The sequence below is a fragment of the Capsicum annuum genome, chromosome 12 (genome assembly GCF_002878395.1).
Source record: "Capsicum annuum cultivar UCD-10X-F1 chromosome 12, UCD10Xv1.1, whole genome shotgun sequence".
Lineage (NCBI taxonomy): Eukaryota > Viridiplantae > Streptophyta > Magnoliopsida > Solanales > Solanaceae > Capsicum > Capsicum annuum.
The window spans coordinates 15,319,694-15,391,782 of record NC_061122.1 but is presented as its reverse complement, the minus strand read 5'-3'; the positions used below and the strand labels follow the sequence as shown (position 1 = coordinate 15,391,782).

Genomic DNA, 72,089 nt, shown 5'->3' with positions numbered 1-72,089 from the left:
GGGTTGGGCATAGTTTGGTTTAAATCAAAAAAATTGAAAACCCAAACTAAAATTTTAATTTCGATTTGGTTTTTCAATTTTTTGGATTGGTTTTGGTTTTTGATTTTTAAAATTTGGTTATACGGTTCGGTGTTCAGTTTTTTTAAAAATAATTCGGATAAACCGATTAATCGAAATTCTATAAATAACTAATAGTATATAAATTATTATTTATATATAATATATTTAATATATAATAAATTAATAATATAATATATATAAATATATAATAGCAAAGTTAGGCCTAGTAAGTAGCAACCAAGTAGCAGCAACCCTAAACATTTATACTATACAGGCAGTCCACAACCCTACAGCTACGAAGCTGTTGCCATCCTTCATATGCCGTACATTGTCCGCCTTATAGTATACATCACTATATCAGTCCATAGACATCCGGCAGCCAGTCGACCATACGATTGTGGTCTTTCCAGCAGTGAGACTTCAATTAAATCACTTTCTGACAATGACCACTGATAAACCACTTGTAAGACCCCGTAAAAATCGTATGTCAAATTCAGATCGTAAATCTCCATGAGAGATTGCAACACTTAGAAAAAAAATATTTTTGTAAAAAAATCATCAATCTTAAATATCCAATCATGACTCATGAGTCATGAGAAAGAGAGCTTCAAAACTGAAATAAAAAATCGAAATAACCGAACCGAATTTGTAAAAACTAAACCGAACCAAATTTATTTTGGTTTGGTTACGGTTGTCATTTTTGTCAATCCGAAAATCAAAAAACCAAACCGATATTTAAATATCAAACTGAATTAACCGAATGCCCACCCCTAGCAAAGGCTAATGAGGGCCCTACTACTGCGAGTTGATTGGTCGATTGTCATTAATGATAATGATGATGATGATAATAATTAGAATTTGTTTTTTTATTTTAGCGTATGTATATTAATTTTTCTATATCGGATCTATACCTAATGTATTTATTTTTCGTTTGATGAAAATTTTATTTTAGTCGACTTTGGCATTTTAATTTTTATTCAATTTTTGTTCTATCTATTTCTTCTAAACATACATACATGTTAACATGTTTATGGTTGGAGGCAAGGAGCAATGTTGAATCCAGTAGCAATGACAATTTTGGCTTTTGAGTTCTTTCAACAAATGGACTATGTGTTGGAATAGATTGGTCATCAGTTGGGTTTCTGTCAATAGATTATCCATCTATTTTGACAGATTTGTCATTAATTGGTGGAAAACATTCCAGTTTGATGGAACTATTTTGTGTTCTTTCGGCTAATGTCCATCTGTTGCCACAGATGGTTAATCTATTGCGAATAATTGTTGTATGTTGTATTATTTAGTTCATGTTTTGCCTCTTTTTATTGATGCATAAGTTATTAAAAAAGATATTTTATATATAATAAATGATAACATTAAGTTCACAACAATGATTTAAATATATAAAAGTCTACAACAAACAACAACACAAAGTTTTTACAATTACAACGAGCATAGTGGATTACGATTCGGACATGTAGTTCTTTTGTGGCCAGCGCACTTACATATGGAGCACTTGTTTCTTCTTGATGAAAATGATTCTCCAACTCTACGTCTCCTCTTATATGGCTTTCTTTTCAGTTTGATAGTGGTTGGGTCAATATATGGAGGTATTAATCTCCCCATAAGCTCTGCAGGAACAATCCAAGATTCTTCGGGAGGCACCGGAGTAATATATCCACTATATGACATTTCATATTTTTCCAACTAATAATATTGAGAGGAGTGCTCGTAAACTTCAGGTCCATATTTATGACCATATTGAGCTCAAAGCGCTGTCATAGCATGTGGACAGGGTATTTTGTATAAATCAAAACCTCTGCACGTAAAAGATCTTCTTTAAAGATCGGCCATGGAAACATCACCAAGACCAATGATACTAAATTTGTAATTTGTTATTTTATGGGATAATAACCTATTCCCCAAGCTGACGTTCATTGATATTATTTTCTCGATTTTGAGAACAAATTAGGTTCTTTTTTTGCGCACTCAAACTGCACACACCTTTTGTTAAAAAATTCCCCATACTTCTTGCTTATTTTTTCAAACATAGCCTTGATGGGAAATTCTCTTTCATCACTAAATAATGAATTCACGGATTAAGCTATCTTTGATGTCATAATATTTTACTATACAAAAGAATCACTTAGTACAACATCATACTAAACCTTTAACTCAAACAAGATAGTAAATTCATAAGAATATACCTATATGCCAGACAGAATGCCCGACTCCATCTCTCTAAACCGAAGTATGAGAAATTCTGCTACCTTGGGATTCACATTTACAATTTGATTGAAATGATCTAAAAACACCTCGCTGCTATATGCTTTAGATACTCTATCAAAAAGAGTCACGACCCTTTTATTATGATAGTTGTTCCGAATGTTCTTTCCAAGATGTCTGATGCAACAACCAAAGTAAGCTGAAGTGAAGAAAAGTGAACCCATCTTTGGAATACTTGGATACCTATTCGATACAAAAAAAAAATCTTCATTATCTTCAATGCAGCTTTGCGGTTGTTCAAACAAAATCCATATGAGGCATCACATTTCTTGTCCGCTACACAAAAAGTGACAGGAAAGATATGATTATCCGCGTCTTGTGCCACCGTCGCTAGCAGAAATCCATTATACCTGCTCTTCCAGAAGGTATCGTCTATGGCTATGCCTTTTCTCAAATATCGAAAACCTTGAATCCAAGAACCATAGGATACAAAAAAGTACTTGAACCTTCCGTTTTCATCAAGATGTAATGTCGTCTTACTTCTGGGATTTGTGGACTCAATCATGTAATGGTAGGCATCAAGGACTGCATACCCATGCTCGAGTGTCCCCCTAACCAAGTCCTTGGCAATCCCCATGGTCATATATATCTTCAAATAACTGACCAAGACACCTAAATTCGTCAGGATTTGATTGGCCATAACCCTTTTTGAAGGGCCTTTGCCATCGGGGAAACTACTCCCAAAATATTCACCGAGGACCTTTACCGTGGCATGAGGATTTTGCCCGAGATGTGCTCTAAACCACATGTGTGATGCTTTTTATGTTTATGAATGACGAATCTATCAGAACTTACGTACTTCACCGCTCTCAACCACCACTTGCAGTTCGAATTAGCACATTAGAAGCAAAAAACACTGCTCAAATTAATCACCTTCTTTATTCTAAAAAAAAATTCAAGAAAGAAATAAACAAAGTGTTAGATAGTTCATTCTTTTCCTTGAATGACATTCCAATAAAAAAGTCGGTCCCGTCATCTTGAAGATTTCCAGACTGTGTTGATTGAGAAGAACTGCACATCGTATTGGTCGCATCAATGGACGTAGGTGTTTGATCATCATCTGGAATATTCATGTCTAGATCATCTAACCTATCATTAAACATGTCTTGTTGTTCTTCTTCTTCTACGTTCTAGTTCTCATTCTCTCTCGTCTTTTAAACCATGTACACCCTTAATACTAGCCTGGATGAATCACTAAGATAAGCATGCAATCGAACCTGATCGGTTGTCTTGAAAGGCAGTATCATTGATTTTAAAAGGAGCTGTGCATGTAGCTGATGATGAGTTCTTCCGGTTGACAATTCAGTCCACAATAACTGATGATTAAGTTCACAAAATCATCATACAAAACAACACTTTGGACTGACATAGCTATCATCTCTAGCATTTCACCCTCCTTCCAATGCCATCATCTCTAGCATTTCACCCTCCTTCCAATGCCATACATATCGATTGCTTTTCTGGATCCATTGACTATGACAATCCACCCTTATTGTTATTGATCCCTCCATTAGTGGTACCTAAATAAAGTCATTTGTTAAAATAAATTGATAGTGATTTCATAGTGTTGTAAATAAATCCCAACAGATGTGTAATTTGTTGCAACAAATAAGTGATCAGTCGCAACAGATTACTTACCTATTGGGATTCATGTTATGCTCTTGAAACTGATTTCATCAGACGAGTCATCTGTTGTAACAAGTGAATCATATATTGTAACAGACTATATATCTGTTACAACAGATGAAGTGTTTGTTGGGATAGATGTTATAGTACTAAATCACCTTTAAAATTAATTCCAACAAATGAGTGACATGTTGCAACAGATAATTAATCTGTTGCGGAAGATGACTTACATGTTGCAACAGGTTAGTAATCTGTTGTACCAGATATTTAACCTGTTGCAACAGACAACACTTCTATTGGAATCGAGTTCAGGTTTTGTTGCAATGGGTTACTAGTCTGTTGGAACATGTATTTATCACGTCACATCAGATAACTGATCCTGCTGCAACAGATGGTTTATATGTTGCAACAGATGACCCATCTATTCGATTCATGTTAAGACCTATAGAACCATAAACATGAATCCAACATATCAGTCTTCCGTTGAAATAGATGTCTCATCTATTACAATAAATTATTTATCTGTTTAAACAGATGACTCTTATGCTGGATTCATGACCGGGTTCTATCCATTGTTGTAAAAACAGCATAATAGCAGTTACCCAGATGAAAAATTCAACTAAAAATTATAATCTAACTTACCAAGGTCTCCTATGAAGTAATGCCAAAGTGGAAAGTGATGTTCGAAACAAAATTTGACCTAAGAAATTGGTCAAATAGCAACAGTAGGGTAACAATAACAACAACAACAACAACAACAACAAATGGTCAACAAGAAGAAGATGAAGATGAAGTAGAAGATGATGATAATGAAGCAGAAGATGATGAATAAAGTAACAACAACAATAAACAATAAAAATCGCTAAGAGAGAGAAAACAACAATGGATGAGAAGAGAGAGAAAGACACCTTTTTTTCCTCTATTTCTCATTATATAGGTAAACATTTGGATCAAAGTATAAATTTAAAATCTTGTGGGCTATTTTTAAATTTCTTCAACTTTCTTAATCCATAATAAAGTAATTGTCACCTTTACTCAATAATTAAGACTTTTGTCACCTACACCTCATTTTAAAACTCTTTTGTCACCTACAGCCCAAACCTCTATGTCTCATTGATGGAATAAATATTTATTTCAAGGCTAATTTACATTATTAATCAAACATGATATATAAATTTAATATCAAATATCTATAATATATATAAATATATAGAGAGAGATAATGCATAAAAAAAACCTGAACTTGTCCTCCCAACTCACTTTAGCACTTAAACTTAACTTCTATTTATTTATCCCCCCCCCCCCCTACCAACTTTCAAGTAATTAATATCCCCCCCTTAAGCTGACGTGGATTTTAAAAAGAAAAAAAGAAAAAAGGCGTATGTTTAAATTTTAAAACTGATATGGTCCCACTTTTTAAATATATATATATATATATATATATATATATCATCTTCTTCATACCCCCAGCCCCCCGCCTCCCCCCATCCTTCCCCCGTCCCGCCCCGCCCCCATTTTCTTTCATACCTCCCAATTTCTTTTGTTCTTCTTCTAACTCTCCATATCTACTTCTATTATCTTCATTAATTTCTTCAAGAAAGAAAAAATATGTGTGAAAAGTTATAAATTTTAATGGGTTAGAAAATAAATTTGTGGTTGATGTTCAAATTGATTATTGGGGTTTTTTTATGATGATGTGAAGTTGTACTTGAATTTTGAGTTTGATTGATATGAATTTTGCTAGTTTAATTTTGTATCCACCATTGTTGAAGCTTGAAAAGGCTTGAAAACAAAAGAAATGAGTTCGTTGAAATCATGATTGATGTCTAAATTGATTATTGGAGTTTTCTAATGATGTTGTAAAGTTGGGCCTGAAGTTTGAGTTTCTTGAATTGGTGGTTTGATGAAGGAATAATTGGTGTTTCTTGAATTGTTGTTTCTTGAATTAATAATATGCTTTAAGTTTGAAGAAGATAGAAAATTGAGGTGAGGGGAGAGGTGGGACGGTTTGAAGAAGATAGAAAGGGGGGAGGGGGCTGCATTACAGGGTAGGGGCGGGGTGGGTGAGGTAGGGTGGGAGGTGTGAAGAAGAAAGAAAATTAGTGGGGGGAGGGGGTGCTTTTTTTATTTAATATTATAATTTATATAATATATATATATATGGGGGAGGGGTTTCGTAGGGGGCGGGCTGGGTGTGGTAGGTGGGGGGTGTGAAGAAGAAAGAAAATTGAGGGGGGTTGCCTTTTTTATTTAATATATATATACATACATATATATATATATATATATATATATATTAAAAATACTTGATTTACGTGGCTATGACGTGGAGCTGATGTGACAGTGAGTGTGATGCACTCTCCCTCATGAGAGTGGTATTATATATTAAGGGGGAAAATTAATTACTTGAAAGTTGTTAAGGGGGTAAATAAACAGAAGTTAAGTTTAAGTGCTAAAGTGAGTTGAGAAAACAAGTTCAGGGGAATTTTGATGCATTATCTCATATATATAATATATTAAAACTGTTTTCTAAGTGATTTGAACTTTTTGCTCTTCATTAAAAGTTTTTGTTTTAGACAAAATTATCTTTTCACTATTTTCTTCTAATATCAAGAGTTGAAAATTAATTAAATATATTTATGATAAAATCTTTCCTTATTAAAATTCATCAAAATTAATTTGAGGAGAAATCACATTAATAAAGGAGAATTTTAAAAAAGAACACCAAAACAAGAAGTAAGAAGTGGCTTTAGAAATAAATGTGTCAAATATTTAGTGGCGATAGAAAGTCCACGTACTAAAAATCCTAAGCATGAAAAGGAAAAATAATAATAATAATAATTAAAAAAAATACTATGGATGGAAAGAATACTATAAATAATAATAAAAAGGAAAGAATCAATAATTTTTAACACTTCTAAATAAATTAGAGTTTTACTTCATATAAAAAAAAGATCGTCTATAATTTTAACTAAATATATTTATGATAAAATCTGTCCTTATTAAAATTAATTTGAGAAAAAAATCACATTAATAGAGGGAAATTTAAAAAAAAAAAACACCAAAACAAGAAGTAAGAAGTGGCTTTAGAAAAGAACTTAAACAATCAAAAATTAAGGGGAAATACGGTTAACAAAGGAAAGAAAAAGTTTCTTTAAAATTAAATGTGTCAAATACTTAATAGGGATAGAAAGTCCACGTACTAAAAATCCTAGGCATGAAAAGGAATAAATTAATAAGAGAAAATGATCAAAAATCCCCCAAACCTTTACCCCAAATCCCAACTACACACTTAGTAGCTGTTTGGCCATGAAAATTAAATTTTCTGGAGTTGGAGTTGAAGTTGGAATTGAAATTGGAGTTGGAGTTGTGTGTTGACCATGTATTTTTGGATTTTTTTTTTTTTTACTTTTGAAAAAACTTTTTTAAGTATGATTTTATACCCCAACTTTTACAAACTATCAAAATCACCCAACTAAAACTAGAAATGTATTAACAGATCACTGCTTCCTATTTTCTAGGTAACAAATATTGTCTTTCAAGCAAATTTATTTTTTTAGGAATTTATTTAATTTATTTTCCGTTCCTAAAAAATAGAAAATGATGAGTTGTTATTAAATTTTAGAGTGCCGCTAATTTATTTTTTTAATTTTCTATACATGAAAGATTTTACTGTGTGTGAATAAATTAATTATATGTAAAATATATTTTGCATAGTTGTGGTATATTATATCATATACCATAAATATATAAATATGCTTAGTATGTTTCTTTATATTTTGTATATTTATATATATGTGTATATGGTATATACGTGGTATAAACTTCATATATAACATACTTTGTATATTTATGTTATAAACATGCTTAGTATGTTTCTTAATACTTTGTATATTTATATATGTGTGTATATGATATATACATGGTATAAACTTTATATATAACATACCTTGTATATTTCTGTTCTAAATATAATACTTTTATAAATTTATGGGTATAAATATAATACTTTGTGTATAAAGATACCAAGTATTATGGTATATAAAGGTAGCAATTGCAGTTTAAGGTATAAATTTATTAAATTGAACATATTTTTTTATGAAAAATATGTATCACCGATTTATATTTTTAGCATATATATGGTATAAACTACTATTCATATTTGAATAGTATAATAAAGATGTACAAAATATAATATATATATATATATATATATATATATATATATATATAATCAAATCAAAAATGAGAATAATTTGTGGCAGTGGTAAACTAATCTGCTACAACTTTATTAATTCCATAAATATAGAAAACAATTATTCATTATTTAATTGCACGACTATAATTCCTTAAACGTCTGTATCACAATAGAAAAATAATTATTATTATTATTATTATTATTATTATTATATTATAGTAATTAGGATCAATAGCAGTAAATAATGTCTTAAATAAGAGAGAAAGTTAAATAAGGGAGAGAAATAATGATGAGAGAGAAAAAGAGATATATATTAATTAGGATAGCATTAAGTTTGAAATTATAATTATATTATTCTTTAAAATTGTTATATACTTAATATTAAAAAAGTAATATTATTCATGTAATTAAGTGTTAAGGAGTGTTTTATGTAAAAATTTAAAAGATTGGGATTATATGTAATAATAATAAAAGTTGAAATTGGAGTTGGAGTTGGAAAGTTTGGAAAACACCTAAAACCTGTTTTCCCTTTTCAAAAAAAAATTTCAAAATTATTTTTCGAATTTTCATGGTCAAACACCACAGTTTCGAACTTCGAAAAAAAAATTTGGAAAAAAGGGAAAAAATTTTATGGCCAAACGGGCTTTTATACTTTGCGGGGGTCCTATGACCCTCCTGAACTATTTAAAAATGATATTATTACCTCCCTAAGGGGTCGTTTGGTAGAGTGTATAAGAATAATGCAAAATATGGTGTATTAGTTATGCTTGCATTAGTTATGCTTGTATTTTTCTTATGCAGTGTTTGGTTCGATGTATTAAAAAAAACATGAATTACATAATTTCTAAAAAAAAAAAATTCCACATAATACCTTCAATATATATGTTGGAAAGGATGCGAAAATTTTTTTAAGAGATAATAGGGTCTTTAAGCATGTTAATGCATGCATTAGATCCATTGCATTACTAATAATAGAGTGTATAACTAATGCTTGAATTAGTTATACATAGGGTAAAAAGGTATACCAAACAAGGTACTTCTAATACACATTAAACTAATGCATGTATTAACATTTCAATACAGTCTACCAAACAACCCCTAAATGCTTACGTGGCAAAGTGAGTGTATCTCACTCTCCTTGAGAGAGTGAGCACCGAAAATAAAAATAAAATTTTTATTTCACATTTCTTTCATATACATATATATATATGTGTGTGTGTGTGTGTGTGTGCATTTTTTATTTTATTCTTTATTTGTTTTATTCCTTTATCCTCTCCTTCTCTCCATTTTCATCTTCTTCACCATCTTCATCTTCCTCTTTCACATCTCCATCTTCATTTTTTTATCTTTATTTTTATTCATACAGTAAATTCAATACTTTTCTCACCATTAATTTTTTAATTATCATTTTTAGACCAACTAATTTTTTCTTTTTGTGAAAAAGGATAAATAATCCCAAGTGTTTTCGCCGGAATGGCTTCACAGCCATCGGTGAAGCTTTTCGGGCCACCGAATCAGTTTCAAAATGAACATACCAGTGATACGCACCAACCCCATAAATAATTACACACATATTCATCTCACAATTCTTAGAAATTTGAAAAGATTAAAGTGGTCCTTGGAGTAATTTCTCGTGAAAAGTGAAAATTAGTTCAAAAAATTAGATCTCATGAGGATTTTGGATCGAGTGAAATGATTCCAAACCATGAAATCAATATTCATATTTAAGCTTTTTTGCATTGTTTCAGCATCAAGATTGACTTTTGAGTTGTGGGTTTCTTGATTTTGTCAATTTTAGCATCAAGATTGAATTTTGAGCTGTGAGGTTTGTTGAAATTGTCTGTTTTAGCATCAAGAATAAATTTTGAGTTGTGGCATCTTTTGGGTTTATCAGCAATGATGAGACAAATGTTGAAGAAGTATCGAAAGGAATGGGAGAGGGTGCTTTTGTGAGGGATAATGAGTTATTTGGATGGGATTTTATTGAGGGTTAATTGAAGGTAGATGAAGTCATCATCTTCTTCTGAATCTTCATGCTGCAAATGCCCTTTTGGATCTTTATGCTAAATGTGGGAATGTGATAGAGGCAATGCAAATTTTTGATGAGTTAGGATGATGATAGTGTAGTGTCTTGGACATCTTTAATTGTAGGTTTGACTGGCAATGGTTTTGATTCCATGGATTGAAGTAGGATAAAAATTCAAAAATGATTAAAAAAAAAAAAGTAAAATAAAAATGATTTTTTATATCAAAAAATAACAATATTACGTGGCATAAGCTGATAGACACGTGCAGCTCACCCAATAGTACAGATCTGGGTATGAGATTTCAGACGGGCATATATTCAATTTTTAAATATTTCAGAGGGATCATAGGACCCCCGCAAATTATAAGTGTGTAGTTGGGATTTGGGGTAAAGGTTAGGGGGGATTTTGGTCATTTTCTCAATTAATAATAATAAACAAAACTATGGATGGAAAGAATATTATAAATAATAATAAAAAAGGAAAGAATTAATAATTTTAACACTTCTAAATAAATTAGTAATAATAATAAAAAAAAACTATGGATGGAAAGAATACTATAAATAATAATAATAAAAAGGAAAGAATTAACAATTTTTAATACTTCTAAATAAATTGGAGTTTTACTTCATATAAAAAAAAAAAGAATGTCTATAATTTTAATTAAATTAAGGAATCTTAAATATATATATATAAAAGAAGTTAATGACTCCTAAAATTTATGGAAAGAATACAATAAATAAATATATGTAAAAAAAATTAATGAAAGTCCTTATTTGATGTAAATAAGAAATCATAATAATTGACACTTTTAAATCAATTAGAACTTTACCTTATAGAAAATAATTAAAAAAAAATTACAATTCTATTTAAGTAATATTGTGACCGAACTTTGAAATAACAAACTTGATACGGCCTCTTCTTCGTCTCTCTGCAAACTTCGACAGATGGAGACCAAATGCAGCCACGAATAGGTGATAACACTGCTAGGAGGGACGATATTGGGACATCACTAGGGTAATTTCTCAATCTATTATTTTATTTCTTGCCAAAATCTAGATAACTATTTACCTCTTGTTTTATCTATTATTTTATTATGTTTTGTCAACCCAGTGCTACTGAAAACAATCTCACTTTCATGCAAAGATAGGAGTAAGATGTGCGTACATTCTATCCTTTTTCAAACTACACTTATGAAATTATTGTTATTGATTTTGAAGTTTGATTGGTGATTCATGATTGATATTGTGATTGTCTGACCTTCAGATGTCGTTATATCCCTTCTTTTTAATTTTAAACAAATACAACACAGTTGTCTTTTTAGTTTCAAAAAAAATACATCACAATTGAAATATAGGCTTACCCTTCCTCAACACTTTCAAACTCAAGAGTGTTGCTTTAAAGTAGGCTATCTCTATCTACAAGTGAAGATATTATACTACTTTTAACTTTATGTGACCATGAAAAACCACTAACTTTGTCCCCCTCTTTCTTACGTGTGATAATTAATGGAATAATGATTCGAATTTTTTGTATTTTAATTTTAGACAAAATTATATTCACTTATTTTCTCAAATATTAAAATAAAGAACTTCAAAATTGAAAAAAGAGGAATCCTAGTTAGACGTGAAATTTTTCACTTAATTTCATTTTGTATTAGGACTCTCTCCTAAATAAAAATAAAAAATATAAATATCATAATTTTAGGATTTATTTTTTTTTACCAAAATTACTTCATGATGTAGAAGAAAAAGAAGACCCTTGAATTAACAATTTTTGAGAACTTATATAAGAAATTTAACATGTCTTTCTTTAACAGGACTTTTGAGTTTCTATAGAAATATCTAGATGGATTTCTCGGCTTATCTTATAAATATCTTTGTGTTATATTTTTGTTTGATTTAGAAATGTTGGTGGCAGAGATATTTTTATAACTACTTTTTTGATGACTTTGAAGATGCGGTCTATAACAATTTCATTAATTTCAAGTGTATATTATAGATGAATGTTATATCGGAGGTGAAAGCTCCTAGAAAAGATATACGGTTGCACCGAGTTAAGAATAGAAGGTAAGACCCTTTGAAAGGTGGTTCGAACTTTTTGTCAATCTATCTTTTCAACTTTTTCCTCAATTAAATTTCTTAGAAATAAATTAGGGATTAACGTTGAGAGTTTGTGAGTTTTTTTTCTACATTAACATGATGATTATGATCAGCCACTAAGATGATCACAAGAAGCAAATAAACTAATAACATTGTGTTGTTAACCTTTTTCAATATCTTTTAAGGCTCTTGTAGTTTACAGTGATATGGTTGAGAAAGTAAAAGAAAGGGGAATGGAAGAGGAAGAATATTATTAATTGTTGAAGTATATGGTTAAAATTATTTTATATATATGAAGTAGATGTTAAATCATCTAACTTCTTACGTGTTTACTTCTTCATATTTTAAACCCTTTAATGAAAATCTTTGCTCCACCATCAATAAAGACTGGAAAAAAGGTCGGGTGGGAATGACTTATGTCTGAAGTTTACCATTGAAGATAATGAATTTGGCTACTTTTCTGATAAAATTTTTCTACAATTTCCTACACCATTTCAATAGCCAAAATACATTGGAAGACATAATAAATAATGCTTGAAAGAAAAATTCTCAAATAAACAATGTAAAAAATACTTTAATTATGCAGATATATACTATTTTCTCCGTCTAATACCGGTCACAAATTAGGATTAAATGGTTAATTCTTTTTTCTTTATGAATTATATTTTTTGTAAATACGTAACTTTTATGCGCAATTTTCTTCTAATTTAGTATGATTAATGTATGACTTAAATAACGTGTAGGTTTTTAAGAATTTAAAATCTTCACTAAAAAAATAAGAATTTTAACTATAAAAACCATCGAATTTAAACCTCGCCTATATTTTATCAAAGAGGTTTTATATTACATTTTTTAAAAGAAAATAATTAAAAATTTTACAGAACCACTTATACAATCAAATTTAAGAAAACAATAAGATGATAAAAAGGAAGAAATAATAAAAGAGTTAAATTAAATTATTTATAGGATCCAAATGAAGCATTTCATGTTGTGTACTTCTAATTAACATATTTAAATCAATAAATTATTTATAGGATTCAAGTAAAATATTTTATGTTGGGTACTTTTAATCGACATGTGTGTTTGAAGTTGTCTATGAATTGGTTAAAGAGACTAACCATGTCTAACTTTTGAGACTAAAATCTTTCTTGGATGAACTAAAGATTCAAATTTTCACTCACTCTAAATATGTACGAACAAAAATGAATAGATCAAACAACATACCCACGAGTATGCAATACACAAAATTTACAAAGTATTGCATATATTGATATGACATAAAAAGTTTATATTTTTTTTAGTTGGATCAAAAATTTAATTTCTAATAGAAAGTTTTTAGGAAAATATAATTTTTGATTGAAAAATTGGACAAAATAAGCATATCGTCGATGAATGAAGTAGTTAAAAAAATTAAAGTTTCATCTCTTTCTTTATTTAATTTTGTTGAGAATTGAATCTTATGTTGGGTCAAAAGTCGGGTCCCAATTGGATTCAGGATCGATTATCGACTTTCGATGTCGGAATCAAGTCAAGAGTCGGATCCCATATAAAAATTGGATGCCAAGTCTAGGGTTTTGGGTTTGGTTCAGGGTGAAGAGACTGGAATTGGATTTAAAGGTATGGAGTTGGATCGTAAGTCCAATTATATAACCAAATTTAAGAAAAAAGTTACGATGATAAAAAGGAAGAAATAATAAAAGAGTTAGATTAATAAATTATTTATAGGATTCAAATGAAATATTTTATGTTGTGTACTTCTAATTAACATATTTAAAATAATACAGTATTTATAGGATTCAAGTAAAATATTTTATGTTGGTTACTTTTTATCGATATGTGTTTGTTGTCGTCTATGAATTGATTAAAGAGACTAACCATGTCTAACTTTTGAGACTAAAGTCTTTCTGGGATGAACTAAAGATTCGAATTTTCACTCACTCTAAATATGTACGTACAAAAATGAATAGCTCAAACAACATACCCACAAGTATGCAATACACAAAATTTACAAAGTATTGCATATATTGATATGACGTGAAAAATTTATATTTTTTAAGTTGGATCGAAAATTTAATTTCTAATAGAAATTTTTTACGAAAATATAATTTCTAATTGAAAAATTGGACAAAATAAGCATATCGGCGATGAATGAAGTTGATACAAAATTTAAACTTTTATCTCTTTATTTAATTTTGTTGAGAATTGAATCTCATATTGGGTCAAAAGCCGGGTCCCGATTGGAGTCACAGGTCGATTATCAACTTTTGGTATCGGAATCGAGTCTAGAGTCGGGTCCCGTATAAAAATTGGATCCGGGGTCTAGGGCTTTGGGTTTGGTTCAGGGTGAAGAGACAGGAGTTAGGTTTAAAGGTGTAGAGTTGGATCGTAAGTCCAATCACAGGTCAGGATACAAATTCGTGTCCCATGTCAGGTCAGAAATTAGGATCTTGGGATTTGATTTTACGATTATTGCTGGGTCTCGATCGAAAGTCAAAAGTCCTAAAGATTAAAACTTTTAATGACTGAATTGTTAGTTAATATGAAAATTTTCATTAGATTGTTACCTAATTCTTTATTCCAATGCCTACATTTTAGTAATTTTGTTTTTTTTATATATAATTTTATTGATTGACATGAGATACACGTGCAACACACGTATATTATACTAGTAGTATTAAAATATTTCATCTTATTTTATTCAATATGAGATTATTTTTTACCACACACCTCCCATTTGATATAAATTAGTCTAAAGATTATATATAATTCCTAAATAATTTAGTCTATGTAAAAGGTAAAAATCAACCCTTGATTTTTAGTATAAAAAGCAAAAGGAAAATAGAAAGAAAATAAAATTATGTATATGTGAAACATTAATACTAACATCAACAATGATCATCGAAGGAATGAATGAATGACTTAGAAAGATATTATTTCTATAAAAGGTTTGAGTATTTTTTGTAGATAAAATATTATTTTTTAAAAAGTAATTTTGTTTTGTCTATTAGGACTTGAAGAATTCTTAAAGGGTCGGTATAATCAGCCCTAATACGTGATTTACATAATGTTGACATAATTTTCATTTTGTTCGAAGAAATAATTCATCGAAATAACGAGTCACCATAGATATCAACACATCTAAGATGGCTCAATGTTTAGAAATTCCTCTATTCAATCCTCTTTTTACAAAAGTTTTAGGGACCACCTATCATTAGTCTTCAACCTGCGAAATTTATTGCACGAAAAGGCTATGGGCATTAAAATGTACTTGGGATCGTAATAGCATATTACACGGGATGAAATCACAAGGATGAACAGGGGTGTGCATGGTATGGTATGGTATAGTATTTTAAATTTTGGTACGATAACTTCGGTTTTTGGTATTTAAAAGAATAATATCATTACCATACCAAATTAGTTTGGTATGGTTCAGTATTTTTAAATTCGATTTCGATATTTTATGGTACAATAATTCGGTAACCATACTTTATTTGATTTCGATTTACATATATTCATATAAAAAAACTATAACTTTAAAACTTAAGAACGTCTCAATCATATCAAACTAACAACTATCTTTGGTAATCATCTACACAAAAAGAACATTTCAATCATGATTGAGTAATCCAAGATACAAATTCTGAACAACATTACCTAAACTTAAGCATAGTATTTCGAAATAATAAACTTCCCAAAAAATTTATTTCTGAATAAAATTTACTTTGATGTTCAATTGTCTAATGGATTACATATAAATATATTTAATAATCTTAAATATAATATATTTGGGTTTTATATATTATTAAAAAACTTTGGCACGGTATACGGTAGTTCGGTATTTATTGACTCTGAACAACATTACCTAAATATAAGCATAGTACTTCGAAATAATAAGCTTCCCAAAAAAATTATTTCTGAATAAAAGTTACTTTGATGTTCAATTGTCTAATGGATTACATATAAATATATTTAATAATCTTAAATATAATATATTTGGGTTTTATATATTATTAAAAAACTTCAATGCGGTATACGGTATTTCGGTATTTATTGGATAAATATCAAATACCGTACCAAATACCATAATAATTTAAAACTTCTACCAAATACCACAATAATTTAAAACTTCTACCAAATACCATAACATCCATACCGCGGTGTAAAATTTTTTTATTTTAGTATGGTATTCGGTATATACCATACCATGCCCATCTCTAAGTATGAATAGATTTATTCGTGGAATTATTTTATTTCACCTTTTGTAAGGAGTATTAATTTCACCTTTTTAATATAAATAATGAGGTAAAATAATTTTGGATAACTAATACCTCAAATCATACAAATAAAATTTAATTTTAAACTTTATCACAAAATTATTATTCTTATTTTATCCTCTTTTGTTGAGTTCTCCTTTAAACTTTATCACAAAATTATTATTCTTGTTTTATCCTCTTTTGTTGAGTTCTCCTCTCCTTTTCTTCTTGCACTAGATAATAAAGGGCCCGTATACGAGACCAATATTATAATTTTAAATATATTTATAGCTATTTAATTATTATTTTTTTAAAAAATAATCATTAATATTTTGAATAAATGCAATAGAAATTGTAAGTAGAAATCACACTGTATAATAAAATATAACTTCTTATTTTTATAAAATTAAATAATAGCTCGCAAATTCTTTTAATTTTCATAATTAACATTACAATATTATATACTCTAATGCAGATTTTAACATTAGGTCTATCACATTCTTTTAGATTAATCAACTAATTTTAGTGTTTTTCTTTTTCTGCTTTATTTAAAAATTATACAAGAGAGTAGGTTAAATTATGAATATCTATTTATTAACATTTTCTTATAGAACCATACGAAGCAATAAAGGATACTAATTCATATATGAAATTGATTTTGAATACACTTAAATTTATTTTATAGGTGTTTAATAGATGAAAATAAGGATCTACTTGATGAACGTTTTAATGATTCATAACATTAAAGGTTTGTCTTTATGTCTTGTCTTATATATGTCAAAAATAGGAGAGCAATTTAATATAGCAAGCAAAAAATTTCTTTTAAGTGATTTGTCTATCCGTAGAGGAATTTACAACCTCAAATAAAGACAATTAAAAGAACTAACAAAAGTTAACTTGATTAAGGTAGTTAATATTATATTTTTAAATAAGTTGTTTAAAATAATTTTAACAGGTAATTAGTAAATAATTATGTTTCCATAAATTATATGTATTGTAAATCTTTGTAACGAAATGTATCATGTGAAATTATAGAGGAATCACTTATTATGTTTAATAGATAAAAGCCTATTCAATATTTATGAGATTTTTTATTATTTTATTATAATATAGTAATAATTACTTTATGCAATTAAATGAGTGACCAAAATTAATTTACCTTTTTATTTTTTACGGAACATATGTGAGTATTTGCACATCCTCCTATAAATCTCATCTGCCGTTATTTCAATTTATATAATTTTGATAAGACATCAAATTTAAGATATTTGAAAAAATCTTGCAATGTTTTAAATTATCTTTAAAATAAATAAACTTTAAATAGAAGAGAATACCTTTGTGGATTTTTTGACAAATAAATGAAATTCAACATGACTAAAATATTGATAATGTTGTAAAAAATAATTTACCACATAAAAGTATAAAATAATTTTAATTTTATATAAGCAATCTAATGTACATGTAACGACCTCAAAAATTTGACGAAATATGTAAAATTTGTGATTTTGTGTGATTTGACTATTTTACACCTACCTGCAGTTGCATTATGATATTTCGTAATGCAACTGCAGGTAGGCATAACACAGTCAAATTATACAAAATCACAAATTTCACATATTTCGTCAAATTTTTGAGGTCATTACATCTATATTAGATTGCTTATATAAAATTAAAATTATTTTGTACTTTTATGTGGTAAATTATTTTTTACAGCATTATCAATAATTTAGTCATGTCGAATTTCATTTATTTGTTAAAAAATCCACAAAGATATTCTCTTCTATTTAAAGTTTATTTATTTTAAAGATAATTTAAAACATTGCAAGGTTTTTTCAAATATCTTAAATTTGATGTCTTATTTAAAGGTAAAAATTCACCTTTTTTCTTAGTAATTTCTTGATTAATTTCTCAAAACTCCAAAAATCTTAGGGCATGATTTTAAACCCAAATTTCATTCTTTCCACTTGAATAATATTCTTATCTTATAATTACTAGTCTTTCATCAATTTAACCTTCAAAACAACTCTGATTCTTGATTCTAACCCGAATTTTTAAGATTTTTATCCGGTAAAGCTCAACAATGATTTTTCTTCGATTTGAACCCCGTTTTTACTCAATTTAACTTGAGTTTTTAGCTGTAGGTTCTTAAAAATATGGGAAACATATTTTTGAAGTAAAGTTTTAATTTTGCCCTTCTTTGTCGAAAATTCATTTTGGGGGTCCATTTTGACCCCGAACCAAAAGTAGTCAATATGGGTGTTGTTAGTTTTGTCTTGATGCGTAAATTTCATATTTGATATTTTTAGTGGAGTTCAGAATTATTCATGAAAAGTAAGATCACGGGTTCAAGTGTAGCGAACCGATTTCAACTTTTGAGGTAGGTTATGACTTAACTCTTCAAACTGGGTTGGGTAGTAAATGATGGTACAAAATGCATGTTAAGGGTGATAACTAATCATAAAAAATGGCTATCTATATGTCGAAATTGAGATATTATGTGATACGTGTGACCGTATGGGGTCCTATGTGATATTGATAGCCTTGAATACATATGAATAATTGTACTGTGTTGTTAAAATGATAATGTGATACCATTGACTTATTGTGATTATATTCATACTTTATTGACATATGAGATATATGTAAATTCATGGATGAAATGAAAATAATGAGTGGATATTGGCTCATGTGGTTGTGAAAATGTATCATCATGGTTGATTGTGGAAATATATCATGTGGTTGTTTGTGGAAATACTCATTATTTTTGGTTGTGAGCATTACATCTTCATATCGTACTCATTCATGAAACATTGGTACCACCGTGGCAATATCTGTGAAACACTGGCAACACTTTTTTAAAACCCTTCTCAAGGAATGTGCCGGGGAGGAGATATTGTAACACCTTATAAAATTCTTTTCGAGGAATGTGCCGGAAAGGAGATATAAGATATGTTACAAAATATGTTGCTCAGATCTGCTATATTCTCTTTTCATTGATATCAACATTTTCTAATGCATTGTTTGAACCTTGACTTTGAAAGTACACTGCAGAAGGCAGATTCAAGTTTTGTGTTGATAGTTGACTGAAATTTTTGTGTGAATCTCCATGTACCTGTAGGTTTGAATTTAAAAATAAAAAAATCAAGTTAAGTAAATGAATTTTAATAGAAAAAAAAAGAGTCAAAATTAGTAGATAAATAAAGTAGTAAGACAATGATTAAAAATATTTAGTTTGATAAAAAAAAATAACCTGAAAATTTAGTTCAGTGAAGCCTTGAAGTTGATTGCGTTTCAAAGCTCGGTGCCATAGTAGTAAAAGGCTAATGTTCATCTGTTGCTTTATATTTCAATGTTGTTTGTGATTTTTTTTTTCTTTGTTCACCTCTTGACTTCATTCTTCCGTATCCACTTCTTTTGTCTTTTTTCTTAATTGGATCCAAAACTTGATTCTTACACCCTGTAACAGGATCAATTCCACTGAGCTTGTTCTTATCCTTCTCATAATTTTCAGCATACAATTCACTTTGATGCTTAATAATCTCAATCTTTGCCTGATACAAATATTTTCGGGCAATTTCCTCAAAGTCCAAGTCATTTGCCGCTAAAGTCATAATAGTAAAAGACTCCTTCATTAATCCATTTAAGCAAACTGCCATTGAGGATTTCATTGTCTTCTTTTTTTTTGTGTGTACTCCTCAAATCCACTGCCATGCTTGGCATTCTTAGTCCACCTTTTCAAAATGTATTTCTCAGGTATACAAGAAAAATTTAAGTCAAAGAATGAAAATTTTAATGCATGACAACACAGCCAACCTATGGTTTCAAATATTTGACAACTACAGAAAATAGAATTATCAAGAGAATTGAACTGGACAGTTTCAATTTACTCACTTTCACCCTTTAAAACTGTATATACTATTTTATTTGCATTAGTTTCCAAATTGATTACTTTTTTGGTTGTCCCTTGTAAAAATTCATGTTGAAACCTTGTAAAAATTTGTCTTGTACACACACTACCAGCATACTTCAAGATCCCACAGTCTTCTATGAAAAGTTTAGGCTTTCTTCGATATTTGTAATCCTCAATTGCCTCACTGTCACGCATTTCAGTTGTTTGTTGCTCATATTGCTTCACAAATTCAGTTATACTCATTGTCTTACATGTCATTTCTGTGAAAACTCTGTTTGTGCTTTCACTTTTTTGAGTTGATTTAATATCCGCTGAAAAAATGAAACGGCTAAATGTAGGAAACCATTTCTTTCTTAAATCATATAGCTTTTGAAGCCAAGTATTATTTACACAATTCCATTCAGATATTATGTTTTGCCATATCACTTCAAATTTTGATTCTGACTCGCATCTTCATAAGAGAGTATCAAAGTAGTTTCAAAATTCTTATTTCCAGTAAAAGTGAGGTATGTTTTTCTGAGCATTTCTTTCAATGTGCCATTCACATAACCGATGACATATTTCAGGAAAAACTTCTCTAATAGCAACTGCTATAGCAGAAGCTTGATCAGTAAAAATTGTTGTTGGTGCTTTTCCTCCCATTCCCTTTAGGAATGTTTGAAATAGCCAACTAAAAGAGTCAATTGTTTCATCACACAAGAATGCATGTCCAAACAAAATATTTTTTCAATGATTATTTACACCAACAAATGGACCACAAATCATGTTATATTTATTTGTACGATATGTGGTGTCAAAAATCATCACATCCCCAAAATATTCATAGTGTAATCTAGATATGCTATCTCTCCAAAAAAAAGTTGCACAATCTGCCATCTTCATCAACTTGAAAAGAATAAAAGAAATTTGAGTCCTCCGATTGCAAATGCATAAAATGATTTATCAAAGTTTGAGCATCTCCACCACTAATCATATTTCTCTCATGTGCTTGTATGAAGTTATGAGCATCTTGCTCAATAAATTCTGTATTTTCAATTCCACCTGCTTCATTTTGAAGATATAGAACAACTTTTTTAGTGCGAATACCAGTCTCGATCATAGAACCAAGAATATTTTTGGTAGCACTTGTAAGCTTTCGACCAGGTTGTATGAAATGTCTTAAATTGTCTTCTATCATTGAACGACTATGCACATCATTAAATTTACATACTTCCCACATGTCATTTGATATTTGAAATTTTATACGAGCCAAGCATCCATATCTATATTCTAATCTTTGTCGCTTCCTTTCTTGAAAACGAGAAAGCTTATCAGATTGTCCTTCACAAGAACAAAAAAATAAGCATCTCGTTATTTCTATTTTTAGTCTTTGGACCTTTTCGAACACCAAAACCTTTTGCCACGACATATGAATTGTATGCATTGTATGATTCCTCTTCTGAATAAAATTTCATACCAATCTCAAATATAAAATTTTTATCTATGGTATAAGTATTATGAGCTCCTGAAAATATTCTTGATTATTTGCATTGTGATTTAAGATAACAATATTTAAATTAGAAGAATGAAACACAAATAATAATAAACTATAAGAATATTTTATAGAAGTGAGATATTACCTTCTTGATTAGCAGAATCTTTTTCAACATTAACATTCTCCATTTCTGATTTGAAACACAATCTGTACAAACAAAATAAAAATGTTAAAATCTGCCAAAAGTTATTTTAGTGTAGAAATATTTATATGTTTTTTCTTGTAATACTATAATGCTTATATTATAATTTGAAATATGTATAACAGTATTAAATTAGTTGGGACTATTATTCAGAATAAAAACATTGCCAAACCTTGATTTTAGTTTTGTTTTCTAATAAAAATATTTTTATGTTTGACAGAATTTTTCAACGAGTCACGAAGATCACACATGGCAGCAACAATTGATATATATATAAACTATTATCTTGATGATATTCTCATTCAAAATAAAGTTCACTAATAAGTAAGTAGATTCAAATAACAAGAATAACAGCGAGTAAAAATAAGTTGGTATATAGTACATATTTGATATTTACTATATTTAGAGTACATTGTTTGTTGTTCTAAAAATAAAAGAATAATAAAAAAAAATAATGAATTTATTACCTATACAGAAGAATTTTCTGATGGATGAGAATATAACTGATGTCTCGTGATCAATAATTTTGTAACAAATTTGATCTTTTTGAGAAAGAAAATCATCAACAATGTTGTAATAGATCTTAGTGTTCCTTTGAGAAAGAAAGTGATCAATAATATTATATATGATCAATAAAGTAATCTTTTAAGGAGGGAAAAATCACTACTGGTTCCCTTCATTTTTTTTACTGTACAGTTATTTTTCTTGTTCACTTGTGAGATGGGTCCCACAATTCACGTGTTAAGATGTTAGTAGAGCCTCATACAACTATTGTTGGTTGAGTCTCACTCAAAATAAAATTTTTCTGTAGTCTTTACACATGGCTATCGCAAATTAGTGAAATTTGATAGCAACTTGTGGAGTTTTTGAGATATTTAAAACTTTTGCAGTCATATGTACAATTCCTTTAAGTTGAACTTTTTGTTAATGGACGAAAATGTCCTTGGTCGTTCTCCTACTACCATTTCTATATAGTAGAACAGAAATATGCATAGGCCAAACTTCTTCCCAGCCCAAAGCATTGATTCTTCTTGTGACCAAAAGATTCATCTACTCTCCCATACATCACCCAATTGGACAAAGAACTCCACTTGTGCCATCAAGTTAACAATTAATCTTGGTGGACAAATTTTATGGGTAGATTGTGAAAATGGTTATGTGAGTTCCGCTTATCAACCACCTTGTTGTGGCTTAACTCAATGTACCCATTTTACAAGGATTGTGATTTACAAAATGGTCATTTTTCATTTAAATGTTGAAATAGATTAGATTCACAATATAAGATCTGCAATCAGTTTGATCATGAAGTTGTGATTTGCAAAAATAAATCTAAAAAATATGAAAAAAAAAAATGTTCAAGTCACCAACGACGAAAAAACTCCACTTATTTGGAGCAACATATTTTCTATCAAGAAATTTAATCTTTGAATGATGGATAGTGATTGTACAAATCACATGAAATATGATAGAAATTGTTTTAAAGAGTGTACGTCTATGAAAAATAAAAAAAATCAAAATTGAGAATGGCGACTATATTCCTACAAAAGAAAAAAAGTTTATCGCAATCAAACAAGTTCATGTATCAAATTAATTTCATATGTTCTTCATGTGTCTGAGTTTGATAAAAATTGATTAAGTATTTTTCAGTTATAAAAATGATTTAAATTATGTTTGAAGATAAATATTGTTAAATCTCTAATTTCACTAATCAGGAAATTTTATAAATTGAAATGAGAGATAAAAACCTCCTATTTAATCCATTAAAAGATCTTACAAAATCAAAAATAAATCGACAGATTATTTCATGAAGTCAAATTCAGGTGAGACTACAATCTACAATTTCTTATCTAATGTGGAGTGTTGAAAATTGAATGTCTTATGATATTGCAAAAATACATACAATTGGCTACAGTATCTGTAAAAGATTTCTTTTAGTAGAAATTCAGTTTATTAGTAGCTAACTTTTAGTATTTTTAAATTATTTTTATTAAAGTCTTGTATGGCTTGAACATAAGAGTTAGTTTCTTCTTTATTTGTTATTGGAATTTACAAATACATAATGTCATATTTTTCTATTTTCTAGATATTATTGTATAAATATATATTTTTGAGTTATTAACAAAATAATTTTTTTTGAAAATATAAATATAATTCTTTTTTCTAAATTTTTCTCTGTTATTTTCTTAAATTCAAAGCTAAAAACCAACGATTAGATTTTCTTTTTTATTTATTTTATTTTTAGATAGATGTGTGTTTGCACATGTTATGTTTTTATTATTTTGGCAAAATGGTTTGGTGGACCCTTGTACTATGTCCGTTTTGTAATGTGAACACTTCTACTTACATGTTTGTCATCTGAATCCTTGAATCCATTAAAAAAATAATATTTTAAACCCTTTGACCGTTGATCAGACCTATGTGGCAATAAAATGACTGACTAGGACAAAGTGCGTGCAGGCACGCGTCTAGGGTGCAAGTGAGGGTCTTTTTTTTTTTTTTTTTTTATCAATTTTATATTAAAATAATTTTTTTAAAAAAAAAAGTCCCCCCAAAGCTTTTCTAATTTAAATATATTTTTAAAAATTAAAGTCCCCTCCCCTTCATCCTCCACCCCTGCCCCCAGAAATCACCATTGCAGCTTCCAAAGCTCCCACAATCGTCTCCCCATCATCTCCCCATACATTTTCACGAATCAATTTGCAAACCTTAGAATAAACATTCTCGCTCGAATTATCAACCAACTCAGAAGAAGCATACAACTCTTTCAGCTTCTTCACATGGCCACTCATCTCCTCCTTCTCAAATCTCTCAATAACCCGATTAAACGTACCCTTTGACACTCCATACCCTTTACCTCCCATAACATCAGATGTGGAGAAATTACGAAAGGTAGATGGTTGATAAGAGAGCATGTGAGATGCATGTGAGTAGATAGTTGAAGAAGTGATAGATCGATTTACCTGAAATGGAGGTTGATTGATTAGGTGCCGACAAATCTGAGGAGGAGATAAAGAATAGTGACGGAGAAGAAGAAGAAGCCATGGTTGCTGATTTCACATTCTCATTTATTAATAGATTATTTGAAAGAGTTTTAGCTGGTCTTTTTTAGGGATTTTAGTAGGGTTTATGGATGAGAGAAAAGAGAAGGGGAAAATTTATTTCTCAATGTCTCTTATAACACTTACAATGAGCAGTAGCTGCCTCAATTGACCCTTCAAATCTCTGTAGTTGCATTACTACTTCTTTTAAGAAAATTCAACTCATAAAATCCATTAGAATTCAATTAAAATGATGATGAAGATAAACCATTAGATGATGAGGATGAGCCATTAATGTTGGTGAATTATCTGTACATGTTTCAATATGGCCAAAGGGGACGCTGGAGATGGAGAATTATGGATTGATGTAGAATTTTATGTTTGATCTATAAAAGTTTTTTTGATTGATGAAGAAAATGTTGTGATTGATTTTGACAATTCTTGATATTTTGAGTCCTAATTCACTATTTTTGATAAAAATGCAATCTTTATGTGTTTTGTGTTCATGGGGTATTAAAAATTTTTTCTTTTTGATAATTGATCTATAAAGATTAATTTTTTAAAAGTATTTTTTTGACTGATGAAGAAAATGCTATGATTGATTTTTGATAATTCATGATGACATATATTTTATAAATTGTTCTATAATTTATAAAAGAATGTTATTTAATTAAATTTATTTTAAATATTTAATTTCTTATTTAGAATTTTAAAAATGACATAAAATTTAATGTAATACCTAAAAATGATGTAAAAGCTAACGTGGCAGACGTGAAAGCTGACATGACAGCTGATGTGAGGCGAGTGTGTTACACTCACCTAAAAAATGTTTAAAATATTACTTTTTAATGAATTTAATGATTCAAATGACAAATATGTAAGTAAAAGTATCTACGTTTCAAAAAAAAATATAAAGTTCATTGAACCATTTTACCTATTATTTTTAATCAACTAATTAGAGAAGGGGCCAAATATTCCAAACCCCGATATATTAAGGAGCATTTGATCATTTTCAATCATGGCCTAGCCTTTCGCGATTCCCCACAATTGTCTTTAAGTATTGTCGCCTTATATTACTTTAGATGTTTGATTTTTTCATGTAATTTTTTAAAGAAATTTAATAACAGGTATAAATTACTTCACATGACCCGTTACACTTACAATAAATATTGTTAATTATTTTTAATTGAATTGCTAAAAATAAAACTAAAAAAAGTGTTAAATTATTTTTTAGATTCTTTAAATATGTTAATTATTTTAAAAAGTGTTAAATTATTTTTTAGATTCTTTAAACATGTTAATTATTTTAAAAAGTGTTAAACATGTTAGATTCCAATAGCTTTCTTTCTTGCTGTATCCTCCATCTCTGCTCAACTGTTGTTTTGCATTTGACAAAAACAAAGTAAAATTGTCTTATGGCTTCAATCGTAATAGCTAAGCTGCATTTTTCTCCCCCCCCCCCCCCCCCCCCCCCCCTCCATCACTTGGAAAACACACCCTTTTTGGAACTGTTCTTACATCTACTCTTTCTGTCCCATCCAGTAAGTTTACTTCTTCAACATCCTCAATTTCAGAATTTCCTTTTTCTTCTTTTGAAATCTGTTTCTTGTGTACCAACTCATCAGAAAAGTAAACAGTTACTCCGTCATTTTAATTTGTCATGGAGTTTAAGAAAGTAAAATAAGATGTTGAAATATTATGATCTTAAATTAAAGATATGTCATATATTGTGGTTTTAAATTAAAGATATGTCATATGTATCAAAATGTGTTATAATTCATCATTATGCATGCTAGAATGCGCTTTAATTTTGTCGTTTTAAACATGTTAGGTGGAAAGTTAAAATTAGATAGTCGCTAAAAACAAGGAAAGGTCCATTCTTTTTTAAATGGACTAAAATAAAAAGTGGGTAAAACAAATTGAAATGGAGGAAGTTCTTTGATTAGTGGCATACGATTTTAATTCTGAAAATCCATTATTTATTCTTGATTATGCGATTGTCTTGGAACTTTTCATTTTGTTATTGATATTACATGAAGTTGATTTCTCAATTTTCACCGGACCAGTAGTTATTAACTCAGAAAGCTACTTTCTTTGTTGAACAAAATTGGAATCAAGATAAAAAGAGAGCATTTTTTGAGATAATAATTGCTAGTTGATTGATCATTTGAGAAATCAATCCGTACTACATGATTTGAATTTGGGACAATGAGAGTTGGACTTAATAACTAAAGCTCATTGAAGTATAATCATGAGGTTGGGTGCATATTGATTTGATAAGTGAAATTTTTGTTGTAAAACTGGGTTTGTACCTTTTGGTGAAGGGAAAAAGGACCCATTTTATCAGGGTAAACTGTTTTGACTTTTATAACTTGACACTTCCCAAGTTCCATAGGCATTTCATGCGGTCCTCACATAGTTTAAGTTGGAGAAGGTGAAATTTGCTGGTCATCTGGACATCCAGCTTTTACGTAATACACGTTAGATGTAGTTAAGAACATGGGATGACACTACATTTCACTAGTGTTTTCTTTTTGTGGTAAGGTGTCTGGACCTCGATTAAATCCACAGACTACCTACCACGAACACAGTTACCGGATAACTCTATTCATCAAGATTTGAATAGTTGGCAAGAAATTAATTACCGCGTTTTTGCTATTTTTCATTCGAGAGGTTAAAGATTAGTATGGATGCTTCTTGTTATAGAGGTGTAATTTGTCCATAGAGATGATTTAACAAGAGTTACATATTACTCAATGAACATACATCATTTACTAGCGAAAGAAATATTGCTATTCCATATCTATATATATAATAAAACAAAGAAGTTAGCCTAAAATTAAGTCAAGCGTCATATTGAGAACTAGCTACTTGGTATTTTGGCAACAAAAACCTATTTTGTTGGTAACAAAATTTATTTTATTGATTAACTATTGGCATATTGAGAACTAGCCACTTGGTATTTTGGCAACAAAAATTTATTTTGTTGGCAACAAATTTATTTTATTGATTAATTATTTATTATATATATATATTTTTACATTTTCAATTTTTAAATTTTCATATTATTTTCATATCTATATATATAATAAAGCAAAGAAGTTAGCCTAAAATTAAGTCAAGTGTCATATTGAGAACTAGCCACTTGGTATTTTGACAACAAAAATCTATTTTGTTAATAACAAAAATTATTTTATTGATTAATTATTTATTTTATATATAGATTTTTACAATTTCATATTTTTAAATTTTCATATCTATATATATAATAAAGCAAAGATGTTAGCCTAAAATTCAGCCAAGTGGCATATTGAGAACTAGCCACTTGATATTTGGACAACAAAAATCTATTTGTTGGCAACAAAATTTATTTTATTAATTAATTATTTATTTTATATATAGATTTTTACATTTTCATATTTTTAAATTTTCATATCTATTTTCATATTATGGTAAAAAAATATTGAATGAACACTATTATTTCATATTTTCATATTGTGATAAAAATAATTAGAATTGGCTCCTATTAATGAACACTTATAATTATTGATATATTTCAACTCTATATATATAATAAAGCAAAATGTTTGATGAATACTTATGTTTATTTTTATTCTATTATTTCATGTTCTGATAAAAATAATTAGAATTGAGTCCTATAATTGATAAAAAGGTGCCATCCATCAAAACAATTAAGTTTGACCTATTTTTGTAAAGCAATAAATGAATGAATCTAAAAAAAATCGTAATTAGGAAAAACAATAATTGTTACCTTATTTGAGTTTTTAGCAAATTATAAAGATAATTATAATCAATTGACTATAATTAAATTGTAAATTTATAAGAAATTTTTTATAAATAAATTAGTAATTCGGAAAATAAATAATTGTAACATTTTTAAAATTCTTCCTAAAATTAAAAAGGTAATTGATATCAATTTAATATAATCAAACTATAAAATCATGAGAAATCATGGGATTGAATTTCCAAAAATTATAAAGATAATTAATATCAATTGTTTATGTATTTGAGCCCTTTATGTAATTGTAGATTAATTAAATACAATCGAGCTATAAAACTAGGACAAATTTATGATAAATAAATATATAATATTAATAATAACTTTATTGCTATCAAATTAATTATATTAAATTGAACTAGAAATTGGTTAATATTGACAATTATTTTAATAAAAAATACATGGAAAGATTCGTAATTGATATGCATATATTGGTAAAACAAAAAACAACGAACACTAACTATAAAGGTAATTAATATTAATTGTTTCCATATTTGAGTCCTTTATGTAATTGTAGATTAATTAAATACAATCAAGCTATAAAATTAGGACAGATTTATGGTAAATAATTATATAATATTAATAATAATTTTATTGTTATAAAATTAATTAGATTAAATTGAGCTAGAAATCAGTTAATATTGATAATTGTTTTAATAAAAAATATATGCGAAATTTCATAATTGATATACATATATTGGTAAAAAAAAAAAACAATGAACACTGACTACTACTTTAGCCATAAATATATTTTAAAATTTACAATATTAAATTTAAGGAACTTGAGTCTATATATTATTATCATAAAATTGATTCTAGTTAATTGAAATTAATTAGTTGATTGTGTAGTCTTATTACAATTATGTCGTACATTATTTATTTAATAAAAGTACATATAATTAACTAATTGATTTTGTGCAATCTACTATGATTTATTAATTCAAATGAAATGATTTTTAAATGGTAAGTTTGGATTATAAAAGAAAGGAGATTATCGTATGACTTTAGCATTTCTTATGTATTTGAGATAAAAAGATGTCATCCCTCAAAACAATTAAATTTTAACTATTTTAGTAAAACAATAAAAGAATGAATATAAGAAAATCCGTAATTGAGAAAAAAAAATTGTTACCTTATTTGAGTTTTCTAGAAAATTATAAAGATAATTAAATAATCAATTGACTATAATCAGATTATAAATTTATAAGAAAATTTTGAGAAATAAATCAGTATTTAGGGAAAAAGTAATCGTTATCTTTTTAAAATTCTTCCCAAAATTATAAAGGTAATTAATATCAATTTGATATAATCAAACTATAAGAAAATGAGAAATTCATGGGATGAAATTTTTGAAATTATAAAGGTAATTAATATCAATTGTTTCCATATTTGAGTCCTTTATGTAATTGTAGATTTATTAAATATAATCAAGCTATAAAATTAGGACAAATTTATGGTTAATAAATCTATAATATTAATAATAATTTTATTGTTATCAAATTAATTAGATTAAACTACGGTAAAACTCAATTAATATTGACAATTATTTTAATAAATAATATAAGCAAAGTTCAATAATTTATATACTTATATTGATTAAAAAAACAACGAACATTGACTACTACTTTAGCCTAAAATATTTTTGAAATTTACAACATTAAATTTATGGAACTTTAGTCTATATATTATGCTCATAAAATTTAATCTAATTAATTGAAATTGATTAGTTGATTGAGTAGTTTTATTACAATTATATCATACATTATTTATTTAATGAAAATATATATAATCAATTAACTGATTTTGTGCTATCTACTATGATCTTGTTAAATCAAATGAAACGATTTTTAAATGGTAAGTTTAGACTATAAAAGAAAGGAGATATACAAACCCGCGTGATGCGTACATTATTTATATCAATTCAGTGATGTTTGTATGGAAAAGTTAAATTTTGGAAAAATAAATATCTTAAATATCATAATTTAAGTTAATTTGTGTACTAATTTGAAAAAGTTAATTTATAGTTTATATTATACTTTTATTATATAGAAAATTTGACCTCATATGACTATATGTAGCCATTGAATAACACAAAAATATTTGTTACACTTTTCTTCTCTATGTGTGTGTGTGTGTCTGTGTGTGTGTCTCTCTCTCCGATGGGTATTTCTCAAGTTTTTCATTATGAATATGTAGAAATAAGAATTGCCAATGGTTTGCTCAATATTCATTCGGATTTTTCTTCATGAATTTCAGGCTTTAAAAATAAAGATTTTGACATAATAAGGATCACACATTGATGGAATGTTATCAATAATTCAGAAAGAGAGTTCAGCAGAAGAATAAATTTATGGGGAGGTTGAACAATGTAATCGCAATATAACATAGGTTTGAAACAAGAAAATCATTTGTTGAAAATGATTTGAATTATTCGTAGTGATTTTTCTTTAATTATTCGTAGTGATTTTTCTTTCTCGAGGAAAATAAGTTTGTTAGTTTTTAAATCTCTTTATATAAATACAAATTGTACTATAAATAATATAATTTCTTAATTATATATTATTTTGAGGTTTTGCATAATTATGATACAAAGATGATTGATTTTTTTATTTTATTAATCATTATTTAATATCATATTTGGTAGAGTAAAAGATCAACATGTTGAAGGAATGTTGTCACTAATTAAAAATGAGATTTCAATAAGAAAGAAACCTATGAGAAACTCATTATATATTCAAACAATATTGGTTTGGAACAAGAAAATTATTTGTCAAAAATGACTTTAATTATTCACTATATATTCAAACAATATAGGTTTGAAACAAGAAAATTATTTGTCAAAAATGACTTTAATTATTCATAGTGTTTTTGTTCCTTGAGAAAAACAAGCTTGTTACTTTAATGATTTCTTTATCCAAATACAAATTTTCGGTAATATAGTATCACTAAATAATGAATCTATTAATAAAATTAAGAAAAATATATCAATTGTTTTGACACAAATGAAAAATAGAAATTGCAAGATCTTGCTTAAGATTATTATGATTTATTTGTTAAAAATTTTTAGAGATAACTTTCATCTCTTTTCTATATTTGGTATCTTTTTTATTCTGTTTTAACTTAAATGTAATTGTTATAAATGGTATAATTAGAATGATACCAAATATACCAAATATAATTGAAGAATAGGTATCTTTTAAGTCTTGAATGAAGGATTGGTGACATTGACCAATAGATAGGGTCAAACATTATTAGGAAACTTGATCAAGTTAATTGTGGGCTTGATTAATATTTTCAAAACTTTCTAATCTTTTTAAAAATACAAATCAACCCACACCCTCTTCAATTCAAATCAACCACTCTCTCCTCTCTCTTGACAGCTTCTCTCAACTCTCTTTCAACCAACCGTTCTACAAAATTTCTTCCTTGAAACCCCGACGATAAATAGTTGAGCTTCGAATTTCTCTCTTCAATTCAATCAACCTGTCTCTCATCCCTCTCTCGACAATTTCTCTCAACTTTCTCCCAACCAATTGTTCTGCAAATTTCTCATTTCAATCCTCGGCGACTTCAACATCCGACTACAAATAGTTGGGCTTCGAGTTTATTTTCGACTTCAATCGACGTGACAACATTGCTCTCCAGCCACAACAGCTTCAAATTCTTCATCGGTCCTTTTCTTCTTTCACAGGTAAAAATTTATAGCCTTTTTAGTTTTGAAGAAAATGAGAAACTTGAGCCAACTTCTCTTATAGTATTGGTCAACAATTTCAATATTTGTTGCACTAATTTGAAATGCGGTCTGAATAAAACCCTAATTTCTGATATTTCTTCTCTTTTCTTTTCAAAGTGAATTATGATATTTTATTGTTTGTTGCATTTTTTTGAAGTTTTATTTTTATTGTTTGTATTTATAAAAACAAAAGAACAATTTGGTTTGATTTGTTCTGTTCTTGTTCTAAGTAAAAATGGTGAAATTACTGTTTTTTGTTTAACAAAATCATGCTACTATTTTCTCCGACAGATTGCCCATCTGGTGCTATATATTAATCATTTGATGTAACAGATTTATCATATGATGTAACAGATCAACTATCTGATACACCAGAGGAACCATCAGATTATAATTCTGATGCAACAAATTAATAATCTGATCCAATAGCTTTACCATATATTGCAACAGATTAAGCTTCGAATAAAAAAATCTGATGCAACTAATTAGCCATCTGGTGCAATGGAAGAACCATCAGATTAATGATCTGGTGCAACAGATGAACCTCCTGTTGGAGAAAATCCTACCAACTCTTCCTACAGGAAAAGTCCAAAACTTGATTTTTCCAACTGATCATTCATCTGCCGTGATAGACGACCCTATGCTGGAAGAAATCTAAACAATATTGACCGTTGATAACTGTTCCAATAGATCACTCATGTGTTGCAACAGATGTCTGACCTGTTGCATAGACCATTCATCTTTCTCAACAGATGAGTGATATGTTTTGTATTAGCGCAACAGATTACTCAGCCATTGCTATGGATTATTTAACTGTTTTAATAGATCACTCATATGTTGCAACAGATGATGTCACAATAGTTGTGTGATCTGTTGAACAGACCATTCATCTATCTTAAAAGATGAGTGGTATGGTTTGTATTATTGCAACAAATTATTCATCCGCTGCAATAGTTTGGTTATATGCTGCAACGGATATACTACCTAGTGCAACAGATCAGTGATCTATTGCAACTGTTATTTTACTATTTTGCTTATTTTATTTACTGTTATCCTTTTTTAATGATAAATTAATCAACAAGAATATATTATTTTATGTTCCAGTTAATTTTAGATAATATGGTTACCAAAAGAACAGAAACCGAATCAAGTCCAAGTAAAGGAACAAGTGAAGCAGCTAGGCTACATCCACCACTCTATGAGCTTGCTTCACAAACGTTATCTCAATCGGGAGCAGAATATGATAAACACGGGGAGGAGAAATGTTTCAGAAGAGATGATGCAGATGCTAATAGCCCTTCCACCGAAGAGCTGGTCAAATCCTTCAGCATTAATCATTATCCTGTGAGAATGCAGTGTGATGGTGCCGTAGATTTAATGGGTGATTTCGTGGTTAAGTCAGCCATGGAAAAATCTTTCGAAGCCTTCAGAAAAATACTTCAAGAACAAAAATTGGATGCTTATTTCAGGGACAGTTGCTTTGGAAAATATCTTGATATGCTGGAGAACAACAATGCTCGTTTCCAAATGAAAATGATATATGAACTTCTCAAGCGTAGGTTATGACCATACTGGTTATACAGATTTTGCCTCTCCTAGTGAATGTTCTGCATGTAAATGTCAGGACTGCAGGGTGAAACATGATGTAGTGATTAATGCTATTAATGCATTAACTTCTTCTGTAAAGGAATTGACATCTAATAGGGATTTCATTCCATCAAAGAGGATTTTATTTCCATCCGCTTAATTAGAGATTAGGGATAAGAGGTGAAGGAGAGTGATTTCCAGGGCATTATTAGGCATCCAAAAAAGTGAAATTGCAACTCCTCTGTCTGCGTGTTGCACTGAGCAACATACAATGTCCAAAGGAGAGCAGCACGAGCTGAAGAAGGTGAATATATTATATGTCTTGCAACTGACAAAATAAACAGACACATATCTATTTCAACAGATGACACATCTGCTAAAAATTATCAAACAGATATATACATCTGTTGCAACAGTTGACTAACCTGTTGCACCAGTTATTTGATGCAACATATGTCTCGTCTATTTTAGCAAATCAAACAGATCTTCGTACAACTTTTATTTGTACCAACAGATGACCTATCTGCTGCAACAGATGATTCATATGTTGCAACAGATGGTTCATCCGTTGGAAATTATCACACAGGGTCTTCCTCATGTAGAAATTTTTTCCTACAATTGATTCATTGTTTCAATAGAAATATAATATGTTTGGGATAACTTAAAATGGGAGGAAGACCTGTTTGATTTGCTAGAAAAGATGAGTTATCCTTTTCCATTTTGTTGTATCTCCATGATTAGCATTGACCAATTTTGGCTTTCCAGGTGGATGTAGAAGAAGCTACTGCTAAACAGTATTGATAATATGCTACTCTTTTTATGGAAATACAGAGAAAAGAAAGTGCAAAAACCGTACGTAAGCGATAATGAAGATCCACGACGAGCAAAGTCTAATTTCATAGCACCGGATGAAGAACAACTTGTTCATACTGAGTAGATCTTTATAGCTTGAGCCTATCAAAGCAATCCTTGGCAGTATACTTAAATTGTTGTTGATGTATTTGTTGAGATCTGTACCCATAATAATTTTTTATATTTCATTTATTCGTTGATTTATTTCAGCTAATTTATGAAGATTTTGATTTATTTTATTTTCTCTACGAATTTTATTTATTCCTTACATTTGAACTTATTAATTGAAAAGGAATACTAGATTCAAATATTACAGCAGATAATGTATCTGTTGCAACAGACGACACATCTATTGGAAAATTCGAACAGATTTAGATATATGTTGTAACAGGTAGGTGATCTGTTGGTATTTATCAAACAGGTCTTCCCACTGTTGCGACATATGGACTTTAGATAAAAACATCAAGATAATACAATAGATGACACATCTATTGAAAAAAATAGATTTAGACATATGTTGCAACAGATGGACTTTATCTGTTGCAATAGACGACACATCTATTGGAATAATTGAATAAATTTATACATATGTTGCAACAAGTAGGTTATCTATTGGAATTTATCAAACAGGTCTTCCCACTGTTGCAACAGATGGACTTTAGATAAAAACATCAAGATAATGCAACAGATGACCAACCTATTGCAACAGATAAACTATATGTCAGAACAGGTAGGATAAATATTACAACGGATGAAGAATCTGTTGCATTATAAAAATTCAACTTTTATTGGAAATAAAAAATTACCACTACGTGTAAAAAGGTTAAAGTGAATTGAAATAAAAAAGGCGTAACCCATCGATGGTGTTCAGTTCAAACACCTAAAATAAAATAGGCATCAAGTAGACATGTTCATTTTAAACACGTAAAATAAAATAGTCATCAAATGTGTTAGTGTCAGTCCTGGCATATTTCGCTGACTTGCCATTACTTGGCCCCCAACGGTTATTTTTTCCCCCATTGTCTTATATATTCATCTTTCTCCTAAAATTTAACCCTAAATTCTCAAACCCTCTTCTTCATCGTCATCTTCTTTTATCTATCCAAATTCTTTAAATTATTACTTTCATTTTTTCCAACTGACCTTGACAATGTCGAGCGCATCTTCCACTATTTTTTGGGATAAAGATTTTTGATATTGTAAGTGCGGTCATAAAGCTTTGTTAAAGACTTCTTGGACTCAACAAAATTCGGGTCGTAGGTTTTTTACTTGTAAGATTTCAAAGGTAATATTTTTTATTTAATTAATTGATTAATTATTGACTTGTAATTATTTTGTAATTGTGTTCTCTTTTTTTATAGAAATTGGGTGGATGCGATTACTTTGATTGGTATGAAGAACGACACCCTTCACAAGTAAATCGTGTAATCTTGGGTTTGTTGAACAAAGTCAAGACTTCTTAAGAGAAACAAAATTGAGCAAGAAGATACTACCTTGTTGCCATTATTGCTATTGGTTTGGTGTTGTTGCGCACATGGATATTGAAGCCTAATTGCTGAAATTTTCATGGTGGTGTGTGTATTTGCTACTGGTTTGTTGTCAATGAGAACATGGATATTCAAGCATAATTGTTGGAAAATATCAAAAAGATTTAGGCATATGTTGTAAAATTTAGGTCATCTGTGGAAATTATCAAACAGGTCTTTCCACTGTTGCAACAGATTAGACTTAGATTATTAGATTATTCATAGAAATTATCAAACAGGTCTTCCCACTGTTGCAACAGATTAGACTTAGATTATTAGATTATTAGATTATTTAAACAGGTCTTCCCACTGTTGCAACAGATTGATAATCTAATCTATTGCATTATAAAAAACTCAACTTTCATCAGAAAAAAATTATTGTCACTACATGTACATGTAATAAAGTGAAGGGTGACTTGAAATTAAAAATTTATATTTCACAGGCTCTTCTATATACACAGGCTTCAAGTTTCCAGTTAGTACCCCATAAGCCCAGACCTCTTGCAAGTTTGCCATAGCGTTGTCGCACAGAAAAGTCGTTGGCTCGGCCATTTCTATGCCGGTCAACAAACAATCGATGTGTACAAGAGCGTGCGAGCCGCTCGCTTTAGCGGCATCATCTTTTAGAAGGATCATTCCCTTGTTTTGACCTTCAAAATCCTATGATTTCTTCATCAACACTTCCTTTGGCAAATGATTCATCAGTTTACTCTCCCTCAACAAGATGAACAACAGCACCATCAGTGGCTCCACGAGGAGAAAAAGATCGAAATTGTCAATGAGAGGTACGTTGGAGTCATAAACATTGCTCTTTCCCTCCCCGAGTAGTATCTCAACAACCCGATAATGCATGACGTTTACGCTAATGACTGAAAGAATCCTTTTTGCCTCGGTCCAGCTCTTATCGTGTGGATTTGGCCTGTCCCCCCTAACATATCTTAATATTTCTTCTTCATCCAAGACCAACGTAGGAACTAGGAAATCAAGTCCCATGCCAAGGGCTGACGCCTCTCCATTGAGTTGATCGTACCTATCCTAGAGCTTCTTGCAGAAGTCGAGGTCTATTATCCTATCGGCAGCGTCATAATCTTCCTGGAACATTAATTGTATTTTCTTCATGAGGTAGAGAATCATGTCAACATGCTGTGAGATAAGAAGTCAATTTTTAAATAGGTTAGTAATTGTAAAGATGCAATAGATGGTCCATATTTTGCATAGGGTTCTCTGAATCAATAATCCAACGCAACTTATGCAACAGATGGATAATAAGTTACAACAAAACTACAACCAGTTGCACCAGTATACCTAGTTATTACAATAGATGTGAAATCTGTTGTGTAGCTTCTTATTCATGGGGTAGATTAGAAGGGCTAGATTAGGAAAATTCAAATTGCCTTGTCCTCGTATGACATACGCATATCAGTCATGGTCTGGAAGTCTTGGGGGGAAAAGGGAGGCCTGGGGTAATCTGGTGTGCCTGGCTTGGCATTCTTGGCCTGTCGCAGATCCCTCTTCTCTTCGGCGCCAAGTTTTGCGTATATGTACACCTTCTTGACTGCCTCTGAACTTCAACAGCTTTTGGAGAGGGAGGAATTGCAATTTCTTTTAATTTTCGAGCGGAGAGTACGTCTCTAATTGCTCTTTTCTTTCTCCTAACCAACGTTGTAGGAGTGTGTGTCTCCCTCACCTTCTTGGATAGTATGACACACCTATTGGATTTGAATTCCTCAATAGCGTTAGAGATAGCCTCTAATTTTTCAAAGAGTTTATCCTGTCTGTCTTTGCACTCATCGCATTCACAACGAGAACACGAGGGTGAAGAGGGGTGAGAGGGACTTGTCTAAGGGTGAAAAAGGGTGTTTTCAAACATATTTATTCTTTATTAAGCATCAACATACTCATCATCACGAGTGGTAGAAACATCATCATGCCTGCCACTAACACCAACAACTTCACCAGAAGAAGCACCCGGATCTGCCTTAGTAAAAGGTTGGTCATGAAGAGTTTCAACATTAGGCTGACCTTGCCTAACTGCCCTCTTATGGCTGTTGCTCAAGCCAATTCCTTCTTTATTAACTCCACCGTTGGGTCTGTAATAGTATCAACATGACCTAAAGTAATATAAGAAGTCATCACCGACTCCTCCTCAGTAGGCACGATCCGTGGATGCACAACCTATAAAAAAGAAAAAAAAGACAGATGTATTTAAATTATATAATATAATAATTTTCACAGTTGGTCTACATTTTTTTAAAAAAACCCATCTATTGCATAGTTTGCAGTATATGGTTAACATCCGTTTGAGTCTGGTTCAGAGAAACAGAGCAAAACATAGATAATCTGATGCAAAATATCAATCATCTGTTGCAATAATTGCACAGGATGGGTAATCTGTTATGCAACAGATGATCTGTACATCCCAACAGATGAAGATATGTTATCAAATTAAACATCTGTTGCATAATTTATAGTAGATGGTTAATCTTTTAGGAGTTGGGTTCAGAGAACCAAAGCCACAGATGGGTAATCTGATGCAAGATATACCCCGTCGCAACAGATGTCCCATATGGTGCATCAGATATAACATCTCATGCACTATATATAACATCTGTTCAATATCTTTCTTTTCTTTGAGTAGAATTATTTTACTTGAAGAAGACGTACTGCATCATCTGGAGGGTTAAAGAGATCAGCCTCCTTATTATTGGTGTTTCTCTTTGCAGCCAATCACCTAAACATCCTTGGTGAGAAACCTCATCCGGGTAATCCATTAACTGCTTTTGGAGGGGAGGAATGACTTTAAATGCCCAAGCCTGAAAAGTGTAAACAGGAAGCAAGCAAAAAAAATCATAATAACTATATTCAATATAAATTAATGGATGAGTAAAATTAGTGATTAATTTTACCATGAAAGCCTAATGAATGCAGAATAAAGTGGTCGTCCCTGATGATAGGTTTGTCAGTAAATATTAGACAGTCAAGTAGAAGTTGTCACATCCCCAGGAATAATTGTTGAATTTATCAAAACCCTCAGCACGTGCCAACAAATCATCTTCTAGGACTTTGTTGACGTCTGTTGCCAATATAACCGAATGAGCAAACCAAACTAAGCACAATTTCTCCCTGTACTGCTCTGGTATAGTTTTATCCTCGAGATCTATCAACAAATCCGATGCTTTGTAGCCACGTCAAGCAATGTCAAACAACCCATCTATTTTTTCCTTGCATATTCTTGCCTTGGACATTTTGCGGGGTGGTGGTCCTTCTGGACAATGGCATCTCAGGCCCGACACTATGGCAAGCTCTTATAAGCTAAAACAAATAGGCATGCCACAGTAGTTGATCCAGATTTCATCCATCTTCTTTTTGCCCCCTCCTCCGGATCTTTATCATCCCCCGTGTACTTAATCCTACGCTTGAGAAGACCATATACCATCGTCATAGGGAAACGGATACGGACAGAGGGGTCCTCAATCAGCTCAAGAAAACGTCCAAAGTAGCTCTTCTTAAAAGTCTGCCTATGTTTTCGTTCTTCATAATTTTCATAAAATGTTCAAAAATTTTCCCCATCTGACATTTAAGTACAATTTGACCAGTTAGTTGTTTTCCTTCTGGGTTATTTATCGGCATCGCAACTTCAAAGGTGTCAATACTAAAAGTTTTGACAGGATTATGCTGGGATGTCGATATTAACTCACGCCCCGTTGGTGATCCATTATCATCATGTTGATGATCATCCTCTTTCTCTTTCTGACTCTCCAATTCCTCCTCTTTCTCACTTTTATTTTCTTCATCACCATCTACGGACCCTTTTCCACCTCCCTCAATATTGTTTTCACATCTCTCCTCAGCTTCACTTTTCCCTGACTGATATTGTTCAGGAGCTCCTTTGAATCCCTCTATACTGTAGCCTTTTTTTTGAGTGGTCAGATGTTGATCCACTTTCACTTTCTTTTCTTTTGGGAGACATATTTTACCTACAGACAAAGAAAAACAAAAATTACATTATGGTTGATGTATGCATAGATTTTAAAAAATACATTACAAACACCATGAATACTGACACACCAACAGCTACCACCACAAACACCACCAACCAATGCCAACAATTAAACAAACACCACGAATACCGACACCACCATAAACACCACCAACCAATGCCACCATAGGTGCCACCACGACAACCACAAACACCACCACCACCATCCAAATATACCATGACAGTCAATGGAACACAAAAATGGAAACTAGGGATTTCTTGAGTTCTTCTTACGATTTTACCATCAAAACTCAAAATTGTAAACCCATTCTCAAAGATAATACAACTAAAAGTTTTATTTTTTATCATTAACTTAAAAGCCCTTATTTTTTAGAAAAAAACAAATATAGAGCTCTTCTCGAACTCTGTTGCCTATGAAGACAAAGAAAATGACTGATACAAGCAAGAATTATGTCGAAAATAACACCTATGTGGTCGGAAATGAGAAGAAAAACGATCTGTTGTGGAGGGTTGAGCAAATTTATTGAGTAGTTGTTGTCTGTACTGTATTGTTGAGTGAGAATGAGAGAGAAAGAGCCAGACCTCGAGATTTGAAATGATGAAACATTTTGCATGGGTTGATTTGTATTTTGAAAAGAATAACAAGTAGTTTTGAAAATGTTAATTTGGTCCGAAATGATCTTAATTATTTTTAAAATCATAAAATATATGCGTAATTTTTAAAATCATATAAAAATAATTAAAGTTGTAGTTGACCGAGTACTCTAGGAGGTGACCATGTAAAAACTCACCCCTGGTCCTAGATTACTCAATTTAGGAGTCTAACATATGAACTCAATTGAAATTGTAAAAAATAAATATTTAACATGTTGCATCAGATTTCTCATCTGTTGTAAATTATCAATCAGATTAGGTAACAATAGATTATGAATCTGATGTAAATTATCAAATAGATCAAGTCATCTGTTGCGACAGATTACCCATCTGTTGTAAATTATCAAATGGATTGTCATATGTCGGAACAGATTACCTATATGTTGTAAATTATCAAATAGACGCTGCCATCTGTTGTGGTTGACCCTATGAGAACTCACCCCTAGTTCTAGATTAATCGATAGTTGACCTTATGAGAACTCACCCCTAGTCCTAGATTAATCGATAGTTGACCTTATGAGAACTCACCCCTAGTCCTAGATTATTCAATCAAGGTATTAGTACCCTAGTCCTAGATTAATCAATTAAGGTATTATTCTAACATATAAGGTAGTAAGAATCGGTTCAGCTCAGAGTGATTGATTGTCAACTCTAGTCGGGAGGAATGCAGTACCATTTCATCATACAATTGACAAAAGACTCAATTGAAGTTGTAGTTAACCCTATGAGAACTCACATTCAATTAAGGTATTAGTCTAACATATGAACTCAATTGAATTATATATAAATAAATATTCAACCTGTTGCAATAGATGTCTTTTCTGTTGGATCAAATCAAACAGATTATGTAATCTGTTGCAATATATTACACATCTATTATAAACTATCATATAGATTAAGCCATTTGTTGCGCCAGATCACAAATCTGTTGTAAACTATCAAACAAATTAAGTCATATATTGTAATAGATTACCCATTTGTTGTAAATTATCAAATGGATTGAGTCATATGTTGCAATAGATTACCTATCTGTTGTAAATTATCAAATAGGAGTTGTCATCTATTATAGTTGACATTATGAGAACTCACCCCTAGTCCTAGATCAATCAATTGAGGTATTAGTCTAACATATGAGGTAGTAAGAATCAGTTCGGCTCAGAGTGATCGATCGTCGACTCTGATCGGGAGGAACACAGTACCGTCTCATCATGCAATTGACAAAAGACTCAATTGAAGTTGTAGTTGACCCTATATTCAATTAGGGTATTAGTAACCTAGTCCTAGATTAATCAATTAAGGTATTAGTTTAACATATGAGGTAGTAAGAATCGGTTCGATTCAGAGTTATAGATCGACGACTCTAGTCGGGAGAAATGTAGTACCATGTCATCATGTAATTGCCAAAAGACTCAATTAAAGTTGTAGTTGACCTTATGAGAACTCACCCCTAGTCTTAGATTATTCAATCAAGGTATTAGTACCCTAGTCCTAGATTAATCAATTAAGGTATTAGTCTAACATATAAGGTATAAGAATCGGCTCGGCTCAGAGTGATCGATTAACGACTTTGGTCGGAGGAACACCGTACCGTCTCATCATGAAATTGTCAAAAGACTCAATTAAAGTTGTATTTGACCCTATGAGAACTCACATTTAATTAAGGTTTTAGTCTAACATATGAGCTCAATTGAAATTATATATAAACAAATGTTCAACCTGTTTCAATATATGTCTTTTCTGTTGGATCAAATCAAACAGATTAGGTAATATGTTGCAACATATTATGCATCTGTTGTAAACTATCAAACAAATTACGTCATTTGTTATGACAGATTACGAATCTGTTGTAAACTATCAAACAGATTAAGTCATCTGTTGCACTTAAATATTTTTTGATCTTTTTTTATAAAGAAATTTAGGTATTTCCTGTTTGAGATAAAATAGTTAAAATACTAAGGCGGTAAAAAATATTACCCGGTACAACTTTGATAACTCAAAAATCTCCTGAGTGAGTAGTCTTATCTGGTCTTTTTTATGTCACCGTCTCTTCGTACCCCTCAAAAGTTATTAATGAATAATTAAAACCCCCCATATCTAGAACTCTCTTTCCTTCATCCATAAAGTAGTCTAGACTAGACTCAACTCATAACTCTTATTTATTCTTTATTCTTAATTATCTTTGTTGTTTCCTTTTTTCCTTTCTTTTCTCTCTTCTTTCGGATGAGGATCCTTTAGGATCTCAACCAATCAATATCTTTTCTCGACTGAACAGGATGTTCTGATCCGTTTGCTTTTTTGACATTACAGGTATGGTTCAAATTTGCTCTTTTCATCTCGTCTTCTTATTTGTATGTCATTTAAATTAGTTATTTACATCTGTTGCTATCAATGATTTACCCATTACCAGTTTGCTATTTATTGAGAAAATTGAAGGAAAGGTGACTTTTAAGTCTTGAATGAATGAACCGTTGTTTTTATTAAAATATGCGAAAAAATTCATCTGTTGGGAGAACTTAAAAAGCCTTGTTATCATATCAGTATAGTTTTTTATATCTTTTGTTTGGTACTTTGGTGGTGCTGTTGTTAGGGTTGGTGGTTGTGTTGGAACATGTGATGTTTGTGTGTTGGATGGTGTTGGAACATATGGTGTTGTTTTGTTTGTTTATTTGTTGTTGATGCTGTTGGTGGTGGTGTTGCAATAGTTTTCTCAACTATTGCAACTGATGAATCAATTGTTGGAATAGACGAAGAAACTTTTTGAAGAAATCAAACCAGTAGCAAGGTTGGTTTGATTTATTCCAACAGATGGCCCATCTGTTGTAACATGTGATCCATCCTTTGCAAATAATGCCTCATTGGTTGAACAGATGGGTAATCTATTGCATCATATTGGTCATCTATTGATTCACTCAATTTTGCATTACCCTTTTGTAATGTTCTTTTTCTTCTTCTCTTGTTTACAGATAAAAGAAAGTGAAATTGGATCCACTTTCGTTCGGCCAGCATTAAAGGCTAGAGTAAAGATGGGTTCGGAGGAATAAGCTGCTTGCAGATGGAACCACTTCATATATGGAAGGTATGTATTACTGATCAACCTATCATGAAAACACACATCCAGTACAATGATTTTGTGAATGTTTGTTCTTTTCCTATTAGGCATTAATTCTTCAAACAAGATATGGAATTTTACAGTTAAGATTGTTAGGTTTGAACTGGTAAGGCTGAGGGACCAAGACGGTGGTGTCGATATCCCGTTACAATTTAATGAAGGTTTATGCTCATGTTTTTGTGTCAAGTTTAGGGAAGGGTTCAAGTTTTTGGCAGCAGTGTAAATATCCAATAGTGATTGGACTGATTTTAATGGCACAATGGACTTCTTGAAAGGCCTCTGAAGCCTCACAATGCAGCAAACAATGATAGAACTAATAGAAATCCCCCTGGTCCAAATTTATATGGATGGGTTATTGGAGGAAACTATTATACAGCAGAAGGTGTTTGGGAGAAAACCTGTACGGGAAAAGGGAGGTTGAGAAGGCCATATATCATCTTAGTACTTGTTTAAGAGGATACACAGGGTCGGAAGGAAAGTGTAGCAAAATTGGCTTATGAAATTGACATGAAAAATGAAAAAACTGGATGAGATGCGAGTGTGAAAGTGTATCCAAAAATGAAAATCCATCAGTTGTTGAAGAAAAAAAAGAATGGTCAAGAGGAATTGACCCTATGTATCCTCTTAAACAAGTACTAAGATGATATATGGCCTTCTTAACCTCCCTCTTCCCGCACAAGTTTTCTCCCAAACACCTTCTGCTGTATAATAGTCTCCTCCACCAATCCACTCATATAAATTTAGAACAGGGGAATTTCTATTGGTTCTATCGTTGTTTGCTACATTGCAAGGCTTCGGAGGCCTTTCAAGATGTCCATTGTGCCATTAAAACTGGTCCAATCACTATTGAATATTTACATTGCCGTCAAAAATTTAAACCCTTCCCCAAATACAAAAATATGTGCATGAATCGTGTCAATAAATTGTAATGGGGTATCGACACCACCGTCTTAGAACTCATCTGCATTATCAGTTCGCACCTATCAAACTAAACTATACAATTCAGGATCTTATTTGAAGGATCAGTGTCTAATCATCGGTAAAAACTGCATTCACAAAATCATTGCACTTTATGTGTCTTCATGGTAGCCTGATCAATAATATACATAACTCGCATACATGAAAATGGGATCCATTGCACGCATCTTATTTTTCCTTCCCCATCAGGACATGTCAGTGTTGTTTATTCATCTGCTCGAATGTGATGACTATTAAAATAGAGGTGTGAAGAGTCGTGACTTTTTATCTTAACACATTCAAAACAGCTGATGAATTGAAATCTCTATCCATTGAAACTTACGAATCAGCTGTTGGAAGAAATCAAAACATCTCCTCCAAATATATGGTCCATCTGTCGCAACAGATAATCTATATGTTGCAACAGATGGTAAATCTGTTGCAATAGACCTGACTTTTTTTTAATTAATCTGCACGCATTTGATTACTTCTTTCTAAATACGTTTGTTTCAATTTAGTTTTCCTATTTATAAAATCAATAGAATTTTATTATATTCTTTCAAGATTACCCCTATTATTAAATGACTACATAAAGTATATTATTCACATTTATACTTTCTACTCATAATTAATAAGGCCAATTTGGTAAAACAATCACCTAATTTATATTTTTATTAATTGGTGTGCAAAGCCCATGGGGCCCAACTAATACGTAGCGGAGGGACTATTAAAAAGAGGTAAAGACTTTTTATCTCACACATTCAAAACAACTAATGAATCAAATACTCCATCTGTTGAAACTGAAACTAATGAACCAGCTGTCAGAAGATATCAAATTATCTCCTCCAACTTATACATATTGTCCATCTGTTGCAACAGATAATACATAAGTTGTATCAGATGTCTTATTTGTTGCATATACAAACCTTTTATTACAATAGATGGTAAATCTATTTTGACAGCCATCTGTTGCACATTCAATCCATCCATCTATTGCAACAGATGCTAAATCTGTTAAAAATTCTGAATGATCTGGTGCAACAGCTCAATAATAACAGCTTTTATCTAGTCTCAAACCACTATGAAAATGTAAGAAGTAATTAGTGTAAAAGAAAAAGTCGCGACTTTTCATAGAAGATAAAATGCCACCAATTTGAATGTAATTAATACAATGGAGCTGAACAGTCCTGCCTTTTGGCCTGACACGTCCAGATTATATTATAGGTCCCTCAATCTTCATTCAACTCTATTTATTTCTTGCATTTTTTCTTTTGTGTGACATCTTCAACTACTTCTCTTCAAAGATCATATTCCTTTCTCATTGAGGTAAGTTTTTTTGGGCATAAATTTACCAGTTGGTCATATACGTTGTATTACATTGTGAACATTTTTCTTTACATTTGTCAATTTATGCGTTTTCTAGATATGGATGATCCTTTTTTGGACATTCCTATTCTATGCGACACAGTGCGGGAACTTCAAAGGCAGGTTAATGACCTGCAGAGCGAGTTGGACGCTTTGAGAGCAACAATGTTCAGAGAGATGCAGAGGCTGATGAGAGCCCTACTGCTGCGAGTTGGTTGGCCAGCTGTCATTAATGATGATGATGATAATAATACTTAGAATGTGTTTTTTCTTTTAGCGTATGTATTTTAATTTTTCTATATTGGATCTATACCTAATGTATTTTATTTTTTATTTAATGAAAAATTTACTTTTAGTCAGACTTTGGCGTTTTAATTCTTATTCAGTTTTCATTCTATTTTCTTCTAATCTAATACATATTAACATGTCGACGGTTGGAGGCAATGTTGAATCCAGTAGCACTAGAAATTTTGGCTTTTGAGTTCTTTCAATAGTTGGAACCGATTGGTCATCTGTTGGGTTTCAACAGATTATCCACCTGTTTTGACAGATTTTTATCTGTTGGAGGAAAGCATTCCAGTTGTTTGTGCAACTGTTGAGAATAATTATGGTCTGCTGTATTATTTAAGTTCATGTTTTGCCTTATTTTATTGATGCACAAGTTATTTAAAAAAAAACATTTTATATATAATAAATGATAACATTAGGTTCACAAAAATAAGTTAAATATATAAAAGTCCACAACAAACAAACAAACAAACAACAACACAAGTTTCTGCAATTACAACAATCATGGTGGATTATGATTCGGGCATGTAGTTATTTTGTGGCCAGTGCACTTACATATGGAGCACTTGTTTCTTCTTGATGAAAATGATTCTCCAACTCCACGCCTCCTTTTATATGGCTTTCTTCCCGGTTTGATAGTGCTCGGGTCAATATATAAAGGAGGTATTAATCTCCCTATAAGCTCTACTGGAACAACCCAAGATTCTTTGGGAGGCACCGGAGTAATATGCCCACTATATGCCATTTCATAATTTTCCACCGAATAACATTGAGAGGAGTGCTCGTAAACTTCAGGTCCATATTTATGGCCGTATTGAGCTCGAAGGGCTTCCATAGCATGTGGACAAGGTATTTTATCCAAGTCAAAAACTCTACACGTACAAGATCTCGTTTAAAGATCGACTGTGGTAGCATCACCATGACCGGTGATATGAAATTTGTAATCTGCTATTTTATGAGAGAATAACCTATTCCCCAAACTGATGTTCGTTGATATTTTATTTTCAATTTCAAGAACAAATTGGGTTCATTTTTCTAGGCACTTGAACTGCACACGCCTTTCGTTAAAAAAAATAGCTATATTTCTCGCTTATTTTTTCAAACATAGCCTTGATGGGAAATTTTCTTTCATTGCCAAATAATGAATTCACCGATTCAGCTATGTTTGATGTCATAATATTGTACCTATAGAAAAGAATCACTTAGTACGACATCAAACTAAACTTGTAAATCAAATAAGACATTAAATTCATAAGAATGTACCTATTTGCTGGACAGAATGCCCGACTCCATCTCTTGTAACTGACACGTGCAAGAAATTCTGCTACCTTGGGATTCATATCCGTTATTTGATTGAAATGGTCTAAAACTCCTCTCTACTATATGCTTTAACTGCTCTATAAACAAGGGCGACGACCCTTTCGTTGTGATAGTTGTTTCGAATGTTCTCTCCAAGATGCCTGATGCAACAACCAAAGTAAGCTGAAGTGAAGAAAAGTGAACCCATCTTTGGAATACTTGGATGTATATCCGATACAAAATACAAATCTTCGGTATCTTCGATGCAGCGTCGCAGTTGTTCAAAAAAAATCCATAAGAGGCATCACATTCCTTGTTCGCTACACAAAAAGCGACAGGAAAGATGTGATTCTCCGAATCCTGCGCCACCATCGCTAGTAGAACTCCATTATACCTGATCCTCAAGAAGGTACCGTCGACGGCTATGCATTTTCTCAAATGTCGAAAACCTTGAATCTAAGCACCGAAGGATACAAAAAAGTACTTAAACCTTCCGTTTTCATCCAAATGCAATTTCGTCTTACTTTCGGGATTTGTGGACTCAATCATGTAACGGTAAGCATCCAAGACTTCATACCCATGCTCGAGTGTCCCCCCGAACCAGGTCCTTGGCAATCCCCATGGCCTTATATACCTTCCAATAACTAACCAGGACACCTAAATCCGTAAGGATTTGATTGGCCATAAGCCTTGTTGAAGGGCCTTTGCCATCGGGGAAACTACTACTGAAATATTCACCGAGAACCTTTGCCGTGGCGTAAGGATTTTGGCCCAAGATGTGCTCCAAACCACATGTGTGATGCTTTTCATGTTTATGAATGACGAATCTGTTAGAACTTGCGTACTTCACCACTCTCAACCACCATTTGCAGTTCGAATTAGCATATTTAAAGCAAAAAACACTGCTCGAATTAATCACCTTCTTTATTCTAAAATCTTTTTTCACGTAAGAAATAAACAAAGTGTTAGATAGTTCATTCTTGTCCTTGAATGACATTCCAATAAAAAAGCCGGTCCCATCGTCTTGAAGATTTCCAGATTGTGTCGATTGAGAAGAACTGCACATCATATTGGTCGCATCAACGGGCATAGGTGTTTGATCATCATCTAGAATATTCATGTCTAGATCATCCAACCTATCATCAAAGAAGTCTTATTTTTCTTCTTCTTCTATGTTCTGATTCTTATTCTCATTCATCTTTTTAACCATGTACACCCTTAACACCGGGCTGGTTGAATCACTTAGATAAGAACACAACCGAACTTGATCGGTTATCTTGAAAGGCAGTACCCTCTGATTTTCAAAGGAGTTGTGCATGTAGATGATGGAAAATTCTTCTGGTTGACAATTCAGTCCACAAAAGCTGATGATTAAGTTCACAAAATCATTATACGAAACACCACTTTGGACTGTCATAGCTATCTTCTCTAGAATTTCACCCTCCTTTCAACGCCATACATATCGATTGCTCTTCTCAACCCAATGACCATGACAATCCACCCCTATTGTTATTAATCCCTCCATTAGTGGTACCTAAATAAATTCATTTGTTAAAAAAAAGTTGATAGTGATTTCATAGTGCCGTGAATGAATCCTAACAGATGTGTTATCTGTTGTAATAGGTAAGTGATGAGTCGCAACAGATTCTTACCTATTGGGATTCATGTTATGGGTCTGAATATCTGTTGCAACAGATAAATCGCCTGTTGGAATTGATGTTATAACTAAATCACCTTTGAAGCTAATTCCAACAGATGAGTGACAGTTGCAACAGATAATTAACCTGTTGTGACAGATGACTTACCTGATGCCAAAGGTTATTAATCTGTTGTAACCTATGTTGGAATTGTGTTCAGGTTCTGTTGCAATAGGTAACTAATCTGTTGCAACATATATGTCAAATGTTGCAACAGATGAGCTATCTGTTTAAACATGAATCTAACATATCAGTCTTCTTTTGAAATAGATATCTCATCTATCGCAACAGATGATTTATCTATTTAAACAGATGAATTTTATGTTGGATTCATGATTGGGTTCTATCCATTATTGGAAAACAACAACACAATAGCAGTTACTCAGATTATAAATTCAACTAAAATCATAATTTGACTTACCAACTAAAATCTATTTCTATTTAGTGATTACTTTTACTTAAATATTGTCCGCACATCGTGTGGGTACTAATACTAGTTTACTATTAAATAGTAGTAAACGAGCCTATGATTGAGGATATCCTAAATTCTTAATTAACCTTTGTCTGCTATGGAGATAAATGATCTTGTAATAGGACACTCTTGAAGATTCATTTGATTACAAGATACAGGTCTCTATTAACATATAAACCAAGTAATATCGCTGAAGTCTTAACCAGGTTAGATTGACTTTAAAAGCTTATTAAATATGCCAAGTCATATTCAGATTTTGGGTTCTGATACATCACCTTGGCAGTTATGAAGTTTCTCCTGCTCATTTTATGTCTCGTCTCCTCCTTGGTTTGTTTTCATGCTTTCATGTTTAATTAGTCCTAACATTTTACAGATTCCTTCTGACTGTTACAATTTCTGTAGCAAGATAAGTTCATCTGGTCATCACAACAAAGACAACGGGTGAAAGTTCTAAATCCTTATCCTCCCCAAGTGTTGTTAAATCAATAAAGAATATTGTGAGCAGGGGCAGATCTACAGGGAGTTCATGGGTGGCATGACACCCACACTTCTCGATTGAAACTCTATATATTTATATGTATCAGTTAATGTATAAATATTACTCTTGGTACCCACAATATCAAAGGAATTGGTGGTGCAAGTGGTTGGAATAGCTTGGTTTAACTCCAACAGCGTGGGTTCAATCCTTGCTCAACACTATATTTTTAGTTTTTAAGAATGATTTTTTGCACTATACTTTTCTCTAGAAAAACATGTTGTGGTTATGAAGAATGGAACCTTTGACCTCTTCTTATAAAAGACTTGAAAATACCAACTAGGCTAGCTTTCATGTAGTGCCAAGATTTGTTGATATATATAATTATAGTTTATTCTTTGAATATTGACTCCACTATCCTAAAATATCATACGGAGTATATATTACTGTTCAAAATAAGGTGGCACCCAGAGCTTCCAAATCCTAGATCCGTCTCTGATTGTGAGTGTCCTTTCTGTTCATTCTCTATTATCATCTTGATTCCTAGAGTTTCATTGCAGTGACACTCATACGAGAAACCGAATAAATCCATTGCTAATTTCTCTTTGGAAAAATCTGAGCAGTCAATTGATTTTTAGTCTTTTTCGTTCTTGCACTTTTGCATCGTTTTATTTTTTATGGATTGCACAAGGACAAAGACTCCATGCTACACCCCCCATCCTTCTCCCTCTAGAAAAAAGAAAATAAGTCTCCTGCTGACACTGTAAAACAAAATAAGTTTTATGTCCTTCTTTGTTATGCTTAGATTCGTTGAATTGTATTTTTTTTATTGTTGAAACAGTGGGGCACACCTGAAGATCGGATTGCTGTAATTGGATTGGGAATTGCTGCTGTTGTTGGTTTCTGGGCTGCTTTGAATCTTGTCACGATAATTTTTATTTCTTTATATATGGATGTCAGAGTTATTATATGTGCATATTCCATACCACATTGAGAAGTCTACAATATTTGTTGGGTGTGCAAAAACCAAACTCCCACATTGGTAGCTGAAGCAATTGGGAAGATACATATAAGGTGTAGGATCTCTTAATGGTATGAAGTCATTTGATAAAATCATGCAGACTTAGTCCAAAATGGATAATATCATACCATGATGAGCCCAAAAACTAGTATCAGAGCCCAAGTTCACTGAGAATGTGGGAACTATGGATCATGGTGCTAGGCCACATGGAACTTGGTTCAAGACTTTATAATGATTGTTGGCGAGCTCAGGTCCGAAGAAGTCAAAATTGGAGATAACTTTATTGTTTGTGGCATAATTGATAAACTTCCACCTTCATGGAAGAAATTTCAAAAAACTATGGGCCACAAGCAAAAGAAATCTTCTCTTGAGACTTTAATAATGAGAACCCGCATGAAAGAAGAGGCAAGGGGCCAAGATGCACTTATGCAAACAGAAGAGAACAACATCACACCAAAGGTAAATTTAACTTCAAGTAATGCTACCCCTAAACCTAACAAAAATATTGCGTTGAAGACTAAGAAGAAAAAATTCAAGAATAATAATGGTAGACATCCCAAAAATAATAATGGTGAGAATAACCAAGCAAAAAATCAACATTTACAACAAAAAGTCACTTGACTCTTGTGGACCCAGAGAACAAACATATGGTTGGGTGCAGTGGCTTGAGGATGTGACTCTTGTGTCCAACTTTCTGGGTTGGAATCCCTACAAAAAATACTATTATTTTGAGCACCCACAACCTTGAAATCCTGGGTCCTAATAAGAAGCGTAAGGCAATCAACCACAACTAAACATTTGTTAAGTGACAAAACTTTAAGAACTGTCTCAAAACAGCTCTAAAGTTCCTTTAATAACTCAAGAACCGAGTAAGGGAACATTGAAGTAAAATTACTAGTAATCCAAAATTCTTTAGGGGTGTTCCTTCAAAAGTCATGCGCTGAAGCCTGCTGTAATGCCCCGCACTTTCCTAAGCTAGAAAACTAACCGTTATTCGTTTATGTGAAAACCCCAATTTCGTAAGCCATATTTGGGCACCTAAATTATCAAGAGTACCCTATTTATAAGAGAGCTTATGATCTGTTAAGTGTGGTTATATGAGTCACTTAAGGTAGTACAAGCTAAGGGTTTTGAAACCATCAAGTTTTAGTGTTTGAATTCGCAAGGGTCATTTTGAATAAGCATAACTTGATAAATATGTGGTATTTCTGCATATTTCTACCCACAAAATTATAGAGAATCGAATTAGCGCTTTCCAACGATACTAATTTCACAAAAATCCGACACCCGAGCTAGGAGTTATGGCTTTGCGAAGTAGAGTGCGTCGCCTAACCAATCGCACATGGCCACTGGAAAGCATATGCGATAGCATATGCGGCACCTATGTAAATATAGGAGATATCATATGCGGCTCCTATGTAAATATAGGCGATATCATATGCGGTGCCTATGTAAATATATGCGATATCATATGCAGCGCATATCTTATGGTTTCAAGTGACTCAAACACTCTGTTTTTGGGTTATTTTGAGGGCAATTAAGTCTTTTGGCACTCCGTACACACCCCTAAACTTAACCTTACGAATTTAATAGATTCTAAACACATCATAACCCTATTATCAGTCTAAGTTCATCATCCAAGAGCACTAAAGGATAAAAACAACTAGGGTTACACAATCAACATTGAGGGTCCAATCTTTCAATGAATCTGTTGCCATAAAGGTATGTGGCGTTATGAACAAGAACACCCTTTTGTTCTTGTGCCCAAAATTTGCATTATTTTACAAAGATACATGATTTTTACATGTTTTATCATAATTTGAAGTGATAAATCTTATCCTATGTTGTTGTTCAAGATACTATGATTATTTTGAATGTTTAGAAAATAAACTCCATGAGTTTGAGATTATTGTTATGATTAAAGGCTGAAATTTTTCAGATTTCCGTATAAATTATGCATGCTTATGATATAAAGCATAAATGTTGAAATGTTTTGATTAAGTATCGCTATAAGGGTCATTAACCCACATTGAGATTGTTGTTTTGAGAATTTATGTGCTACATGCACCCATGTTTAGACTATTTTTGATGAAGTATAGAAAGATTTGACCTTTTGGTCACAACAGAGTTAAAATCCACTTTATGAAATGAGTTATGGATTTTATCATTTATTTAACTTAAGAAATATGAAATTACCCTTAAAGTGGATTTTTCTTGTGATTTTTGAGCATAGTATTGGGAGTATTATTTAGCACCGAGTTGGGTATGTTACTACGGTTTCATACCCCAGAACTACGTGCCACCATAGGTTGAGACATTGACTTCCACTATATGTGGAAAATTGAGCTAGTGATCACTGAGATGAGATTGTTCTACACCAATGGCAAGGGTAGGATAGCCCTAACCTTACGGGGGACAAGTCGTGGGACATCATGGGTGCTCACATGATGTACATGTCGGTTAGAAGAACCTCCCAAAGAGTCGTCCCTCATTCTTAGATTGATTTTACTGATTTAAAAGAGATTTGAAATGCAGATTTATGATGTATTCAATATTCCAGATTTCACTAAGATTGCTTTGATGATTTGGAATCGAGATGGAAGTGAATTGAGATTTATTATGATGACTCACATGTTTCACCCGATATATTTTACTCTCTTATGATTATAATGATTTTAATTCGAACTAAGTGAGTCATTTATATCAGCATGCATAATTTTATAAACTGTGATAATATTAAGATATTATTTTATATATGCATTGCACCTCCATATGCTCGGTACGTTTCCATGGTACTGACCCACATATTCGTATGTGGGCTACATTTTCTCGAAATGTAGGTACAAGGTATAGTGTACATCTTCAAATCTAGTCAGTTCGCGGCATCCAGTCAGCAGGTGATGAGTTCTTTTGATTCAAGGTCTTGAGTTAGTTATACAGTTTGAGAAGTGTTGTATTTTCTTTATTCAGTCGTATTGAGTTGGGTTAGTCGGGAGTCATGACCCGGCTACCTACAGTCAGTACTAGTAGAGGCTTCCTAGATAGTCAGTAGAAGTTGATGTATTCCATTTCAGTTTTGGTTGTAAAAGCAGAGTTGTAATCTTGTAAATTTAGTTTTGTATCTATCATATTCAGAAAAGAGTTATTTTCCGCAGATTTGTATAGATTTATACTTTTTGTTCAGTTGCTTATGAGTTATGCCAGTAGAAGGGTTAGCTTGGGGTCACTTGTGATCCTAAGCACCGTGTGACGTCTCGGGACCCGATTTCGAGGTGTTACACCTGCTATGTAAAACACTCACCTTGAGTGATTCAACTCAAGTGTTTAGCAAAAGGAAACTTCCAAGACAAAAGGCTACCTCTCTCTTAAAACAAATACCAGGTGAAAAGAAAAATCTTTCTCAAAGCGGATTCAGGTTATCCAAGCAGAACTATCAAAAAATATGAAATATGTTTGTTGCAAGTATGAAAAATGCCTCCCGGTGGTACATTCATTTGTAGAAAATAGTTCCTGTCGAAAACAGAAGAACATTTATCAAAGAGCTAATAATGATGTTAGCAAATTGGTTAGTATGTTGATGAATAAGGATTTATAATTCTAAGTGTTGGTCGGAGCTGTTGTATGAAGTTAGAAGTTGTGATAACTGTGAAGAAAAATAACTTCCATACATATGTAAAAGAAGACATTTACCCCTTCCCTTTTTGGTGGAAAATATTTTTTGGCAACAAAACCCCAAAAAGTGACTTATCATCAACAAATATTTTCCTTCATACCAAACAGATCTTGAACATTTCTCCCCTCTTTAGATGAACTTCAGCTGTATCTGCGGTTAGTTTTGGAAAATATTTTAACTCTCGAATTATTATAGCAGGCATATAAAAACTAAGAACAACTTAGCTGAAAACTCGGAGAAACATTTCATGAAAATGAAAAAAAGGAATTCAACATTTTAACATAAAGGAACACATTAACTATAATAGAAGAGAGCTGAAAGTAAGACACATCTTATTATTCAACAACAAAAAATTCAAACACCCCTCACAATATCTATAATCAGGTCACTGAATCAATTAGAAATGACTGACCTCAAGCTTGGTATGTAATCCTTTCTTCTCTTCTTCAAGCTCTCTGATCTAACTTTCAAAACAAATGGAAGATTTGTTAAAACTTATTAAATATGTTTCTGAAACAGAATAAGTATGACTGCTTCCACACCTGTGCCCTTTAACTTTCTCATCTGAGCTTCTTGGGCAGCTTGCTTTTTTGAAAGCTGCTCAGCTGGAAGAAACAATAAGTTTTAGACATTGAAATTGCAAAAGAAGTATATATATATATATATTATTGGCTCTATATATAAAGATTTTGGATTTGTTCATAATGATCAAAAAACATCTAGTTTGTTTCACCTTTCCAATCATTTTCGATATAATTTAGATATTAAATTTTCCGTTATTTAAATCGATGAATATAGGGCTAAAACTTTAAAAGATCAATATATTTCTCTAGATAATCTGGTATACCTGTTACCCAGGGACTAAACTGAAAGAAACTCAAGCCAAAGGTTACCAATCAAAAAAACGGAGACTCTTGCCAAAGGCTCAGCCATAATAGCACAAAATAATAGAAATCTGGGCTAAAAATGTTAGATCTCTAAGGACCGGTGTCCCTAGAAGTCTAGTATTGGGCCAGTCTCCTATTGTTACGACCACGCGATATAGATCTTGTCACCGGACGATTCACTGAGAAGTCTATGCTTAACAGATCCTTCTCCTTATTCTTATTTTGTGAGCGACCAATTTTTTCAATAAACAATAGGCTCGTTAAAAGGGAGCCTACAACCTTAGGACTCGTTAGAGAGAGACCCAGATCTCTTGTTATTTTTGATGTAAATTTTTCTTCCCTTTCGTCTATTACTTCCCCTCTTTATATAGAATCCTATTACAAGATATTTAAGGAAACTAAGAAACTACTAACATGGAAAAAATCTATTTAAAATAAGAATTCTAGTAAAACTAAAATACTATCTATTTTTAATGCCCACAAAATCTGAAGGTTGCAAAATCTACAGATTCTCTTTGCCGTTTCTTTCCTTCTTAGCTTGAGGGCCCCGCCTTGCATAAACCTTACCCACAAATGAGTCTATAACATTACCCCCTTCCTCTAAGAAGAGCTTTTCCTCAAGCTCAAAGTCTGGATAGGTATCACGAAAATGTGCAGCATCCTCCCACGTAGCATTTAACAATTCAAATTTACACTAGTGCACTAAAAGTTCCCAAGTTCCTCAATTAAGTTGAGCACGTAGAACAGAACAAGGCATAGGAACCACACGGCCATCCTCTACTGGAGGCAGAGTCGGAGGAACTGTTGGAGCCATACCTTTAAAAGCCATGAGGAGGGATACATGAAACACATTATGCAACTTACTCTCGCTGGGCAGTTGTAACTGATACGCAACTTCCCCTATTCGACGTAACACAGGAAAAGGCCCAAAGAACCGAGGTGTGAGCTTATGCCGCAAATGATCCCCAATAGATTTTTTACGATAAGGATGTAAACGCAGCCAAACTAGTGAACCTGGTTCAAATGCAACATCCCGGTGACCTTTGTCATAATATTCTTTCATTCTAACCTGAGCTTGTTGCAACTTGATGTGAATGTCACAAAAACTGAATCACGATCAAGCAAGGCATTGTCAACAACCTCTACCCGTGAAGAACCAGCTTCATAGGACAATAGACGAGGAGGATCTCGACCATAGACAACCTTAAAAGGAGTTGTTTACAATGTGGTATGAGAGGAAGTATTATAGCAATATTCTGCCCAAGGCAACTAGTCAACCCATTTCTTCGGATAATCTCCAATCAAGCAATACAAATACATTTCGATAGTACGATTCACAACTTCTGTTTGGTCGTCTGTTTGAGGATGATACGCAGATAAGAATGCCAACTTTGTGCCACTTAGACGAAACAGTTCTCTCTAAAAAAATGCTTGTAAAAACCACATCTCTATCACAAGTAATTGATTCGGGTATCCCATGCAGCCAAACAATATGCTCAAAGAAAACGTGAGCAACACAAGTTGCATTGTAAGGATGAGACGAGGGTATGAAGTGTGCATATTTGGAAAATCGATCAACTACCACAAACAATACTATTTTGCCCCATGCCTTTGGTAAGCCATCAATAAAGTTCATTCCAATATCAGCCCAGACCTGCTCGGGGAGTGCAAGAGGTTGCAGTAACCCTGCTGGGCTTAGGTGTTCAGCCTTGTTACGTTGGCAAACTGGACAAGCAGCCACATAATCCCTAATAACTGACTTCACCCCCTTCCAGTAGAAATCCTGTCGTATGCAATGCAATGTTTTCTGTACCCCTTCATGGGAATTATCATGGAATCCTGACAGAATTGCGTAGATCAATTAGGAAGAGGGCAACAAGTAGATACGACCTTTGTAAAAGAGTAGACCATCCTTAATTGACCAGGAAGCATCAAGCTCATGGCGGAGCACTTGTTGGACTAATTCTTGCAAGGAAGCATCATTAGATACCTCTTATCTGATTGCATCAAGTAATAAAACACGTGGGTGACTAATAGCATACATTAATTCCTCTGTAGTAGGGCGACGGGACAAGGCATCAGCAGCCTTATTCAAGTGTCCAGCCCTATACTCCACACAAAAGTCAAACCCCATAAGTTTGCTAATCCAATGTTATTGGGGTAAAGTGGTAAGGTGTTGCTCCAACAAGTATTTAAGGCTATAATGGTCTGTGCGAATCAAGAAGCTCTGCCCCATAAATAAGGACGCCAATATTGAATTGCCTTGGCTAAGCCAATTAATTCACGCTCATAGGCAGCCAATTTAAAGTGTCATATGGCTACTTGTCTACTGAAAAAGGCAATAGGATGGCCATCTTGTTATAATACTGCTCCTATACCACTTTCGGAGGCATCATACTCAAGTATAAACTGCTTATCAAAATTTGGCAGTTGTAAAACTGGAGCATTTGCAAATGCTTCTTTGAGGGTGCAAAGAGAAGACAAGGCTACATCATCCCACTGGAACAAGTTCTTTTTAAGCATGTTGTTTAAAGGGGTTGATAATTGACTATAATTCTTTATGAACTTGCGGTAATAACCTGCTAAGCCCAAGAATCCGCGCAAGGTAGTGATGGACTGTGGTTGACGCCAATCAATGATGGCCTGAACTTTACTTGCATCTGCTGCCAGGCCTGTTTCAGACACTAAATGGCCAAGATATGCTACTTGTCTCTCACCAAAAGTGCATTTGGACTTCTTGAGATATAGATTATGAGCTCGTAATAACTCAAAAATTATATGCACATGTGAGAGATGATTGTCCCATGTCTTGCTAAATATTAAAATGTCGTCAAAGAAAACCAACACAAATTGACGTAAATAGGGTTTAAATACCTTGTTCATAAGTGCCTGAAACGTTGATGGTGCGTTTGACAATTAGAATGGCTTGACAATCCGGATGGCATAACCAAAAATTCAAAGTGGCCATGATGTGTACAAAAAATTGTCTTCTCAATATCCAGAGGATCCATACGGACCTGATGATAGCCATATTTCAAATCCAACTTTGTGAAATATGTAGAACCATGTAATTCATCCACCACGGGAATTGGAAATTTATCCTTCACCGTATTGGCATTGAGCTCATGATAATCAACACAAAAACACCAAGTTCCGTCCTGTTTATGGAACAATAAAACCGGGGATGAGAATGGTGATTTACTCGGCCGTATGATCCCTTGTTGTAACATCTCTTCACATTGTTTTTCTATCTCATCCTTTTGTAAATGAGGATAGCGGTATGGCCGGACCACCACTGGGTTGGAACCAAGTAACAAACAAATGCGATGGTCAAAATTTCTCATAGGAGGCACCCCTGTAGGTTCTTGGTATAAGTCAGAAAATTCAGCCAAGAGTTGTTCCAATTTGGAGTGGTGCTCATCTGAATCATGTAATAGATGAAGTTTCAATTTTGAGCTAGTTTATTGTCCATGAAAGACGGCCTGTTGTCCATCTGAAGTAAAACTCATTGTGAGTGAAGCAAAGTCCAAGAGGATGGGGCCCAAAGCTTGTAACCATATTACCCCTAGAACAATGTCAAAGCCATCTAAGGGAATAACAAAGAAGTCGGCTTTAAAAGCCTGATTATCAATAGTGAATGACATTCCAGGGCAAATACCTTTGCTGTAAAATTTTTATCCATTAGCAACTGAAACATTGGCACCTGTCCCTGATTGTACTTGCATCCCCAAGTGTCGGGCTTCTGTGCAACTTATGAAATTGTGTGTGCTGCCCGAATCAACCAAGCTCAACAATGCTTGACCTTCCATGAGTGCTCGTAATTGCATTAGTCTTGCACTTTTCTGTCCCGTGATGGCATGCAATGAAATTTCAGGTTCTTGCACATCTCTTTGGTCAGGATTTTCATCATCTGGATCAGCTACTTCCAACCAAAACAACTTCTTACATTGATGCCCAATTGAATATAGTTCATCATAATTATAACACAACCCCTTCATCCTTCTCTCCACCATTTCAGCCCTTGTCAATTTTTTAATAAAAGGAGCGGATGAACTTACAAGTTTTAATTCACTAATACCACTTAGCGTGTTGCTGCTCTTAGGAGTAGGAACTGTTGCATTTGCGGCAGTATTCAAATAGCCTTTAGTCCCTTGCCAATTCTCTTTTCGAGAGGATGTTGCCGTAATTACCTTCTGTTTCTTCTCAAATGCACGGGCTAAATTCATGGCATGACCCAAATTTGGTGGATTCTGCATCTCCACATCAAGACGAATAGAATCAATCAGGCCGGTAGTGAAGAGACTAACTTGTTGGTCTATGCGAACATACTTGCTTCCCCTGGCTAACAGTTCTTGAAATCGGCGCTGGTATTCGTCAACTGAGCCTGTTTGTTTCAAGTTAACTAAATCGCCTAATGGATTACTTCCCAACGGAGGCCCAAACCTGAGAGTACAATATTCTTTGAATTCCGACCAGTCAAGTGACTGATTATCTTGTTCAACCTGATGATACCATAATTGTGCCTCACCTAGAAGATAGAATGCGGCCAATCCACCTTATCATCTTCATTTGTTCTCTGATTGGAGAAGAATTTCTCACATCGATGTAGCCAAATTAATGGGTCCTCGGATCCATCAAAGGTAGGGAAATCAAGTTTTGTGTATCTTGACACCAGATTATTTCCCGTCACTTGGTTGGATCTATTTTCGAGTTTGTATGGCTGTTTACCTGTTTTGCGACTCACTCCCGCCTCAGAATCTCTTCCTTGATTCTTGCTAAACCCCACAATGAACTCCTGCAACTGTAACAATAATTGTTCCAATTGAGAAACCATCCTTGATTCAGATTGTTCCAATTGAGCAACCATTCTTGATTCAGATTGTGCCACTGCTTCCACAATCCGTGCTTTATTCGCAACTTGTGCCTCTTGAAGGAGTGCCTGTAACCCTTCACGTTTACTTGGATCGCCCATGGTGTTTGTCTCTGATACCAAGTTATAACGACCACGCGATATGGATCTTGTCACCGGATGATTCACTGAGAAGTCTGTGCTTAACAGATCCTTCTCCTTATTCTTATTTCGTGAGCGACCAATTTTTTTAATAAACAATAGGCTCGTTAAAAGGGAGCCTACAACCTTAGGACTCGTTAGAGAGAGACCCAGATCTCTTGTTATTTTTGATGTAAATTTTTCTTCCCTTTCGTCTATTACTTCCCCTCTTTATATAGAATCCTATTACAAGATATTTAAGGAAACTAAGAAACTACTAACATGGAAAAATCTATTTAAAATAAGAATTCTAGTAAAACTAAAATACTATCTATTTTTAATGCCCACAAAATCTGAAGGTTGCAAAATCTACAGATTCTCTTTGCCGTTTCTTTCCTTCTCAGCTTGAGGGCCCCGCCTTGCATAAATCTTACCCACGAACAAGTCTATAACACCTATCCTCTCAAAGTAACCTTAATTTAGTTCACCAGAGTGACAAGGAACACATTGCCTACTACCTCAACTGTTTCAAATCAGTTTCCACCTCTAGTACTACCTTATGAGATAATTCGAAGTGGCATAACAAAGTCTAAGGTGGCTTGTAGTCCTATGCTCTTTTAAGATGCCACTAATCTACAGGACTAAATAAACAACAGAACAATTGCAAGAAGCATCTACAGATTATTAAATTCAGAGAGAAATGTAAGAACACATAATGAGCTGTTATTGGTGCAGTAGCAGAAACTGTTAAATTGCATCATCGGACATCATTATAGGATTCAAAGCATTCAAATACTAACTACATAATCAAGCCTTTTACTAAATGTAAATGTGCAAACCTAGCTCAACATAAAGTAAAATAATATTTTTCAATCCTAATTCCTGGCACACCAACTTCTGACAGCATCAACATTGTTCCTTCTTCCTGTTTCAAATCTTTGTTTGACCATATATACATAGTTGCGACAAGTAGGACACATCTCTTATTTTGGTTAATTGGCAAGTATGACCCCCACGCTCTGGCGTAAGTATGGTATCTAAGCTTCATAGTCTATATAAAAACAAAGATACCACCTAAAAATTAATGTAAATTTACCTTGTCTGAACTGTATAACTTTCTTATATGCCACATATAGTAGCAAAGCTTCATGTGAAACAAAGGCCAAATGATGGTATCTAATCTTCATACTCCATATAAAAACAAAGATACCACCTAAAAATTAATGTAAATTTACCTTGTCTGAACTGTAACCGTCTTGTATGCCACATATAGTATTAGTAGCAAAGCTTCATGTGAAACAAAGGCCAAATGATGGTATAATGTATTAAAACCACTTTCATAGGCAGACTCTTGAGTTTTTCATACCTTCAGCCATTACTTGAGTAATTATCTCATCTTTATTTTATAGAAGAGCTGCAGCATCACTTTTCTTATTCTGTTCCCTGCGAAGTGTATCCCTTTCTTTGGTGAGAGCATAAACCTGAAATAATTGAAATATCAAAAAAAAACAGTAATACATTTAACAAAAATGTTAAAGAAGCATTGAATGGTCCCCTTTTAACAGCAAACAGAAATGCTAATCAGTCCTTGAGTTCTATTGAAGGCACAAACAACAATGACGCAATCAAGCATGCCATGGACAAAGATTAACCTGATGGTAAAAGAGGATTTGGTTTTACAAAAACCTAACTGGGGAACTGTAATCTAGAAAGTAAATATGAGGTTTCAGAAGTAAATATATATTAGGAAGGGATGGTGTAATTTCTTCAAAAATGTCAATTAAATTAGAAAGGATGGAACGTTACCAACCAACAAAATGTTCCTCTTATTCTTCAAACAAGTATCATGTCTGTGCATCATAAATGAAGCCGCTTCCACTTTTATTTTTTCTATTGTTTATAGAAGTAAGAAGCACTCGGAAAGAAGGTTATGGAGCTTCTCCAAGGAATTCTCTCCCGTGAAGGTGTGTGGATTCTCGAGGGTCCAAGCTCCCCGTTCCGATTCATATATGCTGTTAATAAGGTCTTATTAAATGGCATTAAAGGGGTTCGGCCCTCAACAGTCACAATTGTCTTCACATACTAGAACCATTTTAAACTAAAATTCTAGGGATCAGACCAGCATTAATACACTACAAAGAATCTGTGACCAGAAGATATGAAAAAAGCAAAAAGCATAAAAGATGAAACAGAGCAATTTTTGTGATGCTTAAATGAAGTAGCAGAACCACGCAACACGCCAAAAACCATCTTTCAAGAATTCGTATGACTGCTTTGATGTGCAGGGCTGGTCATCAAGTCATAAAGCAAGCACTTAAGAATGGAATTTAAAGCTGAAACATTGATGTGAACACATTCAGACCTTCCTCTCAAGAGCAAAAACTTTTCGATGGTACTCTTCTCGCAGAGATTCGTCTGCATCATTGGACTTCCTCTGTAAAAATGAATGTGTAAGCAGAGAGAGAAAAAATTGAGATTGGGGTGTTCTACATGGAAAGGAGTTTTGAGGGCTGAAAGATGAACCTAAAGTCAAGATAAAGGGAAAGATGCAGGGATGAGGGTTTAGAAAAAAGTTTTAAAAACTGCATTAGAACTCATCAGTTTAAATAAAACTAACAAAAGAACTAATTAAAGTTTGGATTCATTACCCATGTAACCAAATGCACATTTGATATTAGTATTAAAGGAAAATTAAATGAACATCAGAAGATTTGCTTGGCAGGGATGACTGTTCCCCATAATTTTTTGTAATTTAATTGATATAGGAAATTATCAGTTATGAGAGAGTGAAAGAGCATGTGAAGCACAAATCATCTGACTAAAGAGAGAAGCTAGAATTCGTCTAAGAGAAATACAATGTGTGTTGATGTGAAAGCAGTTTAATCAAAATAGCCAATGATATGACTTGTGTGTCATATGACACTATGCAACAACAGCAATTCTTCCTGCTCTCCACACATCTAGTCTAAGGAAGTCTGATTATTGGTGATGTTCATAAGAAAGTGCTTTAACAAATTAGCTGGTAGTTAAGATGACTGAATCAGTTAAACAGACGGCTTACACAATATCTGGGCCACATGGAAGATTTACCTATCTAGATGAAAAATTGCAAGCAGGGCTGAAGTTAAAGAAATATAATCAAATAACAAGCAGAAAAATAACACTAGCAGAATCATAGAAATCAAATTTATGAAATTGTCGATCCATCCTGAAACAACACGGACTGTAGTATGTCTTTGACTCATGCCATTTGGAAAACTGGAAGACAGCAACAAATTCAGTTAATAGCCTTGAAAGGAACTTTAAAATGATAGGAACTTACTCTCAGATCCTCAATGACAGCCTTCAATTGCTCGTTTTCATTCTTCAACTTCGCAATTTCATCAGCTTTTGCCTGAGGAAAAACAGTTGCGTGTCATCTCGTTGAATATTTGTATTTACAAACAAGATACTGAAGTTCAGGTTTAGCACACACACCAAGTAAATTCTTTTTTCAAGCATGATGCATAACAGTAAGTATGGACATTGAAAAATTAAGCACACAGAGAAAGAAATTAGTCCCAATAATTCAAAAACCTAAAGTATATCTATTGGCTTAGAAATAATCCTCCTGCATAATAAGAAAGAGCTAATTGCGATAAAACATGGGACACTACACATTTGCAGCTTCCCTCTAAGCCTCGTCTTTAGGCTTATACCAACATCCAATGCCAGTGGACTCCGCAACTTTAGGAAGGACCCACAGATTACGGAGAAAAATATCCATGTTTTCAGGAATTTGGGCCTCAAGATAGGAAACTATGTCATATTTGACAAATGCAAAAGAATATTAATGAGATGAGTCACTGACACACACAAACACAGGTCAAATCAAGACTTTTTCTAACTGCAGCTACTTTTAGTCAAAATTCAACTCAATGAAGTAACTTTTATCCATGACTTCGCAAGATGGGAGGAATAATTCAGGATGAGCACAATTCAGCTAATCTTTAGGTAACAGAACGAAAAATTATTGGACTCACTTACTTCAGGTGCAGACAACAAAAGAGTTCATATACTCGAGTAATGTCAGGAGATTGAGATCATTCTGTCCAGTATTACAGCTGGCTGAGAAGCACCAGGTGCACAAATTTTAGTTATAAAGCATACAGACATACCTGAGCTTGTCTAGCAACTCCTTGTAATGCAGTTTCCATCATTTTCATTTCCTTTTTCAGCTTCTCCAGCTCAACCAATGAATATGTAACATCTGAAGAGTTGCTTCCTGAGCTTAACCGTTGTTCTTTAAGGTCAATCTCATTGCCTCGCTAGGTAGCCTCAACAGGCCTACTAAGTGACTCATGTTCAAGCATAACTGAATCAGATACCCTCTTCAGACCTTCATCTATGTGCTGGTCACCAAGAAAGCTCCTATTAGAATGCTCTTCAAAACTTCCACCTTCACGTGCAGTTACAGAATCTAAAACAGAAGGTCTTCCACTATCTGTTCGGTCACTTGATGCATCCTGTGATTCAACTGGAGGAGATTCCTCAGTGACTTCTTTCTTCTGTTCCCTGTTTGTAGGGTCGCTTGATGCATCCTGTGATTGCCGGTGTTAGTTTTTGTAGTTACATATACTAACTTGAGTGATGCTAATTGCTTCAGACTCCCAGTATTTAGTGATTAATTGTGATTTGATTTATTTAGATTTGGTTTTAAATTGTTGGTGTTATTTTTTTGTATTTATGTTTTCTAGTTCGAGTTGATTAACAATGTTTATTTTTTAATACGATGAAATATAACTAAATGATACGTAATTTAACTCATTTATTACTAAAAAACACGTGTACGTAGTAATTACATACATATATTGAATTTCTATAACGTAGGTATATTCCTCATAATATTTAGTTATGGGTATAAAATCCCTAATTCATCATACATATTTATATGGTATCGTTGAGAGCGTCGCATTTATAATAAGCTATATAATGTGCAAATTTGAATTTAATTAGATTCCAATACCAACATAAATATTAGATGGAAAAAAAAAAAGAAGTAGAAACAAGGATTGAAAAGGTAGAGAAAAATAATTGTAACTTTAATTCTTTGGTTATTGTTAAATTTTGTTGTGATCCTTTGATATTTTATTAAACATATTTAATGTTGAATCAATTATAATATTATTTGAGACGGAGAAGAAAAATGAGAAAGAGGAGGGGAGATACTAAATTTAGGGAAATAGGGATAAAAGAGTCATTAAAAATATCTTTAATTTTTTAGAATTTTAATTTAAATAGAAATTTCACATAAATAAATTTTATTTAAGAAAATAATTAAATAGGTTGAGTGACTTTTTGAATAAAAATGTGATAGTTGAGTGAATTTTGAAAAAGACTAAAGTCGAGTGACTTTTTGGGATAAAACCCTTAAGTTTACTGATTGAGTTATTAACTCTGAACATCGTCACTCACTCCAACTCATCCCACTTCTTGATCTTATAATATTTATGCAATAATTAGCTTATATATCTATTTTATTTTATTTTTGCAATGTCTTGCTAACTTTTGGAATATGATATCAAGAAATCAAATATTCTTTTAAAAGAAAGAAGATGTTTCTTGCAACATTATTAAAATTCTGATTGCGCATTGACTTCACATGAACTTAAAAGATTAAAGCACATGTGATTAGTTATTGTTATTCAACCCAAAGATATTGTGGTTAGTTTGATTCAATAATTTACAAGTTGTTTGGACTTGTGAATTACTTCGTCCGTCGCAGTTGGATCAATTTTTTTTTAGAAAAGAGGAGTTTTTGGAGACTGTTAAGAAATAAGAATGGTGTGGCTGTCTTCCAATCTTTTTAATATTGTACAATTGTTTGTAGTGTAAAAATTCAATATTGTACAAATGTTTGTAGTGTACACAACTGACCATTGGTTGTAATGTAGGAAAATTTGCCTATAAAAGACATGTATTTATTTTATTTTGAAGAACACATAACAATACATAATACAAGTCTTGCAATTTGTTTCTTCCGTTATTTTATAACATGTTATCAGTATGAGACTCTGTCAAACAAGGTGAGATTATAAATTTAAAGGATTTCAAGGTTAGCAATTTCTTATGTTATTTGTTTCGATGAACGTCCATCAAAAGGTGAGATATGAAGTTTCACCTTAAAGTTTAACTCTAACAATTTAATTAAGTTTGAAGGATTGAATGATAGGGTTGTGCAAAGGTATAAGCAAAGAATTGGTTAAGTACGTGATGTAGGTATCAAAAGTCATAATTTCCTATATATGTTTGTCTTTAAAGATACTTATTTATTTACAAGTTTTATGTATTTTTTTTGTTTAAGGGAAAGAGTATTTAAAGGTCCGTTATGAATTTTGTTGTATAATTTGACATATTATGTCATTGATTATAAGAATGTGGATTCAAATTTCATCTCATTAAAGGGTAAAACATTGGGTTAGAATCCCGATGAGCTATGATAAAATATTGGGTTTAAGTCCCATCAATTTATGCCTAAGATGCCTTTATATGGATAAGACATTGAGATTGGATCTCAATACACTATGTTGATGATATTATGATGGGTAAAGAAAAATAATGAGTGTTAAGTTAAAAGTCATGAAACATATCCCATTGAATATACTCCATTCCTTGAAGTGAATGTGGTAGCATGCAGTGCATAGTATGTCTGAAAGAAGACATGTGATTGAATTTATGAATATGAATATAGACGTAACAAGGGAAAAATATTTCGTGACATTATATGTACGCCTCGATTTGCTCATGAAGGAGCAATATCTTGAAAGATATTCTAAGCTATCATATTTTGATAGGCTTAAGACATCATTATATTTCATTCCTGGGGAATGAGAATTTTGATTGTTAAAGTTACAGATTCATTCCCTGGGGTGAATGTGATATGAGTAACACATTCATAAAAGGTATAATAATTGAGAAGAAATATTATGAAATATACTCCAAAATAGCAAACTTGAAAAATTATTCATGTTCTAGTAAATCTGAAATTTACTAAATAGAACTCATATGACATGGTAAACTTAGAGTTTAGTAGTACAAATTTGTTCATAAGTTGGCACGAATAATTTTATCATCTCGAAGATGAGAATACTGAATATTACACAAAATATATATTAAAGAATTAGAAGGTTATATTCTTCAAAGTACATTATGAGTTCTCAAATGATCCTTCAAAAGATGAAGGTAATTTTTGCCACTAATGAGCATGATATGAAAGGTCATTGAACACGTGATTGTCGTGCGACCTAATTTGATCTAAATTTTATAAATCCTCCATCAAAATAAAAGAATATAAAGTGATGGTGCACTTGACCTTTCAAAGTGATGTTGAGGTTTGTCATGTAAATATAATAAATTTCATAGTGCGAGAATGAGCTTATGAAGAAAATTTATGAAGCATGTGAATATTATAATTCATTCTTTGAAGGGAATGAGATTTGTGATAAGCATCATTAATGCTCGACCATTCATGAAATGAATGTGTCAAGACGAGAAAAAAATATTAATAAGGACACGTTGATGCATGGTTGGATAAATGTTCTCACCTCTACGGAAGGTTTGTAAAAAATAAATTCAAATTTATTTTGACATAAACGATCATTGATCGTGTACTTGTAGTATGTCATAAATATTTTTGATATATTTATTATGGATTGGCAAAGGGTAAAAGCAAGAAACAAGTCTTGCCTATAAAATATTTTATGATTATGGTCGTACTTATATGATTTTCTCCTTGAGGGAGATGTTCACCATATGAATGGTGTGTGAAATATGTGTAGTACACGAAATTAATTAAGAGCTCCAAAAGAGCTTAAGTGTTACTATCTGGAGGAATGAAATTGTTCACAATATCGAGATTGTTGTAAGTCTCCAAATAAACTTATTAAGTTTCAAATATTTTGTCAAAAATAAATTATATTGAGACTATTATTAATGAAAAGATGTTATATCTTTATATTACTACAATCAATGAGGGTAAGGCTATCCGTGCTTTTTGTAAAACACAAATATGTGCATGATGACAGAATAACATACAATAGTAAATTTAAAATTTACTGAAAAAATATCAGTTGGCATGACGGTTGACCATTCCGGTTCAAATGTGATGAAAAAATAATTGAGAATTCATGTGGTTATATATTGAAGAAATAAAAGATTCTTCACGAATTCTCTTGTGCTGCTTGTTCTCACAATGAATTGATTATTGTACCAGCTAAGCTTGAGATGTATTCCCTAAATTTTTTGGAACGTATAAAAAGGTGAATATAGGCCCGTTCGCCTGCCATGTGGATTGATTGCTATTATATAGTTTAATAGATGCATCTATGATATGGTCACATGTGCTTTTCTATTAACTTGCAATTTGATTTTTTTAAAGTTGTTTGCTCGAATTATTAAATTAAGAACACAGTTCTAAACTACAAATTATGTGGATAATGCTGGTTGGTTTAGTAGAAATTGTATGCCTCCAATTCTAGCTAAATCATTGATGATGAGAATAAATCTCCCAAAAGAAATTTGATATGAGATGTGCCATTCAAAATAAAGCAACATTCATATGCATCAAGCCAACAAATCTCCCCTATTACTATAGATTCAAGGTCAAGAACCAGATAAATTTCATCTAAAAATTTTAGTGTGCGACATATGATGCAATTGCTGCATCATAATGCACAAATATGAATCCCAAGATAAAGTTGAAAATAAATGTTTGATTTACTAACATTAGGGGAAAAGTTGAATAACAGTTGAAAATTATGCATGAAATAAATTATCCAGATCCTCATAAAAAATGTATATGTGAACTTGAAGTTCAAGAGACAATTCATTTGAAAAATGTTGCAAACTAATTGTCAAATATGTTTGCTAACTCTAAATGATAATTCAACTGTAAAATGCTCTAATGAAAAGTCCATAAAAGGACAGAGTCTATGACACGCTTGAAGCGTGATAGACCAATCGGTTCCAACGGTAAAACTCCTTGAAGAAGGAAAGGAGCAAATGATCAAGATGGTCATGATAATGAGGCAAGTGCTTAGCACCGACATAACACTTCATAAAACCTTGGCAAAGGTTCAGGTATCTGAATAAGTAATGAAAATGAAGAGATCTTCATTAATTTATGTCTTATTGGAATCGATATCAAGCAATCGTCGATGATATCTTTGATGTAATATAGCGCTCAACATTATAAATAGTATCGAAGATCTTGGATACAAATCTGTCAAAGAGTATGGACAGATAAATTATTGGTCAAATAAAAGTATGTAATTCAAGTAGTTTGATTCACTTGAAAAGTGAATATTTGAACTCATAATTCAAATACTGGACGTATAATGTCAGTGGGGTACAAATGAATTACTATGCGGAAGTAAAATTCATAAGATATAAAGTATGACTTTTGCCTTAGGGTATAAAGATTTCACAAAGTTCCTGGTGTTATTGTAGGAGATTTATTCTCTTGTGGTGGATGAAATGAAGTTTGTTTCAGTCTGACAGTATTGGAAAGCTTGAATACATAGAATAAATTTTTTTCATGTCTAGCTAGATGACAAAAGTTATAAAAAAAATCCTTGAAGGATTTAAAATGTTATAAAGCGATTCTATTGGATACCCCATGATTATAAAGATCGCTTAACTTGAAAACAGATTAATTTTGATCTCATAGTAAGTACTATGTTTTAGTGCAGTTAATGCACTTATGAATTACGGAGCATTATTTATAAGAAGAATGTGTGTTTTAAATGATGCGAGTATAATACGCGCACTGCACTCTTTTTTTCTTAGCTGAGGTTTTATCCCACAGGGTTTTCCTGGTAAGGTTTTTAATGAGGCAGCTAACAATGCATATTACTGGATGTATACTCGAAGTGTTAGACAAATGAAATATTTTTCCATTGATGAACATAAGTTGAAAAGACATAAAACGATGCATCTTGATAAGCATAACACTTATTTGAATTGCAGTTCAGACACTTGAAGATGTCACAGATGAAATGTTGAATATTGTCACTTGATAAAATTTACATGAAAACTTGTTAAGGATTCAAAATATTTGAAGTATATAAAAGTTTCGGGAAAACTTATCTATAATCCTTATAGTGCATAAATCTATAACTTGAAAATTATTGGAACTCTTGGGGAGTTTTTAAAAACAATAGATTATTTGCTGACATGAGAAATATGTTGAAATGAATTGATTATGAAGTATCATATCTTAGTGCAATTGATGTACTAATGTATCCGAAAAATACTACAAAATCTGATATAGCCCTTTTCGATTTATTTGTTAGCAAGGTATAATTCTGCTCCTACTAGGAGACATCGAAATGGGATCAACCACATGATCTTATTTTATTCTAAAGATTGCAGTCCCAATCTTGTTGATCATATCTTGGATATATACAAAGCAGTCTATCTAAAACTTCATCAAACCATGTGGAGATAATAACTATTCATGAAGCAAGCCGAGAATGTGTATGGTTGAGATTCATGAT

The 72,089-nt window shown here is 32.1% G+C and overlaps 2 protein-coding genes and 1 pseudogene across 3 annotated transcripts; 1 reads left to right on the top strand and 2 right to left on the bottom strand.

Moving 5' to 3' along the window:
- Positions 1 to 21,297: 21,297 nt before the first annotated feature.
- On the bottom strand, positions 21,298 to 23,097 carry LOC124885283. Its single transcript, XM_047401503.1, has 3 exons — positions 23,033 to 23,097; positions 22,076 to 22,137; positions 21,298 to 21,776 (listed from the first exon to the last, which is right to left on the bottom strand). The coding sequence occupies exons 1-3, from the start codon at positions 23,095 to 23,097 to the stop codon at positions 21,298 to 21,300; spliced, it is 606 nt and encodes a 201-aa protein (XP_047257459.1).
- A 3,488-nt stretch (positions 23,098 to 26,585) lies between these two features.
- On the top strand, positions 26,586 to 52,086 carry LOC124889301 (annotated as a pseudogene).
- Positions 52,087 to 55,553: 3,467 nt separating this feature from the next.
- Positions 55,554 to 66,200, bottom strand: LOC107849442 (golgin candidate 5-like). Of its 2 annotated transcripts, none has more exons than XM_016694018.2 (7): positions 65,712 to 66,200; positions 64,877 to 64,948; positions 63,917 to 63,988; positions 62,921 to 63,035; positions 56,220 to 56,282; positions 56,090 to 56,141; positions 55,554 to 55,827 (listed from the first exon to the last, which is right to left on the bottom strand). In XM_016694018.2, the coding sequence occupies exons 1-4, from the start codon at positions 65,757 to 65,759 to the stop codon at positions 62,958 to 62,960; spliced, it is 270 nt and encodes an 89-aa protein (XP_016549504.2). In that variant the 5' UTR covers positions 65,760 to 66,200; the 3' UTR covers positions 55,554 to 55,827; positions 56,090 to 56,141; positions 56,220 to 56,282; positions 62,921 to 62,957. The 2 variants fall into 2 exon arrangements, with proteins under 2 accessions (XP_016549504.2, XP_047256725.1); XM_047400769.1 differs by having other exon boundaries at positions 56,090 to 56,137.
- Between the last annotated feature and the right edge of the window lie 5,889 nt (positions 66,201 to 72,089).

Bases quoted from the DNA above. Each gene is read 5' to 3' on its own strand.
- LOC107849442 (XM_016694018.2), bottom strand. From the start codon at position 65,759: ATGAAAATGATGGAAACTGCATTACAAGGAGTTGCTAGACAAGCTCAG. The intron at 64,949-65,711 runs GTATGTCTGTAT...GTTTTTCCTCAG, and splicing joins GAGTTGCTAGACAAGCTCAG to GCAAAAGCTGATGAAATTGC. The intron at 63,036-63,916 runs GTCTGAATGTGT...CAATTATTTCAG, and splicing joins TTTTTGCTCTTGAGAGGAAG to GTTTATGCTCTCACCAAAGA.
- LOC124885283 (XM_047401503.1), bottom strand. From the start codon at position 23,097: ATGGTAGTAGGAGAACGACCAAGGACATTTTCGTCCATTAACAAAAAG. The intron at 22,138-23,032 runs GTACATATGACT...TTGTTTGTACAG, and splicing joins AAGTTCAACTTAAAGGAATT to ATTGTGTTTCAAATCAGAAA. The intron at 21,777-22,075 runs GTAATATCTCAC...GTTCTTGTGAAG, and splicing joins AGATTCTGCTAATCAAGAAG to GACAATCTGATAAGCTTTCT.